At 43.0% G+C, this 72,089-nt stretch overlaps 1 protein-coding gene across 1 annotated transcript; it reads left to right on the top strand.

The window, feature by feature from the left end:
• Window positions 1-2,446: 2,446 nt before the first annotated feature.
• On the top strand, window positions 2,447-58,541 carry LOC117521252. The gene is made up of 2 exons (XM_034182609.1): window positions 2,447-4,463; window positions 58,340-58,541. The coding sequence occupies exon 1, from the start codon at window positions 2,851-2,853 to the stop codon at window positions 4,054-4,056; it is 1,206 nt and encodes a 401-aa protein (XP_034038500.1). The 5' UTR covers window positions 2,447-2,850; the 3' UTR covers window positions 4,057-4,463; window positions 58,340-58,541.
• The last annotated feature ends 13,548 nt before the right edge of the window (window positions 58,542-72,089 follow it).

Consider the following 72,089-nt stretch of genomic DNA (forward strand, 5'->3'; position numbering starts at 1 on the left):
AGACAACTTGGATGGTTCCCCGCTTTCCCCTCCTGAGGTGCCTCACGGTCCACCAGAAGCACCTTGGTGCTGACTGAAAGTCTTCTCCATGGTTGCTCCAAACTCTTCCCACACCCACTGCTTTGCCTCCCTCACAGCAGAGGCTGCTGCCCTTCAGGCCTGTCAGTACCTTGCAACTGCCTCCAGAGTCCTCTGAGATAACATATCCTGGAAGGACTCCTTCTTCAGTCAGACGGCTTCCCTGACCACCGGTGTCCACCACAGTGTTCAACGGTTGACGCCTCTTGAGGCACCTAAGACCATTAGGCTACAGGTCCCCACTGCAGCTTCAGCAATAGAAGCTTTGAACTTTGCCCATTCTGGTTCAATGCCCCCAACCTCCACAGGGATGCTAGAAAAGCTCCAACCAAGGTGTGAGTTGAAGATATGTCGGACAGTGGGCTGCTATAGATGTTCCCAATTCACCCTCACTATGCGTTTGGGTTTACCAGGTCTGTCCAAAGTCCTCCCCCACCCTCTGATCCAACTCACCACCAGATGGTGATCAGTTGACAGCTCTGCCCCTCTCTTCACCCGAGTGTCCAGAACATGCGGCCTCAGATCAGATGATACAATCACAAAATCAATCATCGATCTTTGGCCTAGGGTGCTCTGGTACCATGAGCATCCTTATGTTCGAACATGGTGTTTGTTATGGACAGTCTGTGACTAGCACAGAAGTCCAATAACAAACAACCGTTTGGGTTTAGATGAGGGAGGCCGTTCCTCCCAGTCACGCCTCTCCAGGTATCTCTGTCATTGCCCACATGTGCGTTGAAGTCCCCCAGCAGAACAATGGAGGACCCACTGGAGCCCCATACAGGATTCCCCATAGGAAAAATATGTTGCTCATCTGTTGTTCGCCTCATTGAATGAACATTCCAGCATTCGCCTCGTGAAATTTTCATTCCATGGAACTCATAAACATTCATTATTTGTATACTGTATTTTCTGGAAAGTATGTTTAATTTTTTTACTAGTTTGAGAAGTCCTGTGAGTCATACTTCAGTCATTAATTTCACAGATATTTAAATACATTCATGATATCCCTGAGTAAAGCAATGATTTCATGAATTTACAGAAAATTTCAGGGATTTTTTGAAATCCCTGGTTTCACAATCTTTCTGTAATATATATACCTCCAATCCATTCACCTATACCTGCTTACACCAATTAAGGGTCAGGGGGGTTGTTGGAGGCTATCCTAACAGTCATTGGGCATGATGCAGGGTATACCCTGGACAGGACACCAGTTTTGATACAAAGTCATTCTAGTTTTACCCAAGGGTCCTCCAAAGACATCTAACACAAAAACATCCAGTTTTCTCCTTATGTCATTGGTTAGCAAACAAGTCTCAGTAGGACAGGCACCCTAGGATAGGCACCCAGAACCTAAAAAGACCCTAGTGTCTCTTTAGGTTCTCTTCAGCTGGTGACCACAGTCCTGTTGTCATAAACAACCTCACAATTAAACAGGTGACCTCTTACAAATATCTTGGTGTTCACACTGACAGTAATACCCAGGGAGCAAACACCCATTTTTTTTTGAAAAACAGACATGGAATGTTATAAAAGGTTGGTGGCCAGAAATGACATCTACACCCTCCTAGGATCACAACCTGGGTGGACAACCCTAGAAATTTTCTACTGGAAATCTGTAGTAGGCCCTTATTTGAAATAGCCATGTCCGCAGATATGCGGCTTCTGACTCCACCACACATTTCCTATTTATCAGCATACAGGGAGTCATATACACACTATATATACATTATACACTAACCAGTCCCAGCAGAAGACTGCCTCTCCCTGAGCCTGGTTCTGCTGGAGGTTTCTTCCTGTTAAAAGGGAGTTTTTCCTTCCCACTGTCATCAAGTGCTTGCTCACAGGGGGTCGTTTTGACCATTGGGGTTTTTCTGTAATTATTGTATGGCTTTTGCCTTACAATATAAAGCGCCTTAGGGCAACTGTTTGTTGTGATTTGGCGCTATATAAATAAAATTGATTTTTTTTTTTATATCACCCCAACATGTCTGCAACAGATCGTCTTATGTGAAGGCAAATAAATATACCCAATAATTACTCATATTGTGGGTATATCGTTGCTGTTTCACTGTGTTTCATGCATGTTTTCAGGAAATTCTATTTGCAGAATTGGGTGTACACACATCTGTGTCCTCAGGACATGGAATAAGTGTACACATGACATTCATGTAATGATAGAAAACAATTTAGCTTGTTTTCAGGGCAGAAAATACGTATAGGTTTTCAAGATATACACTCGGGTGATCACTGTCAAGATAGGTACATGTACAGTGTGGCTGATCACTGATATCGCTATGTTGGCTTTATGGTGATGTGGGTGTCACATGGATTGCTGTCTCTGTGTGTTGCAGGTCCCTGATTGAAGATGGCAGCCAAGGCAGGCAAGGACGTGACAGATGTTTCCCTGTCACTAAAGAAGACCACGAAGTGTGGGAATACAGATTACACAATGTGTATCATATGCCAAGAACAGTCTGCCGAAAAAAATTCTCAGAGTTCAGCCCACCTCCAAGGTAAAGCTCATTGAAGCCATGGAAGCTCGAGAAGACAGCACCTTCACAAGGCTGGAAAAAGACACTGCTGAAGAGACATGGCTAGAAGACAAGGCACCCAAATGGCATGCTAGATGCAGGAACTGGTACCTGAATAAGAAGAGCTACCAACTGGCCAAAAAGAAGCATCTTGCAGGTTGGAAGTGTGCAACAGAACGTGTACAACATTGCCTTCAATCAACTTGTGGAACAACTTGAACCTTTGCTGTTCAAAGAGATGTCTGGCTTCCTGGTGACAACTCTGAGGGATCAGTACAGGAAACATCTCCATGAGCATGGAGTGAAAACTGCAGACAAATACCGAGCCATCACTCTGAAGTGGAAGCTGGAACAGAAGTTCAGCAGAAGAATTTCCATTATCAACCAAACCAGTGGATCAGGCTTCATCTGTGCATCAACAGTCCCACTGGGTGATGCCCTTGAGAAGCTAAGACAACTAGAGGCAGCCCAGTATGTAGATGAGAAACAACGTACACTGTATCAAGCTGCAAAGATTCTGTGGGCAGATTCCCAGCTCTGTAAACAGCACACTTGTGAGAAACCAGCAATAGACATTTCCTTCACAGCAGCCAGCACCCTGGTTCCTGATTCACTGTTCAACTTCACAAGCTCGCTACTCTGTGACAAAGGGCCAGAACTAGCTGAAAGTGGAAGAGCACAAGTTGATCAGTCGACAGCAGAGAAAGCCCTCATCATGTCTCAGCAAATGTTGCAGCATGTATCTGGCATCCCTACCCCTCTGGGCACAGCCAATGCCTACCACCTGTACAACCAGACACGGAGCAAGTCCTTGATCAAGCTTAGCAACAGGGTGGGACAAGGGATCAGCTATGATCGTCTGCAACGTCAGCTCACTGCACAGGGTGCTAGGATCATGCAGCAGGTGGAAGAGGATGGTGTATTTGTTCCAGAGAACATGACACATGCATCTAGGACTCCCCATGTGTTTGCCACAGACAATCTGGATTGGAAGATGACGACATTAGAAGGTGGCAGCTTCCATGCTACTACAGCTATCATAATTGAAAATCCAGTCAGTGAAAGCAGAGAGCCACGTGGTCTATGTGTACCCACTTCTGGGACACAGAGGGCACTGCATGACATTCCTGATGCACCTACCACAGTCTGTCACATCTCTGCCAAAGACAGGCAGAAGTCAAGGTCACTGGTCCAGATCACAAGTGTGGATGATCTGATGACTGAATCTGATGGGAGTACAGAAGATATACTACTGGTATGGAGGCTAGGCAGAACAGTGACAACATCACAGCTCCTAGATATCCCTTATGAAGGAGAAGGACGATTACCAGGATTTTCTGCATTCTGTGCAGAGATCCATCCACATCGGGAAGCCAGCACCATTGCATACCTGCCTCTTATCCCGGCACCCCAACAGATGCTGCTGTTCTCAAGGATGAGATGACGCGCTTAGTCAAAACAGCACATGCACTTGGTGACAAGCAGACCATCATCACTGGAGACCAGGCCACATACGAGTTGGCAACGGCCATCAGGGATAAACACCGAGATGAGTTTGGTGATATCATATTGCTACTAGGAGGGTTCCACCAAGCCCACAACTACCGTAGAGCAATTTGCAAGATCACAAGAGATGCAGGTGCTGAGGATCTTCTTGTCACAGCTGGTCTGTGCCAGGAGGGGACTGCAAGAACGATGTTTGGGGAGAAAGGTGACTGCTACCAATCCCTGCATGCTCTCCGGGTACTCAGTGAGGCTATGTGGTGCCTTTTCTGGGAGGCATTTGAGGCATGGGTCCTAGCAGGCCAGGAAACACAACAGTGGCAGGCCAAGGTAGAAGCTGTACTGAAGGTAAGGTAGTCTTCACTTAGCCTGGAAAAAGAGTCTGTTGCTCTATAAAAAAAGCCCTCCGTAAAGCTAGGACATCTTACTACTCATCACTAATTGAAGAAAATAAGAACAACCCCAGGTTTCTTTTCAGCACTGTAGCCAGGCTAACAAAGAGTCAGAGCTCTACTGAGCCGAGTATTCCTTTAACTTTAACTAGTAATGACTTCATGACTTTCTTTGCTAATAAAATTTTAACTATTAGAGAAAAAATTACTCATAACCATGTCAAAGACATATCGTTATCTTTGGCTGCTTTCAGTGATGCTGGTATTTGGTTAGACTCTTTCTCTCCGATTGCTCTGTCTGAGTTATTTTCATTAGTTACTTCCTCCAAACCATCAACATGTCTATTAGACCCCATTCCTACCAGGCTGCTCAAGGAAGCCCTACCATTAATTAATGCTTTGATCTTAAATAGGATCAATCTGTCTTTATTAGTTGGCTATGTACCACAGGCTTTTAAGGTGGCAGTAATTAAACCATTACTTAAAAAGCCATCACTTGACCCAGCTATCTTAGCAAAGTATAGGCCAATCTCCAACCTTCCTTTTCTCTCAAAAATTCTTGAAAGGGTAGTTGTAAAACAGCTAACTGATCATCTGCAGAGGAATGGTCTATTTGAAGAGTTTCAGTCAGGTTTTAGAATTCATCATAGTACAGAAACAGCATTAGTGAAGGTTACAAATGATCTTCTTATGGCCTCAGACAGTGGACTCATCTCTGTGCTTGTTCTGTTAGACCTCAGTGCTGCTTTTGATACTGTTGACCATAAAATTTTATTACAGAGATTAGAGCATGCCATAGGTATTAAAGGCACTGCGCTGCGGTGGTTTGAATCATATTTGTTCACTTTATACATGCTTCCCTTAGGCAGTATTATTAGACGGTATTGATTAAATTTTCATTGTTACGCAGATGATACCCAGCTTTATCTATCCATGAAGCCAGAGGACACACACCAATTAGCTAAACTGCAGGATTGTCTTACAGACATAAAGACATGGATGACCTCTAATTTCCTGCTTTTAAACTCAGATAAAACTGAAGTTATTGTACTTGGCCCCACAAATCTTAGAAACATGGTGTCTAACCAGATCCTTACTGTGGATGGCATTACCCTGACCTCTAGTAATACTGTGAGAAATCTTGGAGTCATTTTTGATCAGGATATGTCATTCAAAGCGCATATTAAACAAATATGTAGGACTGCTTTTTTGCATTTACGCAATATCTCTAAAATCAGAAAGGTCTTGTCTCAGAGTGATGCTGAAAAACTAATTCATACATTTATTTCCTCTAGGCTGGACTATTGTAATTCATTATTATCAGGTTGTCCTAAAAGTTCCCTAAAAAGCCTTCAGTTAATTCAAAATGCTGCAGCTAGAGTACTGACGGGGACTAGAAGGAGAGAGCATATCTCACCCATATTGGCCTCTCTTCATTGGCTTCCTGTTAATTCTAGAATAGAATTTAAAATTCTTCTTCTTACTTATAAGGTTTTGAATAATCAGGTCCCATCTTATCTTAGGGACCTCGTAGTACCATATTACCCCATTAGAGCGCTTCGTTCTCAGACTGCGGGCTTACTTGTAGTTCCTAGGGTTTGTAAGAGTAGAATGGGAGGCAGAGCCTTCAGCTTTCAGGCTCCTCTCCTGTGGAACCAGCTCCCAATTCAGATCAGGGAGACAGACACCCTCTCTACTTTTAAGATTAGGCTTAAAACTTTCCTTTTTGCTAAAGCTTATAGTTAGGGCTGGATCAGGTGACCCTGAACCATCCCTTAGTTATGCTGCTATAGACGTAGACTGCTGGGGGGTTCCCATGATGCACTGTTTCTTTCTCTTTTTGCTCTGTATGCACCACTCTGCATTTAATCATTAGCGATCGATCTCTGCTCCCCTCCACAGCATGTCTTTTTCCTGGTTCTCTCCCTCAGCCCCAACCAGTCCCAGCAGAAGACTGCCCCTCCCTGAGCCTGGTTCTGCTGGAGGTTTCTTCCTGTTAAAAGGGAGTTTTTCCTTCCCACTGTAGCCAAGTGCTTGCTCACAGGGGGTCGTTTTGACCGTTGGGGTTTTACATAATTATTGTATGGCCTTGCCTTACAATATAAAGCGCCTTGGGGCAACTGTTTGTTGTGATTTGGCGCTATATAAAAAAATCGATTGATTGATTGATTGATTGATTGATTAATCTATTGGTTTGTGATATTGTGAAGAAAAGCGCCTCATTTTCGTCACGGCAGCACAAATTAATTCTAATTCATTCCGTGATGGCTGCACGAAATTAAAAGTTGAAGCAGCGGGGGGTTATGGTTAGGGTGGGGGGAAAGAGTAAGATTAGGTTATGGTGAAGGTTAGGGTCAGGGTAGAAGTAGGAATAGTGAGTTTAAAAAAAAAAAACCGTCACGTAAATTTGACTAATTTCGTCACGGGAGCACAAAAAAAAAAAAAACAAAAAAAAAAAAACGTGAGACTGGGCTGTTGGTGACATGTCCAAACCATATCCATCTCGCCTCTCTGATGTTGTCTCTACACCTTTCCTACCTGTGATGTTCCTCTATGTTCATGTCTAATCAGTCGTTGTCGCTACCAAAGAAAATCACAGCATCTTTTGCTCTGCCTCATGTTTTTGTTGTTACATCTCTACCACACTTCCCATTCCTTTGGATAGTTGACCCTAAGTATTTAAATTCAACCTTCACCACTTCTACTCGTTGTAAACACACTATTCCACAGGGCTCCCTCTCATTTACACACATTTGCCGAGTCATGCTCTGACTGACGTCCATTCAGAATCAGAAAAGTTTTATTGCCATTTGAGTGAACAAGTTCACAACATTAGGAAATTGCTGCAGTACTTGGTGCTAACATAAAAGACACAAATCTGTGAAAAAAAATTAAATAAAATGGAGCAGTAAAACAAATAATATATAATAAAAACTTTACACTATAACAATGTTACAAAATGTACAGAATGTATATGAGTTAAATATATAAATATATATATACATCCATATATCCACCCATATGTGATTGGTGTAAACAGAGTACATAACACAGGGTTGTTAGTGATGAGCACATCTCAATGTCTCCAGATCACAATATCATTTGTAAACGTCAAAGTCCATGGGGACTCCTGTCTGATCCCATCCATCAACATGTCCATCATCATTGCCAACAAGAAAGGGCTCAGAGCTGATCCTTGATCTAATCCCACCTCCACCTTGAATGCATCTCACCACTGTCGCACTGTTGTACTTAATTTTTCCACATTAGTGTTGCATTTTCCAACTGTGCTGGATATGTTTTCATTCATGGGATCATTGTACATGCTTCAATTTATTATTTAGACAATGACCAGACAAACATCATTCCACTGGTTGCTGCTGTCTCTCCTGTTCTTCTTCTTTTTTATGAATTCTGTTGCTGTCATAACTGCTGTTGCTTCCTACACTGTTATTGCTACCATTGCTCTTTTCTCTGCTCTATAGTTTATGTTAAAGACGGCAGTGTTTCTGCCTGTTTTTTTCCAGAAGACTGGTTTGTTTTGAAGTAACATCAAAGACACCAGCATGTTACTCTCCTGGCGGACAGCCATGGTAGTCTTAATGCCTACGTGATGTTTCTGCATGTTCTGACACTGGGATGAACTGTGCTGATAAAAAAAAAGACACTGAGGATGGACGGATGAAGTGATAAAGGATGAACAGAAAAAGCAATGGGTGGTGATGGACAGATTAAAACTCAACAGGTACAACTCGTTTTATGTCATTGTTATTTTACAGTTACACCATTAATATACATCAGGTTTACTGAAGTTCTGGAACAGTTATCCCACCTTTATACTCTAATTACATGACAGGCTGACAACAGTTACGCTGAAGCTGAACTAAAGATAAACCACTGATATGTTTTAGTTATATGCAAGTTTTACCATAGATTTGCGGCACACATATACTGCTGTCACCTCATAGTTGTACTCTAATTACACTACAGGTTTTGTTTTAAACATTTTTTAAGAAGTACATCATTATAGCTATAAACTGGTTAATTCTTGATGTCCACATCCAACATCCTGTTCCATCAAGAAAATCCTCACATATTTTTTTATTTTATTCTTAAGGTTTTCTTATCAAAGGGAGTCACAAAATGATCTAGATTTTCATCTGAGCTGCTAAACCTTTCCTATCAACATGTGCAGATATGCTATCTGAGCAAGAAGCTGAGCCGATAGAGATCAGACCAGCACTGTCATGCTTTTTATGAAGACAGTACTTTTCCATGAATCAGCCTGCTATGATAAGACTTGTCACGAAATGCTAAACATGCACAATTCTACACAACAATATCCATATAAATATGGACAAGGTAAAGCCAAAATATATAAAATGTTCACTTTTTGCATGCACATTTGTTTCTTATGGTTTGCTTTTGTTTTCTTTGGTGCTGGTATGAATGAAAAGAGGGTTAGGGTTAGGGTTCCCAGATAAAAATCACAAAGTGCTTCACATAAGATACAGAAATAAAGAATAGCAGAAACATATAAAACAAGGTAAAAAACCAGCCTGTACAAATGGGTCTTGAGCTTCACTTTAAACATTGCAACAGAGTCCACGGAGCATACGTCCAAAGGCAGTGCATTCCACAATTTAGGTGTCACAACCTTGAATGCACAGTCTCCCTTGTCTTCAGCCTAGACACAACCAACAGGCCCAGTGGACTGCTTGTGACATAGGGGTGTAAAGGTTTTGTGATATAAGGTGCCATTTGACCATGCAGAGCTCTAAAAGTCAGCACCAAAATTTTAAATTGCAGTCTGAAATGTATGGGAAGCCAGTGCAAGGTGGAGAGAATCTATGTTATGTGTGACCTCTTTGATGAATGCATAAGAAATCTTGCAGCCACGTTCTGGTCCATTTGTAAGTGGTCCAGAGAGGACTTGCTAATACCAGCAAGTTATAATAGTTCAGATGTGAAATGGAAATGGACTGCATTTATATAGCGCTTTTCCTATCTGCATCAGACGCTCAAAGCGCTTTACAATTATGCCTCACATTCACCCCGATGTCAGGTTAGCTGCCATACAAGGCGCTCACTACACACCGGGAGCAATAGGGGATTAAAGGCCTTGCCCAAGGGCCCTTAGTGATTTTCCAGTCAGGTGGGGATTTGAACCCATGATTTTCTGGACTCAAGCCCAACACCTTAACCACTAGACCACCTAGTGACCACCACTAGATCACCTCCCCTGTGATGGTCTAGTGGTTAAGGTGTTGTGTCACCTCCACTCATCATTCATGTAATGAGACAAACACATGAATGATAAGTGTCAGGTTTCGGTCCTGTTTGTGTTCCTGTTTTTATTTTTCCCCTTTTCTTTTCCTTCCCTTTGCCCCATTCCTGATTTGTTAGTTGTTTTTATTTTTGTCACTTGATTATTCTTATTCTAGTTTGGTTCTGATTATTCCTGTTTATGCATTATTCTTTGGTTCCTGGGTTTTGGTTCTTTATTGTATTTTCAGTTCAGTCATTTATTGCTTTTCTTTCTGTATGCTTGAGTCTCTAGTTCCGTTCCTGGTTATCTTTTAGCTTTTATTTTATTTGTCAAACATGTATTTGTTATCTTCGGTAGTTATTATGTATTCTCTGGTTTTGCTTTTAATTCATCTTCAGTGTCTCTTGGTCTGGTTGTGTTCTGTTTTCCTGGGTTTTAGTTTCGGTTATCATTTTTGGTATCTTCAGTTATTCATTGCATTATTCTGTAGTCAACAGTTTTGTTTCTGCTCATCTTCTATCCTCTGTTCAACTTATAGGTTGTTCACCATGTTTATTGTATTCATGTTATGTATCACTCAGTATCTTTCCCGTTCTAGTTTTGGTTATGATCAGAGGTTTTCTTGTTTTCCACTTTTTAGACTAGTCACATTATTTCTTGTTTGGCCCCTTTTGTTTTGCTCACATTGTCTGCCTTAAGCACGTCACATTTTTTGTTGTGATTCTGAATTTGTATTCCAGCCTTTCTTCATAGTCCTGTTTTTTTTTGTGTTTTTTTTTTTTTGTCATGCCGTGTATTGACCTCACTCTGTTTTGTCAGACCTCGGCTTTTGTCTCAGCTCTGGAAAAATTGTTTGTACTTGTAACTTGCAATATCAAAAGTGTGGTAACAGTGAGACCGGCCTATAGTTTGAAAGAGAGGTCCATCACTGAATGTGAATCATGGTATTACCTGTAACCAGGTAATACCATTATTTTTGAAGGAACATGCCCAACCAGTAAAGACTGACAATGTCAATAATGGCGGGTGGAATCGTCTAATTAATAACCACTGAGCCCCAAGCCATATTGACTGTATTGTCATCATTATAGGAGATTGTATATAAGAATTGGCATAAAGGTTTTCCACAGCTGCAATGCACCCAATCAAATGATCCATTGTGGGTCTGTTCTCTGAGAGATCTCATTAGTGGGGCAGCCCTCAATAACTCTCTTCCAGCATGGTGAACTCATTTAAAACTACAACCCCTGGCAAAAATTATGGAATCACCGGCCTCGGAGGATGTTCATTCAGTTGTTTAATTTTGCAGAAAAAAAGCAGATCACAGACATGACACAAAACTAAAGTCATTTCAAATGGCAACTTTCTGGCTTTAAGAAACACTATAAGAAATCAGGAAAAAAGATTGTGGCAGTCAGTAACGGTTACTTTTTTAGACCAAGCAGAGGAGAAAAATATGGAATCACTCAATTCTGAGGAAACAATTATGGAATCACCCTGTAAATTTTCATCCCCCAAATTAACACCTGCATCAAATCAGATCTGCTCATTGACATTGACCCTATGCCATGACATTGACCCTATGTGTCTTTTTGCAAGGAATGTTTTTGCAGTTTTTGCTCTATGGCAAGATGCATTATCATCTTGAAAAATGATTTCATCATCCCCAAACATCCTTTCAATTGTCCAAAATATCAACGTAAACTTGTGCATTTATTGATGATGTAATGACAGCCATCTCCCCAGTGCCTTTACCTGACATGCAGCCCCATATCATCAATGACTGTGGAAATTTACATGTTCTCTTCAGGCAGTCATCTTGATAAATCTCATTGGAACGGCACCAAACAAACGTTCCAGCATCATCACCTTGCCCAGTGCAGATTCGAGATTCATCACTGAATATGACTTTCATCCAGTCATCCACAGTCCACGATTGCTTTTCCTTAGCCCATTGTAACCTTGTTTTTTTCTGTTTAGGTGTTAATGATGGCTTTCGTTTAGCTTTTCTGTATGTAAATCCCATTTCCTTTAGGCGGTTTCTTACAGTTCGGTCACAGACGTTGACTCCAGTTTCCTCCCATTCGTTCATTTGTTTTGTTGTGCATTTTTGATTTTTGAGACATATTGCTTTAAGTTTTCTGTCTTGACGCTTTGATGTCTTCCTTGGTCTACCAGTATGTTTGCCTTTAACAACCTTTCCATGTTGTTTGTATTTGGTCCAGAGTTTAGACACAGCTGACTGTGAACAACCAACATCTTTTGCAACATTGCGTGATGATTTACCCTCTTTTAAGAGTTTGATAATCCTCTCCTTTGTTTCAATTGACATCTCTCATGTTGGAGCCATGATTCATGTCAGTCCACTTGGTGCAACAGCTCTCCAAGGTGTGTTCACTCCTTTTTAGATGCAGACTAACGAGCAGATCTGATATGATGCAGGTGTTAGTTTTTGGGATGAAAATTTACAGGGTGATTCCATAATTTTTTCCTCATAATTGAGTGATTCCATATTTTTTTCCTCTGCTTGGTCTAAAAAAGTAACCATTACTGACTGCCACAATCTTTTTTTCTTGATTTCTTATAGTGTTTCTTAAAGCCAGAAAGTTGCCATTTGAAATGACTTTAGTTTTGTGTCATGTCTGTGATCTGCTTTTTTTCTACAAAATTAAACAACTGAATGAACATCCTCCGAGGCCGGTGATTCCATAATTTTTGCCAGGGGTTGTATTTAAGGTTGTTGTCGTTGTCCATTCGGCTGCTCCCATTTTTGTCCGGGGTCGCCACAGCGGATAGAGCCAGATCCGCACTGATAACTGGCACAAGTTTTACGGCAGATGCCCTTCCTGACGCAACTCCAGCATTACCTGGAGAAACACACACAGCCACTGGTGTTCCAAAGAGGTCTCCCATCCAAGTACTAACCAGATCCTGCTCTGCTTAGCTTCTGAGATCTGACAGGATCAGGCTAACACAGAGCAGACCAGCTGCTAAAACTGTTTAAGGTAACTTTTTTTGTGTGTATCATAATTGTTGTCCGTCCGACTTCTTTGTTCAAGATTTATTATGTGTGTTTTTGCGCTACTGTCCTTTGCTGTTTATTCCATTTTTGTTCTACACATATCCACTCACAACAAACATCTGTCCCCTGGGTTATGGTTAGTTCTTTGCTATGATCGGGTTTACCAGTGATCACTGTGGTCCGATGTCAGTAAACCTATTGAAGTAGTTTTTTGATGGCCAGTATCACAAAGTCTATTTTTATTACCATCTGTACAAATAAGGTCATCAGTTCTGTATAAACCTCATCAGTCGACAAATCCAGGCATGATCGCTGTAGTCAAGTTGAGTAATACCTGCTTGAATAATTCACCTCAGTCCGTGTGGCCAGGAGTGGGTGTGGTCAGAGCCACACATACACAGAATCTCACCGCAGAAGGTTGAGGTCTGATCACGCCCCTGATGGGACAAAATATGCATGTTAATACACAAAAACAGCAACGCTGACAGCAGAAATAGGTTTAAGCAAAAAAATAATTTGGAAAATCAAGGGTCATATGAAGTGGTTTTAGAGATTTGTAGTGTATCCTTACATTCATCAAAGTAAGTAAGTCCCTTCGGCTGCTCCCTTGTTTGCACTCGGGGTCGCCGCAGCAAATCCAAGGTGGATCTGCATGTTGAATTGGCACAGGTTTTACGCCGGATGCCCTTCCTGACGCAACTCCACATTACATGGAGAAATGTGGCAGGGGTGGGATTTGAACCCGGAACCTTCTGCACTGAAACCAAGAGCATTAACCACTTGGCCACCACCCCTGCTCTTACATTCATCAAAGTGAAGGAGTAAATCATCAGTTACATGTACAATGAGAATTAGGATTGCACCAGCTTCATCACTTTTAAAATAATTAAGAATCATTGAGCAATACATTAAGGTTAATGATCAGCATCAGGTACATATGAAAGTAAGACAAAATGCTGACAAATTTGACACCAGTGTTTATCCATTCCCATTCATTTTTTCTTTTTGTTTCCTGTGAGAGAGTGTAATGTGATCCACCGGTGTCCATCTTGTGTAGTGTTTGGGTGCAGCAACAAGCTGTTAAAGGATTGTCCACTGGCTAAATAAAGTTTAAATAATAATACTGCTAAGCCGTGGAGTGAGCTTTAAGTTTGTACTATATGAAATATAAATGATGTGGGGGAAATAACTAAAATGTCTGGAAAAAGAAAACTATTCGTGATTGCCTGAATGCTTTGTTGCAATGAATATCCCACTGTTTGTTCAGTGATTCAATTAGAAGCCTCACCTTCATAAGTCTCTCTATTTTTATCTGGATCATGGGCGATGGTTTTACCCAACAACTTCCTGTTTATGTTCATGCGGTTATCTCTGAGTCATTAGCATTCTGCTTAAAAGGGTTGAATAAACTAGGCAATCTAAATCTATGGGGTATAGCTCCAGGCCTGCTGCAGGGGCTGCCCTCTGTTGATCAGTCACCACTGGTGGGTGGTCTTTATCACGTTATAGCGTTAACGTAGTCCCTGGCTACAATGGGATTCCAGGCTCTTCCAGAAAATGGCTTATCCTATCTTCCAAAGAGGCCATCGGCCTGTGCTAAAATCACCCACTGAATAACTGATGACAGAACCGATTAAAGTTGACTTTTCTCAATCGGCGTTGACTTGTGTGAGTGAATTGATCCTGTTCTTTTATTTTGATGTCAGTTAGCATGCTAGCAGCTAACACTAACTTAGCGCAGCCTTGTTGATCCATGTTGTAAACACCCCCTGTTTATGTGTATACAGTTCGCGCGTGAGTCGCACATGCAATTCTAGAAAGACACATGTTTGCAGCTAAAACCTAACTGGATTGTAATCAACAGTAGACCTTTTATAAAACTGTAGCACAGCACAGCTTACACAGTAAATCTCTATGTGGTCTAGTCTTCTTGTGTCTGTCCCCAACATACCTGCTAAACCTACAAACCATTCGCAAGTACAAACTCGGCGGTGCCTTACAGTAAGCATGTAACATCTAACATATACAGAACTCAGTTCTTCTTCAGCATAACAGCAAATACTTACACACCTCCCTGCATCCTTCACCATAAAACATATTTGAATTTGTGTGAATATTTGGAGCTCCCTTCAGCTTGTTGTGAAGCTTCCAACAGCATCGAGCAGAGGTGGGACGAAGTCACTGTCAAGTCATTGTCAAGTCATCAATCTGCAAGTCTCAAGTCAAGTCTCAGGTCAGCTTGCAAACAACTGGTGGACATTATGACTTGAGACTTGAAGTCACCCATGTACTCAGAGGACTAACAACAGGCATATCCATGGTTGAAAAATGGTTCACATTTCACAGTGGCAACTGTGATCCAGGTTCCATAAACAGACACCAAGCCCTATGTGACTTCTTCCACTTAACAACAGTCTGAAAGCCATCATCTTTAGCGGCCATTGCTAAGCTAATGCTGACGGATGGGTTAGCTGGCCCGACACTAAGCTTACCTGGAGTACCCATAACATCTAACTTCACCGAACTAAGAAGTTACTCTCTCATGGCTCTCAAAAATGAGCCACACTTACTGCCAGCATTGCACAAGATTAATGTAGATAGTAATGTAATTTGTGCACAAGAAAATCCAAGCATGTAACCAAGCTAGTGCAAGCTAAACACTAATGAACAAGCTAACCATTCCCAAGATTCATACAAGAGTAAAATTATGAGCTAAAATTCACAGCAGTTGCACTTAAAAACTAACAGAAGTGTTAGACAGGTAAGAAAAAATAAGAGAAATGATTACAACAATGTATTAATGAGAAGAGTGTCGTTCAAGCCAGCAGTCAGTCTGTGAGAAAGTTATTTATTTCTATTCATTTATTTATTAGCTACCGATAAATTTAGTTTTTAGGCTGCTAACATATCTTTGCGGGAATAGTGAATAAACATTAACAGTTAAAAACATTTGTAAAGTCTGAAATCAAAGATTTTAGTGCCCATCTGTTACATGTTTTGTAGCAGACACACAGACATGAAAAGTAGAACTCTATCCTCTGCAGGCAGAGAAGAGCTGACGACCACAGAGAAAGAAAGAGGGAGGAGAAAAAATAAAGATAATTTCTCTTCACACTATACAGACCTACCGGTTATTTCACTGGAGTCTTGCACAGGCAGACAGTTTTGACTTAGGGTTAGAATTTTAAACAAATTGTGGACAAGTTATTTAAATTAATCACGTCTGTGGTTTTACAAAGTGAAAATATCAGCTGTATGTTTAGTTTTAAAGTAATGCACTAATTTTGAAGGTTTTAGAGTTTAGACACACGTGCCGCATTGCATTATCGGTACATTAGTTTCCTGATGTCAGTGGTTGGCTGGTCAGTATAACACACAGTCACCATTAGATGGCAGTGTTCATGGCAGTGTGAGCAGCCACACATTCGCTAAAAGTGATGGACTTAAAGCCTCAGAAACAGGCTCCCCTCAGGGCTGTGTGCTGAGTCTACACCTGTGACTGCACCCCCTCTCACTTCAGCAACAATATCATTAAGTTTGCTGATGACACTACTGTGGTGGGACTCATTTCTGGTGAGGATGAGTCCGCCTATAGAGAGGAGGTGCAGTGGTTGTCGGCCTGGTGTAGGGAGAACAATTTGATCCTCAACACCTCAAAGACAAATGAGATGGTGGTGGACTATAGGAGGAGGAAAACAGTCATCCAGCCACTGGGCATCGATGGGGACTGTGTGGAGTGGGTCTCTGAATTTCGTTTTCTGGGCGTGTATTTGAGAGACGACCTGACTTGGAGCACAAACACTATGGCTACCATCAAGAAGGCACAGCAGAGACTCTATTTCCTGAGGGTTCTCAGGAATAACCATCTGCCACAGAGACTGCTGGTGTCCTTCTATCGCTGCTCCATAGAGAGCATTTTGACCTATTGTCTGTGTGTGTGGTTTTCCAGCTGCACAGTCACAGACAGGAAAGCTCTCCAGAGGGTTGTCACCACAGCCCAGAAGATCACTGGTTGTCTCTTGCCATCATTAGAGGAACTGTATACGAGTTGTTGTCTCAGGAAGGCAAGGACTATAATCAGAGACCCCTCCCATCCTGGACACTATTTGTCTGAATTATTACCATCAGGCAGATGATACAGGGCACTTAAGGCCAGAACAAACAGACTTAAAAACAGCTTTGTGGGAAGAGCTGTTTGTGCACTGAATGCTGCTGGACCTGCCATTTTATGATTGCGATTGAGTGTTTTTTAACTAGGTTTTATTTAGAATTTTTAGGGTTATTTATTTATTTTAAATGTGCTTTGAAGCGATTGTTTTTAATTTCATTGTCATGCACAGTATTTTTTTTTCTGGTGTCATGTACAATGATAATAAATTCTATTCTATTCAAACAGAATTTTCAGTTTTCAAATGGCCTTATTACAAATGAAAAAATTACATTTTTACAAATACAGATTTATTTGTAAAACCACCACACGTTGTGTTATACCCATACCGGCCAACCACTGACGTCGAGAAACTAATGTACCCATAATGCAATGCGGCATGTGTGTCTAAACCCTAACCCTTCAAAATTAGTGCATTACTTTAAAACTAAAACATATAGCCGATATTTTCACTTTATGAAACGACAGCCGTGATGTTAATTTTAATAATTTGTCAAGCCGCTGCTCCTCCACATCGAAAGGAGTCAGCTGAGGTGGCTCGGGCATCTTTTCCGGATGCCCCCTGGATGCCTCGCTGGAGAGGTGTTCCGGAAACGTCCCACTGGGAGGAGGCCCCGGGGAAGACCCAGAGCACGCTGGAGGGACTACATCTCTCGGCTGGCTTGGGAACCCCTTGGGGTTCCCCCGGAGGAGCTGGGGGAGGTGTGTGTGGATCGGGAGGTCTGGGCGGCTTTGCTTGAGCTGCTGCCCCGCGACCCGACTCCGGATAAAGCAGAAGAAAATGGATGGATGGATGGATGGATGGATGGATGGATGGATGGATGGATGGATGGATGGATGGATGGATGGATGGATGGATGGATGGATGGATGGATGGATGGATGGATGGATGGATGGATGGATGGATGGATGGATGGATGGATGGATGCCTGTTCAAGACTCCAGTGAAATGACCATATGGTCCACCCTCAGCATCCTTCTCCCTATATACCCTGGGTCCCTCCTCTGCACATGTCCAATGGTCAATATCGTATGAAGAGAAATTAGCTCCCCCTGTCTGATCACCAGGTCTCTTTTGCTGAGAGAAGGCTGATCTGAGACAGACGCGCTGACTCGTTGTTGTGTCAGTAGCTGCCATGTACTGAAGTCAATATGGAAAGTTACCAGTTTAGCTTTTATCTGTAACTTCCGCTAAACTTTTTAGGGATTTTATTGGTTTAGCTTTATAAAAGTTAACTTTTTAGTCAGTTAGTGGATTAACAGTTATCAAAGCTAACATTTTGGCTAGCAGTGCCCACCACTACCCAGCAATGACGTGCATGCCATCCGGATGAGCCCTCTGTTGTTTAAACACAATGATCTGAAGCAGGCTGAATGCCGTGCTAATGTTGGCATCAGGGGTAAGTAAACAGCACTCATGATGGCTACGTTAGCTCCTGTGGCAGGTGGAAGGGTCAGCACTGGACAGACATGGCCTCGAGGTCTAGCAGTGGGTGTCTGTTACTCTGCTGTCCGAGCACCAGTCCTCAAGCACATAAACACAGAGTCCCTCTCCTATGCTCTTACCGCATAGTGCAGCAGATAACTGAAACGATCCTTCAAATGGTTATACCAGCAATTTCAGTTTGTACAGTGGTCAAAAGTTAAAGTTGTTCTAATTTTGATAAAAACTGATGCAAATTATTGACTGAGCTATTACGATTTATGAAAGGAACAGTTTTGACAGTGTTGAATGATTGGTCTACAAAGTAAAGGTCAAACACGGTCAACGTCCATTGGATTCTATGACACGTGACGTGTTAATTCATTAATTAAATTAAATTTATTTATTTCATTTGAATATATTTAGCACCAAATCACAACAAAGTTGTCTCTAGGTGCTTCACACAAGTAAGGTCAAACTTTACCAACCCCAAGAGCAAGAACACAGGTTGACAGTGGTAAGGAAAAACTCCCTCTGATGATTTGAGGAAGAAACCTCAAGCAGAACAGACTCAAAAAGTGTGAACCTTGTCCATGTTGGTCCACAGGATGGGAGGTATGCAGAAGAAGACACCAACTCCCATCTCTGGATGGAGCCACACCTCAAAGAGAGGAAAAAAGCAGAATCAGGCAGCAGAAAGATAACAAATACAGTATAATTTGTCAGCATTAAGCAAGAAGAAAAACAGAAGAAACCTAAGGTGATCGCCGGCCACTAGTCCTAAGCTTCACTAACAGACCCAGACTTTAGATAAAGTTGAGGCCGTGGCCCACTCTCTTTACTAATAAAATTCATTTAAAAGGGTAGAAAGTATAGTAACATACTACGCCAGTATGCTATATATATATATATATATATATATATATATATATATATATATATATATATATATATATATATACTCAACAAAAATATAAACGCAACACTTTTGGTTTTGCTCCCATTTTGTATGAGATGAACTCAAAGATCTAAAACTTTTTCCACATACACAATATCACCATTTCCCTCAAATATTGTTCACAAACCAGTCTAAATCTGTGATAGTGAGCACTTCTCCTTTGCTGAGATAATCCATCCCACCTCACAGGTGTGCCATACCAAGATGCTGATTAGACACCATGATTAGTGCACAGGTGTGCCTTAGACTGTCCACAATAAAAGGCCACTCTGAAAGGTGCAGTTTTGTTTTATTGGGGGGGATACCAGTCAGTAGCTGGTGTGACCACCATCTGCCTCATGCAGTGCAACACATCTCCTTCGCATAGAGTTGATCAGGTTGTCAATTGTGGCCTGTGGAATGTTGGTCTACTCCTCTTCAATGGCTGTGCGAAGTTGCTGGATATTGGCAGGAACTGGTACACGCTGTCGTATACGCCGGTCCAGAGCATCCCAAACATGCTCAATGGGTGACATGTCCGGTGAGTATGCCGGCCATGCAAGAACTGGGACATTTTCAGCTTCCAAGAACTGTGTACAGATCATTGCAACATGGGGCCGTGCATTATCCTGCTGCAACATGAGGTGATGTTCTTGGATGTATGGCACAACAATGGGCCTCAGGATCTCGTCACGGTATCTCTGTGCATTCAAAATGCCATTAATAAAATGCACCTGTGTTCTTCGTCCATAACAGACGCCTGCCCATACCATAACCCCACCGCCACCATGGGCCACTCGATCCACAACATTGACATCAGAAAATCGCTCACCCACACGACGCCACACATGCTGTCTGGCATCTGCCCTGAACAGTGTGAAACGGGATTCATCCGTGAAGAGAACACCTCTCCAACGTGCCAAATGCCAGCGAATGTGAGCATTTGCCCACTCAAGTCGGTTACGACGACGAACTGGAGTCAGGTCGAGACCCCGATGAGGACGACGAGCATGCAGATGAGCTTCCCTGAGACGGTTTCTGACAGTTTGTGCAGAAATTCTTTGGTTATGCAAACCGATTGTTTCAGCAGCTGTCTGAGTGGCTGGTCTCAGACGATCTTGGAGGTGAACATGCTGGATGTGGAGGTCCTGGGCTGGTGTGGTTACACGTGGTCTGCGGTTGTGAGGCTGGTTGGATGTACTGCCAAATTCTCTGAAACGCCTTTGGAGACGGCTTATGGTAGAGAAATGAACATTCAATACACGAGCAACAGCTCTGGTTGACATTCCTGCTGTCAGCATGCCAATTGCACGCTCCCTCAAATCTTGGGACATCTGTGGCATTGTGCTGTGTGATAAAACTGCACCTTTCAGAGTGGCCTTTTATTGTGGGCAGTGTAAGGCACACCTGTGCACTAATCATGGTGTCTAATCAGCATCTTGATATGGCACACCTGTGAGGTGGGATGGATCTTCTCAGCAAAGGAGAAGTGCTCGCTATCACAGATTTAGACTGGTTTGTGAACAATATTTGAGGGAAATGGTGATATTGTGTATGTGGAAAAAGTTTTAGATCTTTTAGTTCATCTTATACAAAATGGGAGCAAAACCAAAAGTGTTGCGTTTATATTTTTGTTGAGTGTAGTTGCCTTCATGTTCTGGGGATAATTTGGGGTGGGGTTTAAATACTTGACAAATTTAGCCTCTTTAGGACCCAAAAAGGAGACTCATGCTAGAAAAAGAGGATGTACAGTAGTGTTCAGAATAATAGTAGTGCTATGTGACTAAAAATATTAATCCAGGTTTTGAGTATATTTCTTATTGTTACATGGGAAACAAGGTACCAGTAGATTCAGTAGATTCTCACAAATCCAACAAGACCAAGCATTCATGATATGCACACTCTTAAGGCTATGAAATTGGGCTATTAGTAAAAAAAAAAAGTAGAAAAGGGGGTGTTCACAATAATAGTAGTGTGGCATTCAGTCAGTGAGTTCATCAATTTTGTGGAACAAACAGGTGTGAATCAGGTGTCCCCGATGTAAGGATGAAGCCAGCACCTGTTGAACATGCTTTTCTCTTTGAAAGCCTGAGGAAAATGGGACATTCAAGACATTGTTCAGAAGAACAGTGTAGTTTGATTAAAAAGTTGATTGGAGAGGGGAAAACTTATACGCAGGTGCAGAAAATTATAGGCTGTTCATCTACAATGATCTCCAATGCTTTAAAATGGACAAAAAAAAACAGAGACGTGTGGAAGAAAACAGAAAACAACCATCAAAATGGATAGAAGAATAACCAGAATGGCAAAGGCTCACCCATTGATCAGCTCCAGGATGACCAAAGACAGTCTGGAGTTACCTGTAAGTGCTGTGACAGTTAGAAGACGCCTGTGTGAAGCTAATTTATTTGCAAGAATCCCCCGCAAAGTCCCTCTGTTAAATAAAAGACATGTGCAGAAGAGGTTACAATTTGCCAAAGAACACATCAACTGGCCTAAAGAGAAATGGAGGAATATTTTGTGGACTGATGAGAGTAAAATTGTTCTTTTTGGGTCCAAGGGCCGCAGACAGTTTGTGAGATGACCCCCAAACTCTGAATTCCAGCCACAGTTCACAGTGAAGACAGTGAAGCATGGTGGTGCAAGCATCATGATATGGGCACATTTCTCCTACTATGGTGTTGGGCCTATATATCGCATACCAGGTATCATGGATCAGTTTGGATATGTCAAAATACTTGAAGAGGTCATGTTGCCTTATGCTGAAGAGGACATGCCCTTGAAATGGGTGTTTCAACAAGACAATGACCCCAAGCACACTAGTAAACCAGCAAAATCTTGGTTCCAAACCAACAAAATTAATGCCTTGCAGATGTGAAGAAATCATGAAAAACTGTGGTTATACAACTAAATACTAGTTTAGTGATTCACAGGATTGATAAAAAAAAGCAGTTTGAACATAATAGTTTTGAGTTTGTAGCTTCAACAGCAGATGCTACTATTATTGTGAACACCCCCTTTTCTACTTTTTTTTACTAATAGCCCAATTTCATAGCCTTAAGAGTGTGCATATCATGAATGCTTGGTCTTGTTGGATTTGTGAGAATCTACTGAATCTATTGGTACCTTGTTTCCCATGTAACAATAAGAAATATACTCAAAACCTGGATTAATCTTTTTAGTCACATAGCACTACTATTATTCTGAACACCACTGTATTGTAACCCTAATTTTCTAAACTACAAGATAAATGAAGTCATATTTTTTGTCCATTTCTCCTGTTCTCTCCCCATCTGTCCATCTGTGCCTCCCTTGTAAATCACAACCATATAGCATCAAAATGAAAACATCCATTATTGGTGGGTGACATCAGATATGATGATGGTTGGTTAGATGGAGAGAGGGCAGTTGTTTGTTTGTTTGTTTTTTATGGTAGTACACATCAGTTGATGGGGTGATTTATTTAGGAAAAAGCAATGCTGTAAAAGCAATGATGACATCAGGAGAAAAAAGACACAGCAGATAGAGACGATAAGGAGACAGGATAGGGGGATAGAATTACACAGCTCAGGATTATCTGCACTGCTCACCTGCTTTATAGATGAGCCATTCTCTGACAGACTGGAGGGTTGCTTTTTTGTTTTTTAATCAGTTTATGCTACAGTAACCCCAGACCAAAATACCACTTTTTAAAAAACAGGTGTGCAATGTACATACTTACATTTACGGACAGATCAGTTTTTTTCTCTTTGAGTCAGATGTTCATTTCCTATCCTGTATGGAATTTTGCTAAATGCTGCAGTTCAGCAGAATTGAAGTTAAAACCTTCACCTTGAAGTGTCATGGGGTCACATCTTGTGTGAGCTATTGAGAAGCTTAATGGTCCCATAAAAAACAGCCAGGAATACACACAAAGAGACTGTGGATTGTTTTAAAAGAAGATTTCACACTATCACTCAGTACTTTCACAACAACAAACAAAATGGTACCTGGCAGTATCTGTCTTCATCTGTCACACACAAACTGATTTTCCAGATTATTCTTCTTTTTTTGGCTGCTCCTGTTAGGGGGAGGCACAACAGATCAGTCGTTTCCATCTCACCCTGTCCTCTGTATCTTCCTCTGTCACACCAACCACCTGCATGTCCTCCCTCAACACATCCATAAACCTCCTCTTTGGTCTCCCTCTTCTCCTCCTGCCTGGTGGCTCCATCCTCAGCATCCTTCTCCCTATATACCCTGGGTCCCTCCTCTGCACATGTCCAAACCATCTCAATCTCGCCTCTCTGACTTTGTCTCCAAACCGTCCCACCTGAGCTGTCCATCTGATATGTTCATTCCTAATTCTGTCCACCCTTGTCATGCCCAAAGAGAATCGCAACACCTCCAGCTCTGCCTCCTGTCTTTTTGTTAGTGGCACCGTCTCTAAGACGTACAACATAGCCGGTCTCACTACTGTCTTGTAAACATTCCCCTTCTTTCTTGCAGATATTGTTCTATTATAAATCACTCTTGCCAAGTTCTTGTTTTATTATTTTTCATTATTATCATAATAGGAGAATGTCGAGTTTTCTTTTAATTGATATCATGTTTGCTGAATATACGAGGTCTGTGAGAAAAATAACGTACCTTTTTATTGTTTTCAAAAACTACATGGATTTGAATCACGTGCGATTACATCAGCCAACCTTGAACCCTCGTGCGCATGCGTGAGTTTTGTCACGCCTGTCGGTTACATCATTCGCCTGTGGGCAGGCTTTGAGTGAGGAGTGGTCCACCCCCCTCGTCGGAATTCCTTTGTCTGACTTCTTCCTGAGAGACTGGCGCTTTGCTTTATCAAAATTTTTTCAGAACCTGTGAGGCAGATCCAAGTGGACACCATTCGAGAAATTCAGCTGGTTTTCGGTGAAAATTTTAATGGCTGATGAGAGATTATGGAGTGTTACTGTCGCTTTAAGGACTTCCCATGGAGCGGGACGTCGCGCCACGCTCTGAGGCGCTATCATCAGCCTGTTTTGAGCTGAAAACCTCCAAATTTAAGCCTCTGTTGACCCAGGACGTCGTGAGAGAACAGAGAAGTTTCAGAAGAGCTCGGGATCAGCAGTTTATCCGGACATTCCACTGTTAAAGGAGATTTTGTAATGAAAGGCGTGCGGACGGATTGGCGTGTCGGCAGGCAGCCGGCGTGGCGCGCCGCCACAGGAAAAACACCTCCGTGTTGATAACCATTTGTAAAAACCAGGCGGCTTTTGATGGCTTTCAGTAGAGTGAGTATCTGAGAAATTGTTTAACAGCTGGACATGTTCCAACTTGTCCTTAAGGCTTCCAACGGAGGTGTTTTTCCTGTGGCAGCGCGCCATGCCGGCTGCCTGCCAACACGCCAATCCGTCCGCACGTTTCATTACAAAATCTCCTTTAACAGTGGAATGTCCGGATAAACTGCTGATCCCGAGCTCTTCTGAAACTTCTCTGTTCTCTCACAACGTCCTGGGTCAACAGAGGCTTAAATTTGGAGGTTTTCAGCTCGAAACAGGCTGACGACAGCGCCTCAGGGCGCGGCGCGACATCCTGCTCCGTGGGAAGTCCTTAAAGCAACAGTAACACTCCATAATCTCTCATCAGCCGTTAAAATTTTCACCGAAAACCAGCTGAATTTCTCGAATGGTGTCCACTTGGATCTGCCTCACAGGTTCTGAAAAAATTTTGATAAAGCAAAGCGCCAGTCTCTCAGGAAGTTGTTAGACAAAGGGATTCCGATGGGAGGGGTGGACCACTCCTCACTCAAAGCCTGCCCACAGTCGAATGACGCAACCGACAGGCGTGAAAAAAGTCTCGCATGCCCACGAGGGTTCACGCTTGGCTGATGTAATCGCACGTGATTCAAATCCATATACACTCAACAAAAATATAAACGCAACACTTTTGGTTTTGCTCCCATTTTGTATGAGATGAACTCAAAGATCTAAAACTTTTTCCACATACACAATATCACCATTTCCCTCAAATATTGTTCACAAACCAGTCTAAATCTGTGATAGTGAGCACTTCTCCTTTGCTGAGATAATCCATCCCACCTCACAGGTGTGTCATATCAAGATGCTGATTAGACACCATGATTAGTGCACAGATGTGCCTTAGACTGTCCACAATAAAAGCCACTCTGAAAGGTGCAGTTTTGTTTTATTGGGGAGGGATACCAGTCAGTATCTGGTGTGACCACCATTTGCCTCATGCAGTGCAACACACATCTCCTTCGCATAGAGTTGATCAGGTTTTCAGTTGTGGCCTGTGGAATGTTGGTCCACTCCTCTTCAATGGCTGTGCGAAGTTGCTGGATATTGGCAGGAACTGGTACATGCTGTCGTATACGCCGGTCCAGAGCATCCCAAACATGCTCAATGGGTGACATGTCCGGTGAGTATGCCGGCCATGCAAGAACTGGGACATTTTCAGCTTCCAAGAATTGTGAACAGATCCTTGCAACATGGGACCGTGCATTATCCTGCTGCAACATGAGGTGTTGTTCTTGGAGGTATGGCACAACAATGGGCCTGAGGATCTCGTCACGGTATCTCTGTGCATTCAAAATGCCATCAATAAAATGCACCTGTGTTCTTCGTCCATAACAGACGCCTGCCCATACCATAACCCCACCGCCACCATGGGCCACTCGATCCACAACATTGACATCAGAAAACCGCTCACCCACACGACGCCACACACGCTGTCTGCCATCTGCCCTGAACAGTGTGAACCGGGATTCATCCATGAAGAGAACACCTCTCCAACGTGCCAAACGCCAGCAAATGTGAGCATTTGCCCACTCAAGTCGGTTACGATGACGAACTGGAGTCAGGTCGCGACCCTGATGAGGACAACGAGCATGCAGATGAGCTTCCCTGAGACGGTTTCTGACAGTTTGTGCAGAAATTCTTTGGTTATGCAAACCGACATGCTGGATGTGGAGGTCGTGGGCTGGTGTGGTTACACGTGGTCTGCGGTTGTGAGGCTGGTTGGATGTACTGCCAGATTCTCTGAAACGCCTTTGGAGACGGCTTATGGCAGAGAAATGAACATTCAATACACGAGCAACAGCTCTGGTTGACATTCCTGCTGTCAGCATGCCAATTGCACGCTCCCTCCAATCTTGTGACATCTGTGGCATTGTGCTGTGTGATAAAACTGCACCTTTCAGAGTGGCCTTTTATTGTGGGCAGTCTAAGGCACACCTGTGCACTAATCATGGTGTCTAATCAGCATCTTGATATGGCACACCTGTGAGGTGGGATGGATTATCTCAGCAAAGGAGAAGTGCTCACTATCACAGATTTAGACTGGTTTGTGAACAATATTTGAGGGAAATGGTGATATTGTGTATGTGGAAAAACTTTTAGATCTTTGAGTTCATCTCATACAAAATGGGAGCAAAACCAAAAGTGTTGCGTTTATATTTTTGTTGAGTGTAGTTTTTGAAAAAAATAAAAAGGTCCGATACTTTTCTCACAGACCTCGTATATTATGCTATCTTTACATTTAAATGTGACCACTTAATGCTGAGGGTTTTTCATATGAAAAGACAAAAGACCACTCTCCCCCATTTGAGAAAAATATGTTTGTCTTGGCCAACCTTGGTGTAGATAAGTCCAGCAGCAGTATTGGAGATGTGGGGAGGGTTATGACTGTGAAATTATTGCTAAGCTACTGTTGCTGTATATGTTATGAGGTTTTACTAATGTGCGTAACATTAGGATTTTACAGCAGGCCATGGAGCAGGTGAAATACCAACCCCTAGAGCAAGCACACAGGCGACAGTGGTAAGGAAAAACTCCCTCTGATGATTTGAGGAAGAAACCTCAAGCAGGCCCGACTCAAAGGGATGACCCTCTGATTGGGCCATGCTGCCGACACAGTTGACAAAACAAATTCAGGTTTTTACAAATTGTAACATTTTTTTTAAGTTGGTTCAAACGTTCTCTTTTTTCACTGTAGCTCATTGCTCAGCAAGACCTTGTTTCCTCTCCTGCTCAGCCCTCTGTGCACCTCTTTCTGAGAGCAAGGTGTCAGGCTTCACAGTCCTCTGCACACTGCTCCCATGTGTTGACATTGATGCTACATATTTTCATGTCCATCTTGCAGACATCCTTGACTTGCAGGAGTGGTCGACCAGCCAAACGAGTGCCCTGTGCCAGCTCATTGTACAGAAGATCTTTAGGAATATAGCCCAGATCCATTCTCCTGACGTGGCCAAGCCAACAAAGGCGCCTTTCACCAAGAATGGTGTACATGCTGCTCATGTTGGCATGTTCCAAGACCTCTGTGTTGGGCACCTTGTCCTGCCATCTGATGTGCAGAATTTGTCTAAGGCACCTCAGATGGTAGCTGTTGAGCTTTTTCTCATGTCTGGCGTAGGTGGTCCATGCCTTGCTCTCACAGAGGAGTATGCTGAGCACACAGGTCAGGTAGACACGCAGTTTTGTCTTCTCAGTGAGGCTAGAGTTGTTCCAGACTCTGTGGCTTAGTCTTGCCATAACTGCTGCTGCCTTTGCAATCCTACTGTTTATCTCTGCATCAATAGAGAATGAGTTAGAGATGGTTGACCCAAGGTATGTATAGTGGTCCACGACTTCCAGGCTGTAATCATCAATGCCAATGTTAGAGGGAGCAGCTGTGCCATGCACCATGATGTTTTATTCTTCACACTGATGGTCAGTCCAAACTTCTTGCAGGTGTGAGAGAGGAAGACTAACAAGCTGCTGCAGACTGTCTTTGGATTGTGATGTCAAGGCTGCATCATTGGCAAAGAACATCTCACGGATGAGTACCTCCACAGTCTTGGTCTTGGTGTGAAGTCGGATGATGTTGAAGAGTTTGCTGTCAGCCCAGGTGTGAATGTGGACTCCCTTGCTGCAGTCCTTCAAGGCATACTGGAGGAGCATGGAGAATAAGATACGGAAGAGCATCGGTACAAGGACACGGCCCTGTTTCACCCCACCGCTAAATGGGAAGGCCTCTAATGTTGCGGCACTGAAGCAAACTGTACTGTGCATGTTCTCATGGAACGAAGAGACCACTGCAAGGAGTTTTGGGGGACAGCCAATCTTCTGCAGGAGCCTGAAGAGTCCACTTTGACTGATCAAATTGAAAGCCTTGGTCAGGTCGATGAAGGCGATGTAGAGTGGTATTTCCTGCTTTTGACATGTCTCCTGCAGCTGGCACATTGAAAAGATCATGTCCACGGTAGACCTCCCAGCTCAAAAGCCACACTGGGACTCTGGATAAACACGCGAGGCCAAGGTCTGTAGATGCACTATGGCAACACGGGCGAAGGCCTTCCTAACAGTGCAGTTGCAGTTGCTTCTGTCTCCTTTATTCTTACACAAGATGATGATGACCGCATCTCGCATGTCCTGGGGAATGTCTCCATGTTCCCAGCAGAGGCAGAAAATATTGTGCAGGTATTTTAGCAGCACAGGTTTTCCACTCTTTAAGAGTTCTAATGGGATTCCATCACTCCCTGGGGCCTTCCCACTAGCAAGGCAGTCAATGGCTTTTCTAAGCTCTTCCATGGTTGGTGGTGAGTCCAGCTCTTCCATGACCAGCAGATCTGGGATGTGCTTGAGGGCTGTGACTGTGACAGTGTTCTGGGTTGCGTACACCTCGAGACAGTACTCAACCCAGGGCAGACTTGGAGGTAGATGGGCTTGATGCCCTCATACATGTCTCTTGCATCCCCACTGTCGGCAGCTGTCTGTATACTGCTGCAGAGATTCAGCCAGTATGAGTTGGCACAGTGCCGGGCAGTTTGCTGGGCTTTTTTCTTGGCAGCTTTGAGGGCTTCTAATGTGCTGGGACTGGGCATCGGATTGTAGGCCAGGAGGGCTCTCCTCTTGGCCTCAGTCACAGGTTCCATTTCCTCCTCTTCACTTCTCCACCACACTCTTCATTACTTTGGGCAGTTGCCCCCAAGTATCTACAACCCCAATTCCAATGAAGTTGGGATGTTGTGTAAAATGTAAATAAAAACAGAATACAATGATTTTCAAATCCTCTTCAACCTATATTCAGTTGAATACACCACAAAGACAAGATATTTAATGTTCAAACTGATAAACTTTATTGTTTTTGTGCAAATACCCACCCGGAAACTGAACATTCTTTGAATGTTCATTGAACATTTGCAAGCATGGCATGAACATTGGATGAACATCATATGAACAAAGAATGACAGGTAATGTTTGCATGCAAACATTCAATGAACATTATACAGACATTCACAAATGTTCACAAACATATGAACAGTTGAACCCGAACATTAAATGAACATTTGTAGAATGTTCGAATGCTAACATTACCTGTCCTCATTCTTTGCTCATATGATGTTCGTGCAATGTTCCTGCTCAATATATCTACAATTTTGTGATTTTTCCTATTGAGAACTAAAAATGACATAAAACAAACTTTATAAATGTTTTAAAATTCAACAGGTTTTATTCAAATAGTAACTTGCAATGTATTCATGGAATTCACATATAAAATCAATAATGCAGAAACTTTTGAAATCACTTACAGATTTAGTGATGAAATTCATTTTTACAGAATTAAACATCATACTCAAAAATAAAAAAGCACATAAAATGAAAAATTTAACTTTACAAAAGATTTCTTACATGGCACACCACCGACACTACTCCAAAAGATGTTCAGACAAAATAAGAATAAATCTTCGAGAAATAATAATGAAACGTAAAAAACATTCATCTATTGATCTACAACCAACTACACATTTTCGGAGCAAAAATAAATTCAGCTTACATCTACATACAGTTAATAATACTTATAATACTATATTTAAGAGCAAAACTGTGGACAGTTTTAAAACAAACATTACTCAAAGTTCCTGAGAAAATTCCTATGAAAAAATATTAATATAAAGTTTTTAATCACAGATTTGAAGACTCAGTATGACAGATACGACAATGCAACTTGCTGAACACATTTTTAAGAGCGAAACTCAAACACATTACAATCAATAAATTTCCGACAATATAATTGAACACAATGTTTAAAGCAAAATTGAACAGTTTTAACACAAACATTACAATAAAATTTCCTGAGGAAATTCATATAGTAAAAAAAATATACAAAAATAATAAAAAAATATTAATTTAATGTTTGATCACCAGAGAAAAAGTTTCTCCGGAAGTACAATTAAATTTTATTAAAAATATTCCATGTACAATGCAAATTAAATGCTGCTGCTAATCTGCTCATAAGCTTTGATATTATGAAATATAAAGACAATGCTAAAATACCCTCAGCCGTATGAGGATTGTCTTCTTAATAATTACTTAACTGGTATCCCAGTGCAAAGTGTGTGTGTGTGTGTATATATATATATATATATATATATATATGCCCTTTATTGTGTTATCTGTGTATCTCTAATATATTCGCCTCTGTATGTTTATATTGGTCGTGTAGGATAAACTCAATGATTTTTAATGGCATCCAAAGGAGATCATGCATGTGCACATGCATGAGCTTCTGAAAATTGTGGAAGTTACCATCGACTGCAGGATGTGTGTGCACACTGATGTCTGCGAGATGTCTTGTGTTATCAGGTTGTGAAAATAGCGTTTTCCGTTTTCGAAGTGTTTTACAGTAGCTTTTACATAATATGATAGACATGTTAGATTTACACGGAAATTAATCTGTTTTGGAGCGGATTCTGCCATGTTGCATTAGCAGCCAGAGAGAGACCAGATGTCATTGTGCCTCTCTAATGTGACTGGGTGTCACCCCCCCCCAAAAAAGAGATTTGCAAGATTGTTAGTTTCTCAAACCTGTAATCTGGGTCAGGAAGAAGTTCAGGATGGTCCCGTCTATACTTCTTGTGCTTGGATAGGACATCTTTGGATTATGGCACAATTGTAGAAATGATGGTAGTACTGTCCATTGATGTGATATTTATTGCAGCCTCCATAACAACTCTGTAAATTTGTGGCACGTCCCTGGCAAGGCTGCCTTTGACGGTTCCTGACTTGCCCTGACTGCTAAAGCACTGCCAAAGATAAACAGCAGCCGTAGCGTACAAGCAGCCCCTGACAATGCTCATTACCGTATTCTTCCCTTGTTCCATTCCAGGGGTGTATGCAGTCAAGGCATTGATTAGGGCATTCCTCTGGTGCCTAGTTCACTTGTACTCGCCATCAAGTCTGTCATTAGCACTCTTGAGCTACAAGTTGAACATTTCCATTGTTAGTCATAAGCAATTATATATATTTTACTGTTCAGATACTTGCCTCTACTGGTGGTTGGCTCTCACTGCGGTATTGTATCACTTCCTGTTCCGGAGCACAGCTGTGTTTTTCTGTATCTGTTAGCTGTTTAATCTGCGCAGTTAGATTGATCTAGTTATCTAGATTACGATTTGTTTCCCAGTGTAATCTTTACGTGCCTTAACTAAAGCACTCCTTCTGCTGAATCACCTCTAAATTATTTACACATTATTCACTTTGCGTGTTTTTAGGAATCCGCTAGCTTAGCGTAGCTACTAGCTCTTAGCCGATTTAGCATGGCGGCTTCTCCTGTCTCTCCCGCACTTTTCTGCTCTGGGTGTGAAATGTTTCGTTATTCCTCGGCCTCCTTTAGCAGTAACGGTACTTGTAATAAGTGTAGCTTATTCGTAGCTTTGGAGGCCAGGCTGGGCGAATTGGAGACTCGGCTCCGCACCGTGGCAAATTCTACAGCTAGCCAGGCCCCTGTAGTCGGTGCGGACCAAGGTAGCTTAGCCGCCGTTAGTTACCCTCTGGCAGATCCCGAGCAGCCGGGAAAGCAGGCTGACTGGGTGACTGTGAGGAGGAAGCGTAGCCCTAAACAGAAGCCCCGTGTACACCGCCAACCCTTTCACATCTCTAACCGTTTTTCCCCACTCGACGACACACCCGCCGAGGATCAAACTCTGGTTATTGGCGACTCTGTTTTGCGAAATGTGAAGTTAGCGACACCAGCAACCATAGTCAATTGTCTTCCGGGGGCCAGAGCAGGCGACATTGAAGGAAATTTGAAACTGCTGGCTAAGGCTAAGCGTAAATTTGGTAAGATTGTAATTCACGTCGGCAGTAATGACACCCGGTTACGCCAATCGGAGGTCACTAAAATTAACATTAAATCGGTGTGTAACTTTGCAAAAACAATGTCGGACTCTGTAGTTTTCTCTGGGCCCCTCCCCAATCGGACCGGGAGTGACATGTTTAGCCGCATGTTCTCCTTGAATTGCTGGCTGTCTGAGTGGTGTCCAAAAAATGAGGTGGGCTTCATAGATAATTGGCAAAGCTTCTGGAGAAAACCTGGTCTTGTTAGGAGAGACGGCATCCATCCCACTTTGGATGGAGCAGCTCTCATTTCTAGAAATCTGGCCAATTTTCTTAAATCCTCCAAACCGTGACTATCCAGGGTTGGGACCAGGAAGCAGAGTTGTAGTCTTACACACCTCTCTGCAGCTTCTCTCCCCCTGCCATCCCCTCATTACCCCATCCCCGTAGAGACGGTGCCTGCTCCCAGACTACCAATAACCAGCAAAAATCTATTTAAGCATAAAAATTCAAAAAGAAAAAATAATATAGCACCTTCAACTGCACCACAGACTAAAACGGTTAAATGTGGTCTATTAAACATTAGGTCTCTCTCTTCTAAGTCCCTGTTGGTAAATGATATAATAATTGATCAACATATTGATTTATTCTGCCTTACAGAAACCTGGTTACAGCAGGATGAATATGTTAGTTTAAAGGAGTCAACACCCCCGAGTCACACTAACTGTCAGAATGCTCGTAGCACGGGCCGAGGCGGAGGATTAGCAGCAATCTTCCATTCCAGCTTATTAATTAATCAAAAACCCAGACAGAGCTTTAATTCATTTGAAAGCTTGACTCTTAGTCTTGTCCATCCAAATTGGAAGTCCCAAAAACCAGTTTTATTTGTTATTATCTATCGTCCACCTGGTCGTTACTGTGAGTTTCTCTGTGAATTTTCAGACCTTTCAGTCTGACTTAGTGCTTAGCTCAGATAAGATAATTATAGTGGGCGATTTTAACATCCACACAGATGCTGAGAATGACAGCCTCAACACTGCATTTAATCTATTATTAGACTCTATTGGCTTTGCTCAAAAAGTAAATGAGTCCACCCACCACTTTAATCATATCTTAGATCTTGTTCTGACTTATGGTATGGAAATAGAAGACTTAACAGTATTCCCTGAAAACTCCCTTCTGTCTGATTATTTCTTAATAACATTTACATTTACTCTGATGGACTACCCAGCAGTGGGGAATAAGTTTCATTACACTAGAAGTCTTTCAGAAAGCGCTGTAACTAGGTTTAAGGATATGATTCCTTCTTTATGTTCTCTAATGCCATATACCAACACAGTGCAGAGTAGCTACCTAAACTCTGTAAGTGAGATAGAGTATCTCGTCAATAGTTTTACATCCTCATTGAAGACAACTTTGGATGCTGTAGCTCCTCTAAAAAAGAGAGCTTTAAATCAGAAGTGCCTGACTCCGTGGTATAACTCACAAACTCGTAGCTTAAAGCAGATAACCCGTAAGTTGGAGAGGAAATGGCATCTCACTAATTTAGAAGATCTTCACTTAGCCTGGAAAAAGAGTCTGTTGCTCTATAAAAAAAGCCCTCCGTAAAGCTAGGACATCTTTCTACTCATCACTAATTGAAGAAAATAAGAACAACCCCAGGTTTCTTTTCAGCACTGTAGCCAGGCTGACAAAGAGTCAGAGCTCTATTGAGCTGAGTATTCCATTAACTTTAACTAGTAATGACTTCATGACTTTCTTTGCTAACAAAATTTTAACTATTAGAGAAAAAATTACTCATAACCATCCCAAAGACGTATCGTTATCTTTGGCTGCTTTCAGTGATGCCGGTATTTGGTTAGACTCTTTCTCTCCGATTGTTCTGTCTGAGTTATTTTCATTAGTTACTTCATCCAAACCATCAATATGTTTATTAGACCCCATTCCTACCAGGCTGCTCAAGGAAGCCCTACCATTATTTAATGCTTCGATCTTAAATATGATCAATCTATCTTTGTTAGTTGGCTATGTACCACAGGCTTTTAAGGTGGCAGTAATTAAACCATTACTTAAAAAGCCATCACTTGACCCAGCTATCTTAGCTAATTATAGGCCAATCTCCAACCTTCCTTTTCTCTCAAAAATTCTTGAAAGGGTAGTTGTAAAACAGCTAACTGATCATCTGCAGAGGAATGGTCTATTTGAAGAGTTTCAGTCAGGTTTTAGAATTCATCATAGTACAGAAACAGCATTAGTGAAGGTTACAAATGATCTTCTTATGGCCTCGGACAGTGGACTCATCTCTGTGCTTGTTCTGTTAGACCTCAGTGCTGCTTTTGATACTGTTGACCATAAAATTTTATTACAGAGATTAGAGCATGCCATAGGTATTAAAGGCACTGCGCTGCGGTGGTTTGAATCATATTTGTCTAATAGATTACAATTTGTTCATGTAAATGGGGAATCTTCTTCACAGACTAAGGTTAATTATGGAGTTCCACAAGGTTCTGTGCTAGGACCAATTTTATTCACTTTATACATGCTTCCCTTAGGCAGTATTATTAGACGGTATTGCTTAAATTTTCATTGTTACGCAGATGATACCCAGCTTTATCTATCCATGAAGCCAGAGGACACACACCAATTAGCTAAACTGCAGGATTGTCTTACAGACATAAAGACATGGATGACCTCTAATTTCCTGCTTTTAAACTCAGATAAAACTGAAGTTATTGCACTTGGCCCCACAAATCTTAGAAACATGGTGTCTAACCAGATCCTTACTCTGGATGGCATTACCCTGACCTCTAGTAATACTGTGAGAAATCTTGGAGTCATTTTTGATCAGGATATGTCATTCAAAGCGCATATTAAACAAATATGTAGGACTGCTTTTTTGCATTTATGCAATATCTCTAAAATCAGAAAGGTCTTGTCTCAGAGTGATGCTGAAAAAATAATTCATGCATTTATTTCCTCTAGGCTGGACTATTGTAATTCATTATTATCAGGTTGTCCTAAAAGTTCCCTAAAAAGCCTTCAGTTAATTCAAAATGCTGCAGCTAGAGTACTGACGGGGACTAGAAGGAGAGAGCATATCTCACCCATATTGGCCTCTCTTCATTGGCTTCCTGTTAATTCTAGAATCGAATTTAAAATTCTTCTTCTTACTTATAAGGTTTTGAATAATCAGGTCCCATCTTATCTTAGGGACCTCGTAGTACCATATCACCCCAATAGAGCGCTTCGCTCTCAGACTGCAGGCTTACTTGTAGTTCCTAGGGTTTGTAAGAGTAGAATGGGAGGCAGAGCCTTCAGCGTTCAGGCTCCTCTCCCGTGGAACCAGCTCCCAATTCAGATCAGGGAGACAGACACCCTCTCTACTTTTAAGATTAGGCTTAAAACTTTCCTTTTTGCTAAAGCTTATAGTTAGGGCTGGATCAGGTGACCCTGAACCATCCCTTAGTTATGCTGTTATAGACGTAGACTGCTGGGGGGTTCCCATGATGCACTGTTTCTTTCTCTTTTTGCTCTGTATGCACCACTCTGCATTTAATCATTAGTGATCGATCTCTGCTCCCCTCCACAGCATGTCTTTTTCCTGGTTCTCTCCCTCAGCCCCAACCAGTCCCAGCAGAAGACTGCCCCTCCCTGAGCCTGGTTCAGCTGGAGGTTTCTTCCTGTTCAAAGGGAGTTTTTCCTTTCCACTGTAGCCAAGTGCTTGCTCACAGGGGGTCGTTTTGACCGTTGGGGTTTTACATAATTATTGTATGGCCTTGCCTTACAATATAAAGTGCCTTGGGGCAACTGTTTGTTGTGATTTGGCGCTATATAAAAAAATTGATTGATTGATTGTATAATTTGAGCGGCATGGTCATAACTGGTATTCAACTCAACTCCTTATTGGACAGGCCGTATATTTTTAACAAGCTGTTTATTTGCTTGCAGAATTTTTTCTCAGGTTAGTTATCAGCGAGGCATACCACACAGGTGAAAGCAGGTCAGACAAAAATGATTAATCCTCTGTACCCACCCACCGCCATTTGTGTAAAGGGCCTTCCACACCGCATGCTTTGGAAGTGTCAGAGGCATCACAAATCGGTCTAAAAAGCATTATTTTCAATGAAACGTAGCTTTTTACAGGCATTAGAAGTGTAGCGTCAAAAGCTGAGCTAAACAGATGATTATTTGTAGATCACCCTGTGTGCATTTACAAATATTGAGAAATTTAACCCCATAGAATGAGGGCTGTATTTTACATTCTCAACTCAAAAGTCAGTGTAATAAAACAAAAGTTGGCAGTTTATTCAAGTGTCTTTATTTGAATGCATGTTTTTTTGTTTTCATCATTAAGTTTTAATGCAAAAATAGTTCTATACATTAGACCTATATTCTTATTTTGGGCATGATCCAAATATGTACTTGATCGGTATCGGCATATCAAAATTTCAGTGATCGGTGATCGGCCTAAAAAATCCTGATCGGTGCACCTCTAGTCCAAACATGGAAGACTCGTGGCAGAAACCACTGATCTCTACAAAACAGAAACGTGTCACAGGACTGCTCATTTATACAGAGCAGTTTTCTGAAGAAAAATCCTTGCAAATGTTTAACCCAAAAATTAATTTGATTGTGAAATCAAATTGCTATATTAAAGCTTTTTCTTGGTTCATCGAAACACATACAACATGGCGATCATTCAGCTTTCCTCTGGAAAAAAATCAGAGTGAAAATCTAGGCCCCCCCTGCTGCATGCGTCGCGTCAGGGCGTAGGGAGGTGGTGACACAACGTGACTGACAACACATTGGGAGTTGTTGCCTGACGCGTATAAAGCATGCAATGTGAAAGGCCCTTTAGTTACTAGTTTCCATAAATACAGCATGTTTATAATACACTGTGTAAAAAAAAAAAAAAAGGCAAAACTTTATTGAAGTGAAGAGGATCTAACAAACAGAAAACACATTAACTCACTTCTTTGAGCAACTTTACTGGAAGCCCCATTACTTCCAGGCACTGCTTGTAACTGGTTCAAGCACACACTGCTGGTTTAGAGCTGGCCAACCTTCGGAGAATCGTGTCAGCTGCAACGTCCACATTGTTCTCTCTCCTGGTATGTCTGGGAACCGACACTTTCAGGGATAGTCCAAGGATGCAGTGCATCAACTTTGTCATTCAGCTGTTCGATACTGTGAATGATGTCATTCTGCTTTTCCTGGAACACAAAATATATATAGATCCACGTTACAACCTTAATACAGAAGTTCCCACTTTTTTATTAAATCCTATGCTTCACAAATGATTAAATCAAATCAGTTTTATTTATATAGTGCCAAATCACAACAAACAGTTGCCCCAAGGCGCTCTACGTATATTGCAAGGCCATACAATAATTACGGAAAAACCCCAACGGTCAAAACGACCCCCTGTGAGCAAGCACTTGGCGACAGTGGGAAGAAAAAAACTCCCTTTTAACAGGAAGAAACCTCCAGCAGAACCAGGCTCAGGGAGGGGCAGTCTTCTGCTGGGACTGGTTGGGGCTGAGGGAGAGAACCAGGAAAAAGACATGCTGTGGAGGGGAGCAGAGATCAATCACTAATGATTAAATGCAGAGTGGTGCATACAGAGCAAAAAGAAAAAGAAACACTCAGTGCATCATGGGAACCCCCCAGCAGTCTAAGTCTATAGCAGCATAACTAAGGGATGGTTCAGGGTCACCTGATCCAGCCCTAACTATAAGCTTTAGCAAAAAGGAACGTTTTAAGCCTAATCTTAAAAGTAGAGAGGGTGTCTGTCTCCCTGATCTGAATTGGGAGCTGGTTCCACAGGAGAGGAGCCTGAAAGCTGAAGGCTCTGCCTCCCATTCTGCTCTTACAAACCCTAGGAACTACAAGTAAGCCTGCAGTCTGAGAGCGAAGCGCTCTATGAGGTCCCTAAGATAAGATGGGACCTGATTATTCAAAACCTTATAAGTAAGAAGAAGAATTTAAAATTCTATTCTAGAATTAACAGGAAGCCAATGCTGTTGACCTTTCATCATGAGCACGGACAAATCTGTGAATGAACTGAGTGATGAAAGTGAGCTATGGAAGAAAAAAAAAAAAACTTGAAAGATCTTGAAAATGCCCTGGCGGGGTCTGGTGGTTGTCCCCCAGAAAAATGTGAAATCTCAAATGCATTCTGGTGCTTACTCAGGTCTATTCCAAAAGAATCTCCAAAAATTAATTTTTTTGTTGGCACAGGTCAGTTTTTCCACCCCAGATAAGGTGGTAAACCTCAGTAGTACAGCATAGAAGTCCTTCTGTTTCAAGTGTATGGTACCATAGACAGTATGCACACACTATGCAAATGAAACATTATGCAAGGGACACAGAATTTTTTTATATAAGAAATTCTGAAACTTTATATCAGCAATAAATAAATATGTTTATTGAGTAACAGGGCCTGTAAATTATTTCTTTAAGGAAGGAAAGTTAGCATATACAACTTCATTACTGACAGATTTTACTCTATTTTCAAATTATATCCCAAATAGAACAGAGTATTTCTTGCCAGAAATGTTTGAATATTTTGCTTGCTGAACATGAATTTTAGAATCTATTGGCACAAGACACTATACAATCTTATTTAACCATTATAGTACAAACCTCGGGATAATCGGGCTGATGTGAATCAACTGCAGGCAAACACTCAACCCACTGATCAGATGGAGGATTCACTGATTCAACAACTCTTATGGCAGCCAGCGTGGTTGCTGTTGGGGGAGAAACAAGTAATAATCCAAAAATATTATCACAAGCTTATCTTCATAAAGTCTCTTTCTGGGCACTGACATTACTTAAATTTCAAATGTGTCAACACCTAATAAAAGAGAGTATATATTTTACTCATGTTTTAGTCAAAATATTAATTAGGCCTGTGCCTCTCTGTGGCTAACGTTAGCTCCATGCTATTCAAAAATGTGTTGGTTTGGTTCCCATTAATCTATGGCTGGCATAATCAAGCTTCAAGCAAGTTTTATTATTTCTGGCTAAAACACAAACTTTTATTTGCTAAAACAGAACAGAGTTGAGTGCTGTAACTGTAAGTCTTCTTCTTCTGCTCTGTTAAACAGCGGGTTTTAACCCAACTCGGTGCACTACTGCCACCAACTGGTTCGTGAGCAGCACTGCAAGCAACTGTGAAGCAGCAAGCATATTGTTAACAAAATAATTTAATAGTAAATAGATATATGTACACAAACTACTTTAAATAAAATGAATTCATTTGAATTGTATCCTCTGATAATGTTGGTCAAACCTGTTTTAAAATAAAGCACTATAGTGTTTCAGACGTTCTAACCCAATTATTACAGTAGTTTTGTGAGACAGCATTTCTCTGAGCTGATAAACCTGCTCTGACTTTACCTTTAACCACGAAGGAACCAAACACTTGTGCTACAAATTTGTTAACTTAATTGGCAATACTTGAATGTATAATGTGATTACAGGAAATTATACACAATGATCACTGATGCTTTTTTATTTATTTATTTATTTACCAGAATGAGTATGTTGCATTTTACATACAGAAATGATTGTATCCAGGTGTTACAAATATATTGTGTACAATGTACATGTTTTACCCTGGATAATTATAATATCATGCCTCACTGCAAACATGAATTAAGCAGCTGATATTAAAGGAATCAGAAAGCAAGAAATATGTTGTAACAATTATGTGGTAACAATTTCCACCAAACACTGTTCGACTGTGACATGAAGTCATCCTCAAATGAGGCCTGAGTGAAACACTAAACCCTGGACAAATGTTCATTCTGGAAATGTGAAATCGAGTTGATTTCTGCCACTGTAACATGTGTGACTGTTATATTCATCTCATGTTCAAACATGTTTGTTTAAAAACATGTTTGAACTGCAAGTTGTGAAGTGACCAGTAAAAAATATTATTTGTCTGTGAGCTGTTTTATTTAAATATCAATGTTTCCTGCTCATGCATGTTGAAAACATTATTTTGTAAATCAATTTTTAATAACTTTAATGTATTTTTCCTTATTTACAAAAATGCTAAAGATAGGCTTTTTTTTTTAATTTGGCAAAATGTATGTAACTCAGCTCTGTGGGACGTCTGGATAATAAACTGCCATTGCAATCTGTTTCCATAAAAAACATTTTTGGTAGCTGACAATCAGTCTGTAGTGATGTAAATTATTTTGCAAAAATTAATATTCCAATTAACAGAGTGCATGTTTATGCAAGTTGCACCAAAACATGTTTCGGAGTTAGCTCTGTCAGTTTATTACAGTAATCTGGAAATTATACAGTATATTCAGTAGGCCTGAATAAATCATAAATCAACAAATTCTTGGTTACCATGGTAACTAGAGTGCTTAAATTATTTCCTATTGTTCATTCTACCTATGTTTGCACACATAATTTAAATGGAGTCCAACATTAACTTTCTGTATGCCATAAATGATATTTAATGTTTTCCTATAATGTGAAATTTTACATATATATATATATATATATATATATATATATATATACACACACACACACACACGTTTATTTAGAGGCAAGCTTTACACATACAACATGAACATTATGTGAATGTTGAACATTAAGCATACATTCTATCAACATTTGATTGATTTTTGCAAATGTTTGCTTACATGTTTGTCTAATGTTTGCTTCCATGCAAACATTAGACAAACATCACAAACATTACATGAATGTTCGCAAACTTGCTGAACAGTAAACAAACATTCTATGAACGTTTGTTTGATGTTTGCAAATGTTCGCTTCCGGGTGGGTATTTGCTCATTTTGAAATGGATGCCTGCAACACGTTTCAAAAAGCTGGGACAGTGGTATATTTACCACTGTGTTACATCACCTTTCCTTCTAACAACATGAATAATACCACACTCGTTTTGCACTTATAAGATTACAATACAGTGCCCTACAAAAGTATTGAAACACTTTGTATTTCACACATTTCCATGACCCGACCTCGGATGAAGCGGAAGAAAATGGATGGACGGATAATTTGTTTATGACATTACAAATACAAGACATACAAAAATATAAAAAATAAAAAAAATCTAAAATTATTTTCCTTAAACTCAAACTAAAAGCAAATCTCTACAACTTGAATGCTACACTCTGGTATAATACTTGTAAATAACATTGAGTTTTATTGCCAATTTTCTTCAGAAAAGACAGGGGATGGATACATGAACATTTCCAAGACACTGAATATGTCTTGGACTTTATTTACACCAGTGATGAAGAAAAATGAAATTTTCTTTCACCAAAACTTCAAGTCTAGGCTTTCATCTCAGATGTACTTTCTGGCAGAATAGTAATAATAACAAAAAAATAAATAAAGTAATAATAAGAAAATGGTTCCAACAAAACGCTTATTGAGTGCTGTTGGAAGGAAAGGTGATGTAACACAGTGGGAAACATACCACTGTCCCAGCTTTTTTGAAACGTGTTGCAGGCATCCATTTCAAAAGGAGCAAATATTTGCACAAAAACAATAAAGTTTATCAGTTTGAACATTAAATATCTTGCCTTTGTGCTGTATTCAATTAAATATAGGTTGAAGACTGACTGACAGACTGCCCCTCCCTGAGCCTGGTTCTGCTGGAGGTTTCTTCGTGTTAAAAGGGAGTTTTTCCTTCCCACTGTAGCCAAGTGCTTGCTCACAGGGGGTCGTTTTGACCGTTGGGGTTTTACATAATTATTGTATGGCCTTGCCTTACAATATAAAGCGCCTTGGGGCAACTGTTTGTTGTGATTTGGCGCTATATAAAAAAATTGATTGATTGATTGATTGATTGATTGAAGAGGATTTGCAAATCTTATTCTGCTTTTATTTACATTTTACACAACATCCCCACTTCATTTGAATTGGGGTTGTAAACTAATCTACTTTCACCACTTCTACTCCTTGTAACTGCACTATTCTACTGAGCTCCCTCTCATTCACACACGTACTCGGTCTTGCTCCAACTGACTTTCATTGCCCTTCTCTCCAAAGCATATCTCCACCTTTCCATACGAGACTCAACCTGTTCTCTACTCTCATTGCAGATCACAATGTCATCTGCAAATATTATAGTCCATGGAGACTCCTGTCTGATCTCATCAGTCAACCTGTCCATCACCACTGCAAACAAGAAAGGTCTTAGAGCTGATCCTTGGTGTAATCCCACCTCCACTTTGAATGAGTCTGTCATTCCTACTGCACATCTCACCGCTGTCACACTATTCTTGTACATGTCCTACACAACTCTCACATACTTCTCTGCCACTCCAAACTTCATCATGTAATACCACAACTCTTCTCTTAAGCTTTCTCTAAATCCACAAACACACAATGTAACTCTTTCTGGTCTTCTCTATCCTTCTCCATCAGTATTCTCAGAGCAAACTTTGCATGCATAATGCTCTTTCTCAGCATGAAACCATATTGCTGCTCCCAGATCTTTACCTGTTATCTAAGCCTAGCTTCTACTAGTCTTTCCCATAAGGTCATGCTGTGGCCATTCAACTTTATGCCTCTGTCGTTCCTGCAGCTCTGCATATCACATTTGTACTTAAAAATAGGAACCAGCACACTTTGTCTCCACTCTTCAGGCATCCTCTCACTTTCCAAGATTTTATTAAACTGGTTAGAAACTCCACTACCATGTCTCCAAGGCATTTCCATGCATCCATGGGAGTGTCATCTGGGCCAACTGCTTTTCCACTGTTCGTCCTTTTCATGGCTGCACCACTTCAACCTTAGTTATCCCTTGTACTTCCTGATTTACTCAATTCAATTCACACATCACAACTACGTTGCCTCAAGGCGCTTCACACAAGTAAGGTCTAACCTTACCAACCCCCAGAGCAAGGACACAGGTGACAGTGGTAAGGAAAAACTCCACATCACCCGGCCTTTTCAATTTTCGATTTTGATTCAATTTCTCATGACAGAGTCACCTCAAGGTGCTTCACACAACACACAATTCATAGGAGTACAAAATGAATAAAATCAACACAGTAAAAGAGTAAAAACAGCAGAATGAAAAAGAATAAAAATCAAATATAAAAACATAATAAATTAACGATAAGACAGTCTGAAAAAGTGGGTCTTCAGTCTTGATTTAAAAGTCTCCACCATGTCGGACTGGCTTATAGATGCAGGTAGATCGTTCCAGAGAGCATGGCCACAGTAAGAGAAAGTGCTATACCCCACAGACCTTTTATTCACCCTTGAAACACACAGCGGTCCTACGCCTTGCAAACACCATACATAGGGCTTGACCAAGTCTGCCAGGTAGGAAGCCAGTCCATGAACAATTTTCTAGACCAGCAACAGGACTTTAAAATCTGATCTGGCAGAAACAGGAAGCCAATGAAGGGATGCCAGAATGGGTGTAATGTGGTAATGTAATGTAATGTGGTCAAACTTTCTGCTTTGTGTCAAAAGTCTGGCAGCAGCATTCTTCACTAATTGAAGACAGCTGATGCTGGACTGCGGCCGACCAGAAAATAAAATATTGCAATAATCCAATCTAGAAGAGATAAATGCATGGATCAGGGTCTCAGCATCAGCCATAGACAGGATGGGACGAATCTCCGCTATATTTGGCAGATGGGAAAAGGCAGTCCTCATAATGTGGAGGTCAAAGGACAATGTAGGATCAAAAAGTACCCCAAGATTCCTCACTTTGTCCATATGCTGTATAACACATGAACTCAAACTAAGCGCCATCTGGTCAAATTGATGCTGATATCTGGCTGGACCAAGAGCCATCACTTCAGTCTTATCAGAGTTTAAGAGAAGGAAGTTACTAGACAACCAGCTTCTCACTGATACAACGCAATCTTCTCAGGATTTTATGTGGATAAGATTACCAGCAGTTATTGGCATGTACAATTGAGTATCATCAGCATAGCAATGAAAGGCAATCCCAAAATGCTGCAGAATATGCCCAAGGGGCACTATATAAAGGGAGAAATGCAAGGGGCCTAGAACAGACCCCTGTGGAACCCCAAATTTCATGTCACCAAGGCCAGAGGTAGTGTTATTATACAAATCAAATCAAATCAATTTTATTTATATAGCGCCAAATCACAACAAACAGTTGCCCCAAGGCACTTTATAGTCTGCAGTCTGAGAGCGAAGTGCTCTATTGGGGTGATATGGTACTATGAGGTCCCTAACATAAGATGGGACCTGATTATTCAAAACCTTATAAGTAAGAAGAAGAATTTTAAATTCTATTCTAGAATTAACAGGAAGCCAGTGAAGAGAGGCCAATATGGGTGTATACACAACACAATGACAATGACTGGACAGGTATGATGTCAACCAAGCAAGCACTTCCGGTAATCCCAAAATAGTTCTCCAGCCTATCAAGTAAAACACGATGATCCATGGTATCAAACGCAGCACTAAGATCTAAAACCACCAAAACCATAGTGGTATCTAAATCCATAGTGCACAGAAAATCATTCACTACTCTGGTAACAGCTGTCTCTGTGGAGTGATGTATTCTAAAAGCAGAATGCACTGGCTCAAAAAGATCATTTTCAATATGACAGATTTGATATCAACCTATAATTATTCAATATACCAGGATCAAGACCAGATTTCTTAAGCAATGGTTTAATCACTGCAGATTTAAAACACCTAGGAACAGATCCAGAGGTTAGTGAAAGATTAATAATTTCCAGCACAGTCGGACCAAGAGTGGCCATAGGTCCTTAAACAGTTTTGTTGGTGTAGGATCAAATAAGCAGGTTTTGAATTTTGTAGACGTCACGAGTTTCATCAGGACATCTAGTGAAATAGTATCAAATTCTGTAAGTCTAGGTATCATAGCAGGGTGCAATAGTTGAGCCAAGGCATGCTGAGATGCTCAATCTAATGTCTTCTACTTTCTTCTCAAAATAATCCAAGAAGTCCTGAGCTACAAACGGAGAGTGACTAACAGGTGGCTGTCCATGGATAAGAAATGCTACCGTGTCAAACAAAAATTTTGAGCTGTGCTTGTTTTCATTGATTAAGTCAGAATAGCAGGACCGCTTTGTCGTCAACAGTGCATGCTTATACTCTGTAATAGCATCATGCCACGCAAGGTGGAACACTTAATTCACAGCTATGCCATTTCCGTTCCTAATCAAATCAAATCAAATGTCCATCCATCCATCCATCCATCCATTTTCTTCCACTTTATCCGGAGTCGGGTCGCGGGGGCAGCAGCTCAAGCAAAGCCGCCCAGACCTCCCGATCCACACACACCTCCCCCAGCTCCTCTGGGGGAACCCCAAGGTGTTCCCAAGCCAGCCGAGAGATGTAGTCCCTCCAGCGTGTCCTGGGTCTTCCCCGGGGCCTCCTCCCAGTGGGACGTGCCCGGAACACCTCTCTAGCGAGGCGTCCAGGGGGCATCCGGAAAAGATGCCCGAGCCACCTCAACTGACTCCTTTCGACGTGGAGGAGCAGTGGCTCGACTCCGAGCTCCTCTCAAGTGACCGAGCTCCTCACCCTATCTCTAAGGGAGCGCCCAGCCATCCTGCGGAGGAACATCTCGGCCGCTTGTACTCACGATCTTGTTCTTTCGGTCATGAGCCAAATCAAATGTATTAATTTATATAGCACCAAATCAGGACAAGTCACCCCAAGGTGCTTCACAAACATCATTTAAAAGGCAGAATGAAATGAAATAAAGATTAAAAACACAATAAAAAATTAAAACATAAATGAATAAAATAAATAAAAGGAATAAAATAAGTTCCAAAACTCTGGCCTTCTGCCTGAGGTCCCGCAAGTAACCATTTTCTTTCTCTCATTTTCTTCATTCATCAGCTCCTCAAAATATTCCCTCCACCTTCTCAACACACTCTCCATGCTTGTCAGCACATTACCATGTGCATCTTTTATCACCCTAACCTGTTGCACATCCTTTCCAGCTCTGTCCCTTTGTCTGGCCAATTGGCAAGGTTGGGTAGGATTACTTTGAAATGTAATCAGATTACAAGTAATCCAAATGTATGTATATACATACATGTAATCCACATGTATTCTTTCAAAGTAATCCTACCCAACCTTGCCAATCGGTACAAGTTCTTTTGTCCTTCCTTACTATTCAACTTCTTGTACAGCTCCCTAAATGCCTTTTCCTTAGCTTTTTCCACTTCTTTTTTTCACCTTACACTGCATCTCCTTGTACTCCTGTCTACGTTCTTCAGCTCTCCGAGTATCCCTATTCTTTTTTGCCAACCTCTTTCTCCTTATGCTTTCCTGGACATCTTAATTCTAGTACCAAGTCTCCTGGTCTTCCTTCCACTTTTCAGAAGCCGCACCCAGTACCTTCCTAGCTGTCTCTCTCACCACATCTGCAGTTCTTTTCCAGTTGTCCAAAGCTGCTTCCCCTCCATCCAGTGCCTGTCTCACCTGCTCACTGAATTTCACACAACAGTCTTCCTCCTTCAGCTTCCACCATCAGATCCTTTGTCGAGTTCTCACTCTCTTCTTCTTTACTTCTAAAGTCATCCGACAGACCACCATCCTATGCTGTCTGGCTACACTCTCTCCTGCCACCACCTTACAATCTCTAATTTCACTTAGCTTGCCTCTCCGACAAAGATTGTAGTCCACCTGGGTGCACCTTCCTCCACTCTTATGTGTCACCCTGTGCTACTCCTATTTCTTAAAGTAGGTGTTCATCACAGCCATTTCCATCCTTAGCGCAAAATCAACTTCCATCTGCCCTTCCACATCCCTGTCCTTGATACCATATCTAGTAGTGTAGTAGTAGAAGTGGAAATCAGACCAGACAGAACCAGGTGGCTGAAGAGGATCTGATGGAACCAGGAATGCTGAGGACACAGAGAAAACTGAGTTAGTACAAACCAAAACTGAAAACAACAGAGAGTTCAGGAACATAAATGAGGCCAGGATACCCTGCAGGTTAAACTGAGCCTCCGGAGTCTGACAGAATGAAGAGGCGTGGTATTTACAGTGAGGAAAATAAATATTTGAACACCCTCCGGTTTTGCAAGTTCTCCCACTTAGACATCATGGAGGCGTCTGAAATTTTCATCCTGGATGCATGTCCACTGTGAGAGACATAATGTTGTGAAAGTGTAGTGACACGGACCCACAACAGGGGGCGCAAATGAACGGACAATAGAAGGAGTCAAATTTGAACACTTTACTGTTGTGAATGCCACAACCATACACAGCAGATTATAGAATGATACAAAGTCAATGGATAAAGGTGTCGTGTGGGCAGGCTCGACGATAGGAGACGTCCGTCTAAAGAAGAACCGGAACCACACGATTTCCTCCGCCACCGAACCCGAAGGATACTGGAGCCACCAGGTCCCGAGTCCCCCAGGTGGCCACCGTCTCCGCGTGTCAGATCTGGTACTGCTGGTGAAGAGCAAAGACAGTCAAGTGTGGGTGTGTGTACACCCAGTAACAACAACGGTGGGAATTCCACCTCCACCTCAAATCACACACTCGTGCAGCTCCTGTTTCAGCACTTATCTGGAAAGAGTGAGAGGCGAAGACGTCGGCACTCTCACAAACCACCAATCAGCGGACAAGGCTCCACAGGAAAGTGGCTGCAAAAAGAGTTCAGACTAAGATACAGTTTAGTTTATGGCTGAGAATATTACCTCCTTAGAAGAACGATATCTCGGTGACGTGGTGGAGGTGTCATTCTGCTTTTATCCGAGATGAAGTGCAGATGATCGGTGACAGCTGTCACAGTTGATGAGTGACAGCTGTCACCTCGGCTGTTCCTGTGAGGCGGCAGCGCCCTCTCGTGCCTGAAGCCCGCACTTCAGGCAGGGTGCCCTCTGGTGGTGGGCCAGCAGTACCTCCTCTTCTGGCGGCCCACACAACAGGACCCCCCCCTCAACGGGCGCCCCCTGGCACCCGACCGGGCTTGTCCGGGTGGCGACGGTAGAAATCGGCCAGGAGGGCCGGGTCCAGGATGAAGCTCCTCTTCACCCAGGAGCGTTCTTCGGGTCCATACCCCTCCCAGTCCACCAAATACTGGAAACCCTGGCCCATTTGACGGACGTCCAGGAGCCGGCGCACCGTCCAAGCTGGCTCCCCGTCGATGATACGGGCAGGAGGCGGCGTCGGACCGGGTGTACAGAGGGGTGAGGTGTGATGTGGCTTCAATCTGGACACGTGAAAGACTGGATGGATCCGCAGTGAGGTTGGACGTTGAAGCCTCACTGCGGCGGGACTGAGGACCTTGAGGATCTTGAAGGGCCCTATGTACCGGTCCTTCAGTTTAGGGGAATCCACCTGGAGGGGAATGTCCCTTGTGGATAGCCACACCTCCTGCCCGGGCCGATATGCGGGGGCCGGGGATCGTCGACGGTCTGCATGGGTCTTTGCCCTCGTCCGGGCCCTCAACAAGGCCGAACAGGCGGTGCGCCACACCCGACGGCATCTCCGCAGGTGGGCCTGGACTGAAGGTACACCGACCTCTCCCTCCACCACAGGAAACAAAGGGGGCTGATACCCCAGACACACCTCGAACGGGGAGAGGCCGGTGGCAGAGGACACTTGGCTGTTATGCGCATACTCGATCCAGGCCAGGTGTTCACTCCAAGCCGTTGGGTGTGCGGATGTAGTACATCGCAGGGCCTGCTCCAGCTCTTGGTTAGCCCGTTCAGCCTGTCCATTGGTCTGAGGGTGATACCCAGACGAGAGGCTCACGGTGGCCCCCAGCTCCCGGCAGAAACTTCTCCAAACCTGCGAGGAAAACTGGGGACCACGATCTGAGACGATGTCTGTTGGTATCCCATGCAGACGTACGACATGGTGGACCAGGAGATCCGCTGTCTCCTGGGCTGACGGGAGCTTCGGGAGGGCCACGAAGTGGGCCGCCTTGGAGAACCGGTCCACTATCGTGGTGGTGTGCCCCCGGGACGGTGGGAGGCCCGTGACGAAATCCAGACCGATGTGGGACCAGGGGCGATGAGGCACAGGAAGTGGTTGAAGGAGTCCCTGTGCCTTTTGGTGGTCCGCCTTGCCCCTGGCACAGGTGGTGCAGGCCTGGATGTAAGCCTGGATGTCAGCCTCCAGGGACGCCCACCAGAAACCAGGGCTGCCGTCCTGGACTTCTGTCATGGGTCCAAGTTCTCCTGCCACCCAGGGGTGCGCAGGACTGTGGCAGTGGTCCGGCAGCGCTTCTGGTCCGGATCCCTGTTCCGGGATCCGGGCTTCATGCCAGGGCCTCCCGGACGGTCTTCTCCACATCCCAGGTAAGGGTGGCCACGATAGTGGACTCCGGTATGATGGGTTCTGGTGGATCCGACAGCTCAGTTTTGACTTCATTTTCATGCACCCGGGACAAGGCATCCGACCTCTGGTTCTTGGTCCCGGGGCGGTAGGTGATTCGGAAGTCAAAATGACCGAAGAACAGTGACCAGCGGGCTTGCCTGGGGTTCAGCCGCCTGGCGGTCCTGATATACTCCAGGTTCCGGTGGTCAGTGAAAACCGTGAATGGCACCGACGCTCCCTCCAACAGGTGTCTCCACTCCTCAAGAGCCTCTTTCACCGCTAGGAGTTCTCGATTGCCCACATCATAGTTCCGTTCTGCAGGGGTCAACCTGCGGGAGAAATAGGCACACGGGTGAAGAACCTTATCGGTCTCTCCGCTCTGGGATAGCACGGCTGCTATCCCTGAGTCAGAGGCGTCCACTTCAACCACAAACTGGCGACTGGGATCGGGCTGCACCAAGACGGGTGCAGTCGAGAACCGCTGTTGCAACTCCTTGAACGCGGCATCTCACCGATCCGACCAGGTGAAGGGGACTTTTGGAGAGGTCAGGGCTGTCAGGGGGCTAACTACCTGACTGTACCCCTTAATGAACCTCCTGTAAAAATTTGCGAAGCCGAGGAACTGTTGCAGCTTCCTACGGCTCGTAGGTTGGGGCCAGTCTCTCACCGCCGTGACCTTGGCCGGATCCGGGGCGACGGAGTTGGAGGAGATTATGAACCCCAGGAAGGACAAAGAGGTGCGGTGGAACTCACACTTCTCGCCCTTCACAAACAGCCGGTTCTCCAACAACCGCTGCAGGACCTGACGTACATGCCGTACATGAGTCTCAGGGTCCGGAGAAAAAATGAGTATATCGTCCAGATATACGAAGACGAATTGGTGCAGGAAGTCCCGCAAGACGTCATTTACCAAAGCTTGGAACGTCGTGGGGGTGTTAGTGAGGCCGAACGGCATGACCAGGTACTCAAAATGACCTAACGGGGTATTAAATGCCGTCTTCCACTCGTCTCCCTTCCGGACCCGAACTAGGTGATATGCGTTCCTAAGATCCAGTTTCGTGAATATTTTGGCTCCATGCAGGGGCGTGAACACCGAATCCAACAAAGGCAACGGGTATCGGTTGCGAACCGTGATCTCGTTCAGCCCCCGATAATCAATGCATGGACGAAGACCGCCATCTTTCTTGCCCACAAAAAAGAAACCTGCTCCCATCGGGGAGATAGAGTTCCGGATCAGCCCGGCAGCTAAGGAGTCCCGGATGTAGGTCTCCATCGATTCGCGCTCAGGTCGTGAGAGGTTGTACAGCCTGCTGGATGGGAACTCAACGCCTGGAATCAAATCGATGGCGCAATCGTACGGACGGTGCGGGGGAAGGGTGAGTGCCCGATCCTTCCTGAAAACGTCAGCAAGATCGTGGTACTCAACCGGCACCGCCGACAGATTGGGAGGGACTTTGACCTGCTCCTTAGCCTGGGAACCGGGAGGGACCGAGGATCCTAAACATACCCGATGGCAGGTCTCGCTCCACTGTACCACCACCCTGGATGGCCAATCAATCCGGGGATTGTGTTTTAACATCCATGGGAACCCCAGAATCACACGGGAGGTAGAGGGAGTCACAAAAAACTCTATTTCCTCCCGATGATTCCCTGACACCACCAGAGTTACTGGTAGTGTCCTGTGTGTGATTAAAGGGAGTAGGGTGCCATCTAGTGCTCGCACCTGCAATGGCGAAGGCAGCGCCACCAGAGGGAGCCCTACCTCCCTGGCCCATCTGCTATCCAGCAGATTCCCTTCTGACCCTGTGTCTACCAGTGCTGGGGCCTGAAGGGTTAAATCCCCGCTAAGGATTGTAACTGGGAGTTGTGCGGAAATATGTGTGTGTCCCACGTGAATTTCTTGGCCCACCCTAAGCCCAGTTTCTAGGGGCGGGCGTTGGTGTTTAACCGTTCGGGGCAGTCTCTCAATTGGTGCTCAATTGAGCCGCAAACAAAACACACCCCACGGGGAAGCCTCCTCTGTCTACTCCTCTGTGGTCTGAATGTGGCCCTGCTCGTGTCCATAGCTTCGTCAGCAGGGGGAGCTGTAGTCACACGGGGCGTAGAGGCCATGGAGCGTGGGAAGGGCGGACCTTTTTCGGACCCGGAAGGAAGAGGGACGGTGCATGCCCGGCCACGCCCTTCGTCTCGTTCCCGACGGCGTTCCTCCAACCGATTGTCTAACCGTATAACAAGGTCGATAAGCCCATCTAATTCCCGCGGTTTGTCCTTGGCCACCAGGTGCTCCTTCAGGACCGACGACAGTCCGTTTACGAAGGCGGCACGGAGCGCAGCGTTATTCCAGCCGGACCTCGCAGCCGCAATGCGGAAGTCGACTGCATAAGCAACTGCGCTCCGGCGTCCCTGTTTCATTGACAGCAGCACAGTTGAAGCGGTCTCTCCCCTGTTAGGGTGATCAAACACGGTTTTGAACTCCCTCACAAACCCAGTGTACGTATGAAGGAGCCATGAATTCTGCTTCCAAAGCACCGTAGCCAAAGCGCGTGCCTCTCCTCGAAGCAAATTAATCACATAAGCTACTTTACTAGCATCAGACGCGTACATGACGGGACGTTGTGCAAAGACGAGCAAACACTGCATGAGAAAGTCCGCGCACGTCTCCACACAACCTCCGTATGGCTCTGGGGGGCTTATGTATGCTTCAGGGGATGGTGGGAGGGGTTGTTGAATGACCACTGGAACTTTTATATCCTGCACAGGGTCGGCAGGAGGAGGAGCTGTGGCAGCGCCCTGAGCGCTTGCTGCCACCTGTGCGGAGAGAGCCTCCACCCTGCGGTTCAGGAGGATGTTTTGCTCGGTCATCTGATCCAACCGAGCCGTAAAGGCAGTGAGGATGTGCTGCAGCTCACCAATCACGCCTCCTGCAGACGCCTGTGCACCCTGCTCTCCCATTGGCCGTTCAATCGCTGGGTGATGCCCCTCGGAGTCCATGACGCTGGCCGAGATATCCTGTTGTGAAAGTGTAGTGACACGGACCCACAACAGGGGGCGCAAATGAACGGACAATAGAAGGAGTCAAATTTGAACACTTTACTGTTGTGAATGCCACAACCATACACAGCAGATTATAGAATGATACAAAGTCAATGGATAAAGGTGTCATGTGGGCATGCTCGACGATAGGAGACGTCCGTCTAAAGAAGAACCGGAACCACACGATTTCCTCCGCCACCGAACCCGCAGGATACTGGAGCTGCCAGGTCCCGAGTCCCCCAGGTGGCCACCGTCTCCGCGTGTCAGATCTGGTACTGCTGGCAAAGAGCAAAGACAGTCAAGTGTGGGTGTGTGTACACCCAGTAACAACAACACTCACACACTCGCGCAGCTCCTGTTTCAGCACTTATCTGGAAAGAGTGAGAGGCAAAGACGTCGGCACTCTCACAAACCACCAATCAGCGGACAAGGCTCCACAGGAAAGCGGCTGCAAAAAGAGTTCAGACTAAGATACAGTTTAGTTTATGGCTGAGAATATTACCTCCTTAGAAGAACGATATCTCGGCGACGTGGTGGAGGTGTCATCCTGCTTTTATCCGGGATGAAGTGCAGCTGATCGGTGACAGCTGTCACAGTTGATGAGTGACAGCTGTCACCTCGGCTGTTCCTGTGAGGCGGCAGCGCCCTCTCGTGCCTGAAGCCCGCACTTCAGGCAGGGCGCCCTCTGGTGGTGGGCCAGCAGTACTTCCTCTTCTGGCGGCCCACACAACACATAATCTAAAAAAAAATAAATAAATAAAAAAAAAAAATCCGGAAATCACAATGTATGATTTTTTAAATAAATTATTTGTATGTTACTGCTGCAAATAAGTATTTGAACACCTGTGAAAATCAATGTTAATATTTGGTACAGTAGCCTTTGTTTGCAATTAGAGGTCAAACGTTTCCTGTAGTTTTTCACCAGGTTTTCACACACTGCAGCAGGGATTTTGGTCCACTTCATACAGATCTTCTTTAGATCTTTCAGGTTTGGAGTTTCAGCTCCCTCCAAAGATTTTCTATTGAGTTCAGGTCTGGAGACTGGCCAGGCCACTCCAGGACCTTGAAATGCTTCTTACAGAGCCCCTCCTTAGTTGCCCTGGCTGTGTGTTTGGGGTCATTGTCATACTGGAAGACCCAGCCATGACCCATCTTCAATGCTCTTACTGAGGGAAGGAGGTTGTTTGCCAAAATCTCACAATACATGACCCCATCCATCCTCCCTTCAATACGGTGCAGTCGTCCTGTCCCCTTTGCAGAAGAGCACCCCCAGAGTATGATGTTTCCACCCCCATGCTTCACGGTTGCGATGGTTTTCTTGGGGTTGTTCTCATCCTCTAAACATGGTAAGTGGAGTTGATTCCAAAAAGCTCTATTCTGGTCTCATCTGACCACATGACCTTCTCCCATGCCTCCTCTGGATCATCCAGATGGTCACTGGTGAACTTCAAACGGGCCTGGACATGTGCTGGCTTGAGCAGGGGGACCTTGCCGCCCTGCAGGATTTTAAACCATGACAGCATCATGTGTTACTAATGTAATCTTTGTGACTGTCATTGACCAGGTCCTCCTGTGTAGTTCTGAGCTTTCTCAGAATCATCCTTACACCACAAAGTGAGATCTTGCATGGAATCCCAGACCAAGGGAGATTGACAGTCATCTTGTGTTTCTTCCACTTTCTAATAAATAATCATAACAGTTGTTGTCTTCTACCAAGCTGCTTGCCTGTTGTCCTGTAGTCCATCCCAGCCTTGTGCAGGTCTACAGTTTTGTCCCTGGTGTCCTTAGACAGCTCTTTGGTCTTGGCTATGGTGGACAGGTTGGAGTGTGATTGATTGAGTGTGTGAACAGGTGTCTTTTATACAGGTAACAAGTTCAAACAGGTGCAATTAATACAGGTAAAGAGTGCAGAATAAGAGGGCTTCTTAAAGAAAAATTAACAGGTCTGCCTGAGCCAGAATTCTTGCTGGTTGGTAGGTGTTCAAATACTTATTTGCAGCAGTAACATACAAATAAATTTTTAAAAAAATCATACATTGTGATTTCCTGATTTTTTTTTTTTTTTTTTTTTTTTAGATTATGTCTCTCACATTGGACATGCACCTAAGATGAAAATTTCAGACCCCTCCATGATTTCTAAGTGGGAGAACTTGCAAAACCACAGGGTGTTCAAATACTTATTTTCCTCACTGTATCCAGGTGATGATGAGTGTGAACAGTTCAATCCAATCAGCACCAACTGTATGTTCCAGATGACACAGGAAGGGAGGGGGAGTGAGGCAGATAACAGCAGACAGAGGCAAACAAAGGCAGCAAAACAACAACTTGAACCCACCGCCTATGCTCCTGCTCTTACTTCCCTTCCACTTGGTCTCTTGCACACACAATATGTCTACCTTTCTCCTCTCCATCATGTCAGTCAGTTCTCTTCCTTTTCCACTCATACTGCCAATATTGAAAGTGGAATGGAAATTCGATTTGTTATCTGCATTTTTTAATTTTGTGCTTTTTACACCAGATGCCCTTCCTGATGCAACCCTCCTCATTTTTTGAACTTAGGACTGGCATTCAGAATATACTGGCTGCACACCCCATGTGGCAGAGTTTTCCCTGTTCAGCTTTTCCTGATTAATTTTTATAAAATCCCCATGTCTGTATATATATCACTCTAGGATAATTCACAGCTACCTCACACCATTACTGTAGAGCAGGTAGCTCAGTGAATAAGGAACAGGGCTGCTGATATGTTGAGCTTTGCTTGAACCCTAGACATGCCATCTGTCTGTGTCCTTGGATAAGTCACTTCATTTCCATTGTCTCAGTCTACTCAGATGTAAATGAGTGGCCATGGTTGGAGAAGTAACCTTAGTTGGACTCGTGTCTCATTAATTTTCTTGAGGTGTAAACACTGGGGATGTCCTGAAGAGATTTTTATTATTATTATTATTATTATTATTATTATTATTATTATTATTATTACCTGAATCATTAAATGTGGCCATCGGGTATTGCAAAAACTTTGCATCCAACCGTCCATCAGTCTGTCTGTGTTCGGCATAAATCCATTACTACAACCCCTGGCAAAAATTATGGAATCACCGGCCTCGGAGGATGTTCATTCAGTTGTTTAATTTTGTAGAAAAAAAGCAGATCACAGACATGACACAAAACTAAAGTCATTTCAAATGGCAACTTTCTGGCTTTAAGAAACACTATAAGAAATCAAGAAAAAAATATTATGGCAGTCAGTAACGGTTACTTTTTTAGACCAAGCAGAGGAAAAAAATATGGAATCACTCAATTCTGAGGAAAGAATTATGGAATCACCCTGTAAATTTTCATCCTCAAAACTAACACCTGCATCAAATCACATCTGCTTGTTGACATTGACCCTGTGCCATGACATTGACCCTACGTGTCTTCTTGCAAGGAATGTTTTCGCAGTTTTTGCTCTATTGCAAGATGCATTATCATCTTGAAAAATGATTTCATCATCCCCAAACATCCTTTCAATTGTCCAAAATATCAACGTAAACTTGTGCATTTATTGATGATGTAATGACAGCCATCTCCCCAGTGCCTTTACCTGACATGCAGCCCCATATCATCAATGACTGTGGAAATTTACATGTTCTCTTCAGGCAGTCATCTTTATAAATCTCATTGGAACGGCACCATACAAAAGTTCCAGCATCATCACCTTGCCCAATTCATCACTGAATATGACTTTCATCCAGTCATCCACAGTCCACGATTGCTTTTCCGTAGCCCATTGTAACCTTGTTTTTTTTCTGTTTAGGTGTTAATGATGGCTTTTGTTTAGCTTTTCTGTATGTAAATCCCATTTCCATTAGGCGGTTTCTTACAGTTCGGTCACAGACGTTGACTCCAGTTTCCTCCCATTCGTTCCTCATTTGTTTTGTTGTGCATTTTTCGATTTTTGAGACATATTGCTTTAAGTTTTCTGTCTTGACGCTTTGATGCCTTCCTTGGTCTACCAGTATGTTTGCCTTTAACAACCTTCTCATGTTGTTTGTATTTGGTCCAGAGTTTAGACACAGCTGACAGTGAACAACGAACATCTTTTGCAGCATTGCTTGATGATTTACTCTCTTTTAAGAGTTTGATAATCCTCTCCTTTGTTTCAATTGACATATCTCGTGTTGGAGCCATGATTCATGTCAGTCCAATTGGTGCAACAGCTCTCCAAGGTGTGTTCACTCCTTTTTAGATGCAGACTAACAAGCAGATCTGATATGATCCAGGTGTTAGTTTTGGGGATGAAAATTTACAGGGTGATTCCATAATTTTTTCCTCAGAATTGAGTGATTCCATATTTTTTTCCTCTGCTTGGTCTAAAAAGTAACCAGACATGACATAAAACTAAAGTCATTTCAAATGGCAACTTTCTGGCTTTAAGAAACACTATAAGAAATCACAAAAAAAAAAAATTGTGGCAGTCAGTAACGGTTACTTTTTTAGACCAAGCAGAGGGAAAAAAAATATGGACTCACTCAATTCTGAGGAATAAATTATGGAATCACCCTGTAAATTTTCATCCCCAACAGCAGATGCTACTATTATTGTGAACACCCCCTTTTCTACTTTTTTTTTTTTACTAATAGCCCAGTTTCATAGCTTTAAAAGTGTGCATATCATGAATGCTTGGTCTTGTTTGGATTTGTGAGAATCTACTGAATCTACTGGTACCTTGTTTCCCATGTAACAATAAGAAATATACTCAAAACCTGGATTAATCTTTTTAGTCACATAGCACTACTATTATTCTGAACACTACTGTATAACGAGGGGCATTTTTAAATCTGGAATTGGTGGCATTTTTAAGTTCATACAGTAGCCCCTGTCTAGACATTCCATCTTCACACCACATTTTAAAAGCTTATCTGGCTGCAACATGGTGTTCTGCCACAAAACCCTCCCAACCAGGCCTGACAAAATTCTTTTTGCCCTTCCTATACAGAAAACACACACTGCTGTCTTTAAGGACTTGCAAAATGTTTTCAAATATACATAGGTCATTATAATGCTGCACATTCTTACAGTTTGGATTAAGACATGACAATGCCTCTCTGGGTAATTTAACAGCCTGCAGCAGCACATTTGTCATAGTTGAATATTGATTAATATCTTCTGTTAATTTAGACCAGTCAGGCCTGATTGTACAGCCGTCATTTATCTTTTCAACAACCATAGGAATATTCTTCACATTCAGACAAATACTCAGAGGTATATGATTAGATAAAGCATGGTTGTATAAAATGTAAATATGAACCAGAGAAGCATGGGCATCTGCAGTACAGACACAATGGTCCAGCCAGGAGGTGGAATGCCAGGCTTCACTTATACAGGTGAAGCTATTATCTGGCAGGAGCATTTTACTTGAATGAACCATATTACACGTATTACTGCCACCACTCTTAGTCCTACCTCTAATGCACCATGTCTTCTCAGAGTGATCAGCTGCTGTGGGTGGAATATGCTCACAACGCTCAGCCACTGGACTTTTATCAATTGAATGCTCTGTCATATATCAACCATCACTATTTCCCTTTCAGGAAGACCTATCTGTTCCATCCGTGCAGGCCCACCTACTGTGCTGTCGGAAGATGTGGAAGATGGCCCATTCCGCCCTTCTCCAGATGAGAGACTGGACTCTACGCCATGCAGATCAACATCGTACCCTGGCGCCTCAGTCCAGATCGGGCCAGAAGGTGTGGTTATCAGCCAAGGATGTCCCTCTGCAGACAGATTCTTGGAAACTAGCCCCACGTTACATTGGACCTTATGCTGTGGACTCTGTTTTCAGCGCAGTGGCCATCTGGGTACACCTGCCCCAGGCTTTTGGCACACATCCTACATTCCATGTTTCACAGATCAAACCTGTATGCTTTGCTATGAGTATGCTTTGTTTTAATTAAACAGTCGGATTTCCGTGGTCTGCACCAGTTTTAAGTCACCTGCTAGGCGCCAGTCCTTTGTGCCATAACAAAATTGTTAATTATATCAGCAGACCCAGATCTAAATCACATTTTTAATGTTTCAATTCCAATGAAGTTGGGACGTTGTGTAAAATGTAAATAAAACAGAATACAATGATTTGCAAATCCTGTTCAAACTATATTCAGTTGAATACAGCACTTTGTGGTGTATTCAATTGAATATAGGTTGAACTGGTAAACTTTATTGTTTTTGTGCAAATATTTGCTCATTTTGAAATGGATGCCTGCAACACGTTTCAAAAAAGCTGGGACAGTGGTATGTTTCCCACTGTGTTACATCACCTTTCCTTCTAACAACACTCAATAAGCGTTTGGGAACTGAGGACACTAATTGTTGAAGCTTTGTAGGTGGAATTCTTTCCTATTCTTGCTTGAGGTACGACTTCAGTTGTTCAACAGTCCGGGGTCTCCGTTGTCGTATTTTGCGCTTCATAATGCGCCACACATTTTCAATGGGTGACAGGTCTGGACTGCAGGCAGGCCAGTCTAGTACCCGCACTCTTTTACTACGAAGCCACGCTGTTGTAACGTGCAGAATGTAGCTTGGCATTGTCTTGCTGAAATAAGCAAGGACGTCCCTGAAAAGTCATTGCTTGCACGGCAGCATGTGTTGCTCCAAAACGTGGATGTACCTTTCAGCATTGACGTTGCCATCACAGATGTGTAAGTTGCTCATGCCATGGGCACTAACACACTCCCGTACCATCACAGATGCTGGCTTTTGAACTTTGCGCTGGTAATAATCTCGATGGTCTTTTTCCTCTTTTGTCCAGAAGACACGACGTCCATGATTTCCAAAAACAATCTGAAATGTGGACTCATCAGACCACAGCACACTTTTCCACTTTGCATCTGTCCATTTCAAATGAGCTCGGGCCCAGAGAAGGTGGTGGCGTTTCTGGATGTTGTTGTTTGGCTTTCACTTTGCATGGTAGAGTTTTAACTTGCACTTGTAGATGTAGCGACGAACTGTGTTAACTGACAATGGTTTTCTGAAGTGTTCCTGAGCCCACACGGTAAGATCCTTTACACAATGATGTCAGTTTTTAATGCAGTGCCACCTGAGGGATCGAAGGTCACGAGCATTCAGTGTTGGTTTTCAGCCTTGCTGATTATGTGTAGAAAGTTCTCCAGATTCTCTGAATCTTCTGATTATATTGTGGACTGTAGATGATGGAATTCCTAAATTCCTTGTAACTGAACATTGAGAAACATTATTCTTAAACTGTTGGACTATTTTTTTCAAGCAGCTGTTCACAAAGTGGTGATCCTCACCCCATCTTTGTTTGTGAATGGCTGAGCCTTTTGGGGATGCTCCTTTTATACCCAATCATGACACTCACCTGTATCCAATTAACTTGTTCACCTGTGGAATGTTCCAAACAGGTGTACCTTGAGCATTCATCTACTTTCCCATTCTTTTGTTGCCCCTGCCCCAGCTTTTTTGAAACGTGTTGCAGGCATCCATTTCAAAATGAGCAAAAATGTGCAAAACAACAAAAAAGTCTATCAGTTTGAACATTAAATATCTTGTTTTTGTGGTGTATTCAATTGAATATAGGTTGAAGAGGATTTGCAAATTATTGTATTCTGTTTTTATTTACATTTTACACAATGTCCCAACTTAATTGGAATTGGGGTTGTATTTTTAATGGTCATATTTTATTAGGACAGATTTTATCTCTCATTGTATGAGTAACTGATGTCACTCGCGTGCATTTTTCTCCAAACCATTTCACTAAATACCTAAATGCATGCCTGAGCATGATATGACTCGCATTAAATCAGAGATATTTAAAACCAGTAGAAGATGAACTTCTTCTTCTTCTTTGTCTTTCGGCTGTTCCTATTAGGGGTCGCCACAGCAGATCAATCGTTTCCATCTCACCCTGTCCTCTGTATCTTCCTCTGTCACACCAACCACCTGCATGTCCTCTCTCAGCACATCCATGAAACTCCTCTTTGGTCTCCCTCTTCTCCTCCTGCCTGGTGGATCCATCCTCAGCATCCTTCTCCCTATATACCCTGGGTCCCTCCTCTGCACATGTCCAAACCATCTCAATCTCACCTCTTTGACTTTGTCTCCAAACCGTCCCACCTGAGTTGTCCCTCTGATATGTTCATTCCTAATCTTGTCCATTCTTGTCACTCCCAAAGAGAATCTCAACATCTTCAGCTCTGCCACCTCCAGCTCTGCCTCCTGTCTTTTTGTTAGTGTCACCGTCTCTAAACCATACAACATAGCTGGTCTCACTACTGTTTTGTAAACTTCCCCCTTCACTCTTGCTGATATTCTTCGGTCACAAATCACTCATGCCACCTTTCTCCACCCACTCCACTCTCACCTCTTCACCTCTTCACCGCTCTACCACACTCTCCATCAGGGTTGGACTGGGGAAATGTTTCAGGCCGGGCATTTTTAACCAAGACCAGGCCACCACCAGGTATCGAAGGGGAAAAAAATTAAGCCTGCTGCGACAGTGTGTTTTTTTGTTTTGTTTTTTTTTTGGTCCCTTAACCGATCAATGTGCACCAGGAGACACATTTTAACACTACAAGAAGCATTATGAAAAGTTCTCCCGAAATACAGTTATCATAGGCTTATCAAAAGTACAATCTATTGACAGTAGGTCACATTACTTTTTAGACATAATAAGCCGTCATTTCATTCAGCCTTGTTACTTAAATTTAGAAATAGAAATTATATAAAAACATTTGTTATAGAAATACTGTAGGCTATACTATAAATAATATATCATTACTTGTGTGATACAATTCATCATATAAAGCAAGAAACGACTGGATGACTGGACCAATGACTGGATACAAAGGTTGAACTTTTGAAACTGCAATACACAAAAAGGCCACAAGATGGAGACAGTTGTCTATCTCACTACAAGCTACAAGTAACATCAAGGATTTCTTTTATTACCAATTTGTGTTGCTAATCAACTTAGAGAATGACTCTCAATTTAAAGTAAAATGTTAGGTATGTGAAATTATGCCAGGACTTGGGAAAATACATTTTAGACAGGGACGCCGTTATACCATGCCACCACACCGCAGACTGTGCAAAACAGCATACTTCGTATGACCAACACACGACCATCACACAAATAGAATAAAGAATAAAGAAACAACCTGGCGGCGACAGCATGGTAGCTAGCCATGCACACCATTTGCACAGGTTACATTGCTAGGCTAGGTTAACTCAGCCACATGGGGTGTGCAGCCAGTACATTCTGAGTGCCGGTCCCAAGCCCGGATAAATGAGGAGGGTTGCGTCAGGAAGGGCATCCGGCGTAAAACAAGCAACCCAACTATGCAGACTCAGAATCGAATTCCCATACCGGATCGGTCGCGGCCCGGGTTAACAACGTCCGTCACCGGTGCTATTGCCCAACAGGGTGCTGGTGGAAATTGGGCTACTTCTGGGCGAAGACGACAAAGAAGAGGAGGAAAACGTTGCCACGAACAGCGGGAGAAGAAGAAAACTAGAAGGGTGGAAATGAGAGTGGGGACTTTGAATGTTGGTAGTATGACTGGTAAAGGGAGAGAGCTGGCTGATATGATGGAGAGGAGAAAGGTAGACATATTGTGTGTGCAAGAGACCAAGTGGAAGGGAAGTAAGAGCAGGAGCATCGGCTGTGGGTACAAGTTGTTGTACCATGGTGAGGACAGGAAGAGAAATGGTGTTGGGGTCATTTTAAAGGAAGAGTAGTGGTGGTGGAGAGTGTGCCCAAGCATGAAAGAGTGGTGATAGGAGCAGACTTCAATGGGCATGTTGGTGAAGGGAACAGAGGTGATGAGGAAGTAATGGGTAGATATGATATCAAGGATAGGAAAGGGGAAGAACAGATGGTAGTTGATTTTGCAAAAAGGATGGAAATGGCTGTGGTGAATACCTACTTTAAGAAAAGGGAGGAGCACAGGGTAACATATAAGAGTGGAGGAAGGTGCACACAGGTGGACTACATTCTTTATAGGAGATGCAAGATAAAAGAAATCACAGACTGTAAGGTGGTAGCAGGAGAGAGTGTCACTAGACAGCATGGGATGGTTGTTTGTAGGATGACTTTAGAGGTAAAGAAGAAGAAGAGAGTGAGAGCTCAAGAAAGGATCAGATGGTGGAAGCTGAAGGAGGAAGACTGTTGTGTGAAATTTAGCGAGCAGGTGAGAGAAGCACTAGTTGGAGGGGAAGCAATTTTGGACAACAGGAAAAGTACTGCAGATGTGGTGAGGGAGACAGCTAGGGCAGTACTGGGTATGACATCTGGACAGTGGAAGGAAGACAAGGAGACTTGGTGGTGGAATGAAGAGGTCCAGGAAAGCATAAGGAGAAAGAGGTTGGCGAAAAAGTTTTGGGATAGTCGGAGAGATGAAGAAAGTAGACAGGAGTACAAGGAGATGCGGCGTAAGGCGAGAAGAGAAGTGCCAAAAGCAAAGGAAAAGTCATATTGCGAGCTGTACAAGAAGTTGAATAGTAAGGAAGGAGAAAAGGACTTGTACCGATTGGCCAGACAAAGGGACAGAGCTGGAAAGGATGTGCAGCAGGTTAGGGTGGTAAAAGATGCACATGGTAATGTGCTGACAAGTGAGGAGTGTGTGCTGAGAAGGTGGAGGGAATATTTTGAAGAGTTGATGAATAAAGAAAATGAGCAAGAGAAAAGGCTGGATGATGTGGTGAGAGTAAATCAGGAAGTACAAGAGATTAGCAAGGAAGAAGTGAGGGCTGCTATGAAGAGGATGAAGAGTGGAAAGGCAGTTGGTCCAGATGACATTCCAATGGAGGCATGGAAATGTCTAGGAGAGATGGCAGTAGAGTTTCTAACCAGATTGTTTAATAAAATCTTGGAAAGTGAGAGGATGCCTGAGGAGTGGAGACGAAGTGTGCTGGTTCCTATTTTCAAGAACAAGGGTGATGTGCAGAGCTGCAGTAACTACAGAGGCATAAAGCTGATCAGCCACAGCATGAAGTTATGGGAAAGAGTAGAAGAAGCTAGGCTTAGAAAACAGGTGAAGATCTGTGAGCAGCAATATGGTTTCATGCCAAGAAAGAGCACTAGAGATGCAATGTTTGCTCTAAGAATACTGTTGGAAAAGTACAGAGAAGGACAGAAAGAGTTACATTGTGTGTTTGTGGACTTAGAAAAAGCTTATGATAGGGTGCCAAGAGAATAGCTGTGGTATTGTATGAGGAAGTCTGGAGTGGCAGAGAAGTACGTTAGGGTAGTGCAGGACATGTACAAGAATAGTGTGACAGCGGTGAGATGCGCAGTCGGAATGACAGACTCATTCAAGGTGGAGGTGGGATTACACCAAGGATCAGCTCTGAGTCCTTTCTTGTTTGCAGTGGTGATGGACAGGTTGACATATGAGATCAGACAGGAGTCCCCATTGACTATGATGTTTGCAGATGACATTGTGATCTGTAGTGAGAGTAGAGAGCAAGTTGAGTCTAGTCTGGAGAAGTGGAGATATGCTTTGGAGAGAAAGGGGAATGAAAGTCAGTAGAAGCAAGACTGAGTACATGTGTGTGAATGAGAGGGAGCCCTGTTGTGTGTTGGGGGGGGTTTGGCTGGACATTTTGGTGTTCTTTTCTTTTCTTTGCTCTCCAGGTGGTATGCAAACTGATTTATTGTCTGTGGAGAAGGTGCTGGCAGAAGAGTCCTTCACCCTCATCAACGTGATATGCAGCACCTGTGGATGGTGCTCACGTGCAACCTTAAAGACTTTCAGCTGAAGCAGATAATGAGATGGCGTTCTGCATTTAAGCCATGTGTGATTCAAGCAGAATTGCCGGGAACTCGACCTTGTGATGTTCGTTTGTGAGACGCTGAGGACCGCGCCTGGGTTTGACACATCGTGCCTGTGAAGGAGGACGGGTGAGGGACACATGCTGTCAGCACACATCAGAGGTGATTTGATTGTCTGAATAATTGTTAACAGTGATTTGGTATTTTGTTATGCAGTATATGTGAATATTGATGAGAATTGTGCAGCTTGCTTCTCACGGCCGTGGCATGCGGACTGATGATCCTCCACCTGTTGTGAGAAGCTGCTCATTTATATAAAGCTTAAATTCAGACCTGAATGTGTTGCTGATAGTGTGTGCCTTTGAAGGATATTAGTTGTAGCTGCTGACTTACCTCACCTTTTCTATCCTTCGCAGAGTCGGTTTGCCGTGTCCACCTGGGGGGTGTTTGGTGGTGAACGTGGGTCCAGAAGCGCCGGGCTTCGATCCTTTTGGGCGCTGGAGAGTGTGCCGTCCTTCACTCCGCCAGACAGACGCATTTTACGTTTGTACACTTTGTATTGCACAGAAGGGGAAAATAAATTGTTTTGTTATTGGAACCACTTTCTGGTTATTTTAGCGCTGGGTTCAGTCAGACGTAGGTCCGCTCCTCAACCCGCATCAACACATAACAGAGCCCAGTGGAATAGTGCAGTTACAAGGAGTAGAAGTGGTGAAAGTAGATGAGTTTAAATAGTTGGGGTCAACTGTTCAAAGTAATGGAGAGTGTGGTAGAGAGGTGAAGAAGAGAGTGCAGGCAGGGTGGAGGGGGTGGAGAAAGGTGGCAGGAGTGATTTGTGACCGAAGAATATCAGCAAGAGTGAAGGGGAAAGTTTACAAACAGTAGTGAGACCAGCTATGTTGTATGGTTTAGAGACAGTGGCACTAACAAAAAGACAGGAGGCAGAGCTGAAGATGTTGAGATTCTCTTTGGGAGTGACAAGAATGGACAAGATTAGGAATGAACATATCAGAGGGACAGTTCAGGTGGGACAGTTTGGAGACAAAGTCAGAGGCGAGATTGAGATGGTTTGGACATGTGCAGAGGAAGGACCCAGGGTATATAGGGAGAAGGATGCTGAGGATGGAGCCACCAGGCAGGAGGAGAAGAGGGAGACCAAAGAGGAGGTTCATGGATGTGCTGAGAGAGGACATGCAGGTGGTTGGTGTGACAGAGGAAGATACAGAGGACAGGGTGAGATGGAAACGATTGATCTGCTGTGGCGACCCCTAACGGGAACAGCCGAAAGACAAAGAAGAAGACATTGCTAGGCTAGGTTATGTGACTGGCAGAGTTAGCACGAACAGAAATAATATCCAACCTTAATTCATATCTGAGTGACCCAGTTACACAGCACTTTACTTCGGACCAGAAGATCAGAATGTCTCTCTCACACACAGATGTCTGATTAATGAACAAGTTAGGTTGCTGTTCATCAATTAATAGCTGAAGTTAACCTTCACTTACCGTCATGGCCGTAGTGGTCCCCACCTCACTTTATAGTCACCCTTTCTTGACTTCAATGAAAATATATACTTGTTTTATAAAAAGTAAAATAAAGACCTCTTTCTTGACCTCATATTTAACTGTTGACAGCACTGTAGCAGTAAAACTTGTAATTTCTAACCTACATTGTTAATAAATGTAACTATTAAATTCTTTCTAACATTTTTCTAACATTTAAATTTTCTCTAAACATTTTACTTGTCGAAATTATTATTATTTTAAGTAGTATTAGTAGTTGTAGTAAAAAAGGCTTCAAAACTGGACCTTTAATCTAGGGGTTTTGTGAGAGGGGGACATCCTTGCCCCACGCCCCCATTCCATCTGGATTCGCCCCTGCTTTGGCGTTTGAGCACAAAGAATGGATAACATTTATTTATGCAGAAAACATGACCAGATTTACAGGTCAGAAAGTTTTATTGCGTTTTCACATCATGTGCTCCCCAGAAAGAGAGTTTAGGTGCATTTGAGTGGAAAACAGTGTTAGTTGTTGACGCATCGCGGAGGATCAGCTGTTTTTAACGTGCAGATACGGAGCGGCTCAGCTCTAAATAAAGGAGGAAAAAAAGCATTAAAATGTCTTTGTAAAGCTCAGTACAGGTGTGCTGTTATCACACGCAGCTTTAAGAGGTGAGGACGAGTCGTAGCTGCTACAAAAAAAAAAAAAAAAAGCGGATGAAAAGCTCACAGCTCGCTTTACTTCGTAAAAAAAAAAAATCCGCAGGCCAGTAGGCCATCAGGCCACCGGGCAAATGCCCGGTGTGTAATACTATCAGTCCAGAGGTGCTCTCCATTACTTTGAACAGTTGACCCCAAATATTTAAACTCATCTACTTTCACCACTTCTACTCCTTGTAACTGCACTATTCCACTGTGCTTCATCCCATTCACACACATCTACTCAGTCTTGCTTCTACTGACTTTCATTCCCCTTCTCTCCAAAGCATATCTCCACTTCTCCAGACTAGACTCAACTTGCTCTCTACTCTCACTACAGATCACAATGTCATCTGCAAACATCATAGTCCATGGGGACTCCTGTCTGATCTCATCCGTCAACCTGTCCATCACCACTGCAAACAAGAAAGGACTCAGAGCTGATCCTTGGTGTAATCCCACCTCCACCTTGAATGAGTCTGTCATTCCGACTGCGCATCTCACCGCTGTCACACTATTCTTGTACATGTCCTGCACTACCCTAACATACTTCTCTGCCACTCCAGACTTCCTCATACAATACCACAGCTCTTCTCTTGGCACCCTATCATAAGCTTTTTCTAAGTCCACAAACACACAATGTAACTCTTTCTGTCCTTCTCTGTACTTTTCCAACAGTATTCTCAGAGCAAACATTGCATCTGTAGTGCTCTTTATCGGCATGAAACCATATTGCTGCTCACAGATCTTCACCTGTTTTCTAAGCCGAGCTTCTACTACTCTTTCCCATAACTTCATGCTGTGGCTGATCAGCTTTATGCCTCTGTAGTTACTGCAGCTCTGCACATCACCCTTGTTCTTGAAAATAGGAACCAGCACACTTCGTCTCCACTCCTCAGGCATCCTCTCACTTTCCAAGATTTTATTAAACAATCTGGTTAGAAACTGTACTGCCATCTCTCCTAGACATTTCCATGCCTCGACTGGAATGTCATCTGGACGAGCTACCTTTCCACTCTTCATCCTCTTCATAGCAGCCCTCACTTCTTCCTTACTAATCTCTTGTACTTCCTGGTTTACTCTCACCACATCATCCAGCTTTTTATCTCGCTCATTTTCTTTATTCATCAGCTCTTCAAAATATTCCCTCCACCTTCTCACAAGTACAAGTCCTTTTCTCCTTCCTTACTATTCAACTTCTTGTACAGCTCGCAATATGCCTTTTCCTTTGCTTTTGCCACTTCTCTTTTCGCCTTACGCCGCATCTCCTTGTATTCCTGTCTACTTTCTTCATCTCTCCGACTATCCCAAAACTTTTTTGCCAACATCTTTCTCTTTATGCTTTCCTGGACCTCTTCATTCCACCATCAAGTCTCCTTGTCTTCCTTCCACTGTCCAGATGTCATACCCAGTACTGTCCTAGCTGTCTCCCTCACCACATCTGCAGTACTTTTCCAGTTGTCCAAAATTGCTTCCCCTCCAACCAGTGCTTCTCTCACCTGCTCGCTAAATTTCACACAAGTCTTCCTCCTTCATCTTCCACCATCTGATCCTTTCTTGAGCTCTCACTCTCTTCTTCTTCTTTACCTCTAAAGTCATCCTACAAACAACCATCCTATGCTGTCTAGTGACACTTTCTCCTGCTACCACCTTACAGTCTGTGATTTCTTTTAGCTTGCATGTCCTATAAAGAATGTAGTCCACCTGTGTGCACCTTCCTCCACTCTTATATGTTACCCTGTGCTCCTCCTTTTTCTTAAAGTAGGTATTCACCACAGCCATTTCCATCCTTTTTGCAAAATCAACTACCATCTGTCCTTCCCCATTCCTATCCTTGATACCATATCTACCCATTACTTCCTCATCACCTCTGTTCCCTTCACCAACATGCCCATTGAAGTCTGCTCCTATCACCACTCTTTCATGCTTGGGCACACTCTCCACCACCTCATCTAACACACTCCAGAAATCTTCTTTCTCCTTCATCTCACAATCTACCTGTGGGGCATATGCACTGATGATATTCATCATCACCCCTTCGATTTCCAACTTCACACTCATCACCCTGTCAGACACTCGCTTAACCTCCAACACACTTTTAACATACTCTTCCTTTAAAATGACCCCAACAACCATTTCTCTTCCTGTCCTCACCATGGTACAACAACTTGTATCCACCGCCAATGCTCCTGCTCTTACTTCCCTTCCACTTGGTCTCTTGCACACACAATATGTCTACCGTATATGTCTACAATTTGTCTTCAGTAGAAGATGAACTGTTGAACTTTATTGTTGTTAAAATGAGGACAATGAATCATAATGAAATTGTTCTGTTTGTGACAAACAGTTTCAGCTCTGAGTGCATTGAAAGCCTCAAAAAAACATTCTGTTTGAGGTTTGTCCAAATACCTCTTAGCGCAGTGTTGTTCATAAAGGCACCCAAAAGGACATCAGTAATGTGATGTGCTTAAAATTACTAAATGAGTGTGGAGACAGTATACCAAGATTTGTCTCACATTCTGGATGATTTGCTACCAATCTTATTCAATCACATTGATGCTTTTTTTTTACCAGCTTGCACTCTGCCGAGACGGACGCATTTCTCTTCTCTCCCTCCCTCCTTATCTTTCCTGCTTCTGTGGCGTGTTGTCTGTGAGGCTCCAGTTTTTGCTCTTCTGAAAAGTGACAAAAATGGATTTGTTAAAGTGGTCTCTGAATGCAATTGACACTATTTTTTCTACAAGACATTCGGGGTTGGAGGACCTGACCTGTCCTGCCGGGACGCATGTGATGGGCTATGTGATGGACTCGTGGAGGAGATGGCAGGTCATGTGCCTTTACACGCTGTCTGTGGAGGACGTTGAAGATGTGTATCTATTTGGCTTGGGAGTGACCGGCTTTCTGCTGTGTGGCACGGGCATAGCGCTGGTTTACTCGAAAATTAAAAAAGTGGAGGCTGTTTTGATTGGGCCGTCCAGATTGCCCCACTTGATTGCCCCGCTGCGATAAAAAACCTCCAAGAAGATTAAACACTCAAGCCTCGCTTCCCTGGTTTCCCCCTCCCTCAGCTTCTCCAGCTCTGACGTTGACTGTGAACAGTGGACTGCTCAGAGAACCCCCCTCCCTTCCAGGATTCAGTCATGGCCATTGTTTAGCGCCAAAAAGGGCTGCTACCGGAGTGTTCTGATAAACTGGACTTTCAAATCTCTGCTGTCGTCCTGTGTTCTTGTTTGTCTGTGTGTTTACTGTTCTCTGTGCTGATAAGAGTTTTTTCCTCATTGTTGTGGCTTCTCGAAGGCAGCGACCTTGAGGGTTTTTTTTCTCTTCCTTACCTTGTGTGTGCTTTTTTATATGTGTTTATGTACCTGGTCGGCTTATGTCTGTTACGTGTGTGTTGTTTGTCTTTGGGTCCGTCATGGTTTGCTCAGCCCTGCTGTGACCTAAAGCAGGGATGTACATCTAGAGCTGGTCCCCGGGCGCCTTATGGCGACTTCTGCTCCTAACTGGCAATTAGGATGGGTTAAATGCAGTAGACACAATTCATTGTGCAGGGAACATGTTCCTTTGTGCATATGACAATAAAATTCTTTTGAATCCTTTGAATGCTGCAGTGCTATTGACTCAGATGGAGCAATTATACAATGACATTGGATGCATGAAAAAGTCTATTGAGAAGCAAACTAGCATCTGAAAATCTGTGCACTGGTGCGGACTCTATGGGCTGCCGAATATTTCCTATGAAGAAACAAGGGGGGTATTCTGTATCCTCCACCAGTGTCACACTGGGGAACAGCTAGGGAATGACAAACAAGACGGCCAAGCAACATGCGCACCCTGCACTCTGCACTCTAAACAAGTAATAATTGTAGTTCAGTTGCTGTTGTATGTGGAATGTGAGTGCGGAAATCTCGTTGTTGTAATGACAATGATAATAAAAGCTATCTATCTATCTATCTATCTATCTATCTATCTATCTATCTATCTATCTATCTATCTATCTATCTATCTATCTATCTACGTGCTTGGGCAGGTGTTGTCACTGGCTCCAACATGGAGTGCCGTGTGTGCGAAGGACGGCCAAGGGTTGTGGATGTCAAGTCTGCTAGCATGTTAAAGCCTGAGCGTAAAACTCCTGGCATCATTGGTACCAAAGTGGTCTCAAATATACATGCTGTGAAAACCAAATTGGTGAGTGTTTTCACAACTAAGTTTGATCCCAGTCTGGAAGCTGATACGCTAAGTGGGTACTTGAAAGGAAAACTGGGTTGGGATGTCAAGTGCCGTAAATTGACACTGCACATGGGAGATTCAGCTCCTTTTACATCTCTGCTGAATGTAATGAAGTAGCAGATATGTGCTTGAGCTTTGGCCAGCTGAAGTGTTTGTAAGGAGATACTATGAATTGCGTAAAGGGAAGGTGCAAGCTAAGGCTATAGGTGAGCAAGTCTCCAAATGGGGTTGCACCGTAAATGTTGCTTCTGGCAATGAAACTTGCGAGCAATAGGCAAAATTGATGCATGCTGAAACAAACATTTAGACTGTATCCTATAATGTGTGTGGTCTGCGTGTGGGGTAGTGATGCTGATAAAGCAAGTCACTATATGGTCAATACTCTCCTGAATTATTGTGATATACTGTGTCTACAGGAGACTTGGCTTGCCAAACAAGACAAGGATAAACTGAAATCTTTGCATTTGGACTTCCACCACTGATCTCAGCAAGACGATAGTCTGTGGTAGAATTCCAGGAGGAGTAGCCATCCGTGGAATGCTAAAATATGATCCAGCAGTCAAGGTTCTAAGACTAAAATGTGACTGGGCCTATTGGGTTGGAAGTTAATTTTAATGAGAAGAAATGCACAATTTTAAATGTGTACATGCCTTATGAGTCATATCAATTAGGAGATGTGTTCTTAAACAAATTAGCATTTATTAAATTATTTATTGAAGAGAATGCCACAGTTTGTGTCTGTGTAATTGGAAACTTTAATCCGGACTTGTCAAGGAATTCTTGAGCTTTTGGAAATCACCTAGGACAGTTTTGGGAAGACAATACAACCCCTGGCAAAAATTATGGAATCACCACCTCGGAGGATGTTCATTCAGTTGTTTAAATTTGTAGAAAAAAAGCAGATCACAGACATGACACAAAACTAAAGTCATTTCAAATGGCAACTTTCTGGCTTTAAGAAACACTATAAGAAATCAGGAATAAAAATTGTGGCAGTCAGTAACGGTTACTTTTTTAGACCAAGCAGAGGGAAAAAATATGGAATCACTCAATTCTGAGGAATAAATTATGGAATCATGAAAAACAAAAGAACGCTCCAACACATCACTAGTATTTTGTTG

This window comes from Thalassophryne amazonica, chromosome 1 (assembly GCF_902500255.1).
Source record: "Thalassophryne amazonica chromosome 1, fThaAma1.1, whole genome shotgun sequence".
NCBI lineage: Eukaryota > Metazoa > Chordata > Actinopteri > Batrachoidiformes > Batrachoididae > Thalassophryne > Thalassophryne amazonica.

Excerpts from the sequence above, each read along its gene's own strand:
- LOC117521252 (XM_034182609.1), top strand. The coding sequence starts at position 2,851 with ATGTCTGGCTTCCTGGTGACAACTCTGAGGGATCAGTACAGGAAACAT.